This window comes from Zootoca vivipara, chromosome 17, assembly GCF_963506605.1.
Source record: "Zootoca vivipara chromosome 17, rZooViv1.1, whole genome shotgun sequence".
NCBI lineage: Eukaryota > Metazoa > Chordata > Lepidosauria > Squamata > Lacertidae > Zootoca > Zootoca vivipara.
The window spans coordinates 14,318,408-14,390,496 of NC_083292.1; the positions used below are offsets into that span (position 1 = coordinate 14,318,408).

Below are 72,089 nucleotides of genomic sequence, written 5' to 3' on the forward strand. Positions count from 1 at the left end.
TGGGGGAGCGTTTTCGAATGAAGAATAAAGCAAAAGTGATTCCTCCGTTGGTAATGCTTGAGCATCAATGAGATATAGCAGAATACACCCCCCCCCCCACAAAAAAAAACATCACCACTCCGGACTGGTCACAAGTTTTGCAATCAGTTTGCTTAATGCAACAGAAGTACAGTATAGCTAAGACATCCTCTTTTTTAAAAAGGCACCCAGCAATTTCTTTCTTTCTTTTTCTTTTTAAATTCCCTAAGTCCAAACCAGGGCTGTGATTATACCAGATCCCCGGAACTTAAATAGGGACTGCTTACCAGAAGGCTAAGAAATCAAGATAACAGACTTTTAATATAAAAGAATGGAAATGGTTTACTTAATATTTACAGATAAATTGCAAAGAGATAAGAACATTGGCGGGATTATTGTAACCAACTGCAGTTTTATAAGAGTATATATTTAAGGTAGATAAATAAATGAGCAAATTAACTGAATTTGGATCTGCAGAAGATATTTTAAAAAACAATAATTTAAGGAACCGCAGAAAGAGGGGGGAGGGAGTCAAGTTTTGAAATGTTGGAACGATCGTGAAATTAATGAGACGTATAAGCATGAAAAGCATAAATAAAATAAAAAATAGATAAATAAATAAATGGGGACTGCTGTTGGATATAGCAAGCCTTTCTTGTCCTTAAGATCCTTGTGATCACGTTGGCATTGCTTCCTGCCCAGCACTAATGTCAGATATCAGGGTTGGCAAATATATATTCTTTCCCAAGTTAACAGGCTTGCTTCTTGTCAGGAGACAAAGAGTTAAGCGCTCAGCCTTGGTCTCCTTTGCGATGAATATTTAACAGCAGCCGGTACAGAAGAGGCTGGAGATCTCTTCTTCCCTGGCTTCTCTGGACAGGCAGGGGCTGGTGTAGAAGAAGCCTCCTCCGGTCGGGGGATTGATGCCCGGGGACTTTCCCCACAGCAGCAGGAGGAAGAAGAAGGGCGCAGAAGACAGACCTGAGGACACTGCTTGCTGGATCTTTCCCCCTGCCTGGGGTTTCCAGCGCATCTCATCCGTCGGGGAGTCTCCTGACTGCCAGGACCCGTCTGGCTGCAATGAGGATGCTGCGTCTCCCTGGGATAACTTTTCTCACTTTGCCTTTTGTCATTCAAGCGGGCACAGCAGGTGAGCTGGTCACTGAGGGATGCTACCTTCTCTCTCTCTCCCTCTCCCTCTCCCCAAATGGATGTGGTTAGGGATGGGTGCTTTAGTCAAATTTCAATTTTGGTTTGGTCCAGTCTTCCCTTCCGCTCTCCACCTTTTGCACATCAATTTACATTTTAAAGCAAAACAAAACAAAATTCTCAGTCCTCTTGAGAATTCGCGTTAGTGTCAATATCCTCATTTTTCTTTGTAACCTTACCTAATACAAACATTTTTTTTTGGCAAAGCCAGTTCCTCATACACCATGTTTTTTTTAAACCAAAGATATGCATTTTAAGGCACGTTTTGCTCTAGTGTATGTTTTTTTAATTAAAAAAATACATGTTACCTGGCTGGAGAAGTGTGAATTTTGATGAGTGGCTGTGGTTTGGTTCAAATCAGGGTAGAGTTTGTGTTGAGTTCTGAACTGAACTGAATACCACCCCCCCCCAAAAAAACCCCACTAGTTGGAGGGACCCTCTCAAAATGTGGGTGGATTGCTGATCGATAGTGCAGTTTAGACCAGGGTTCAGCAAGCCCTTATCTCCCACCTCGACCTACCTTGCTCTAGACACCTGTTGGTCCTTGGTCCCTCGGTGCTTCTTGATGCTGTTGAACGGAGACAGAGAAACCTCCCTCAAATTGAGGGCTTTCCCCACTCTGCCACACACTTCTCCATTTCACTCGACTTTTCATTTCTCCTTTCAAGACTGGGCTGCCATTGTTCATCCTCGGCTGGGTGTCAATCTCGATTAAGCACCGCGCTTTGTAATTTGCAGATGGGCTAAAAGAGAGGCATCCCTGTGCCAGAACTTTGAAGTCCTCCCCTCCATATTTAACAGGAGTCACTGATGGGTTCTGTTGCTGTGTGAGGGAGATAATAATAATAATAATAATAATAATAATAATAATAATAATAATAATAATAATTTATTATTTATACCCCGCCCATCTGGCTGGGTTTCCCCAGCCACTCTGGGCGGCTTCCAACTGAAAAATGAAATAAAAGAATCTATTAAACATTAAAAGCCTCCCTAAACAGGGCTACCTTCAGATGTCTTCTAAAAATCTGGTAGCTGTTTTTCTCTTTGACATCTGTTGGGAGGGCGTTCCACAGGGTGGGCGCCACTACCGAGAAGGCCCTCTGCCTGGTTTCCTGCAACTTGGCTTCTCGCAACGAGGGAACCGCCAGAAGGCCCTCGGCGCTGGACCTCAGTGTCCGGGCAGAACAATGGGGGTGGAGACGCTTCTACAGGTATACTGGAGCGAGGCCATTTAGGGCTTTAAAGGTAAGCACCAACACTTTGAACTGTGCTCGGAAATGTAATGTACTTTTAAATGAATCATTATCACAGAGGGTTGATTTGTGGCAGGTAGCAGGCACACCTAGCCTTGGCATATTCAGACTGGATCTGTGGCCTCATTGTATTGGCTACATGGCTGCATCTTTCCAGCACGTGCCCATGCTTGTGATCATGCCACCCCCGACCGAATCACTGGCAGGGTGTGTTAATGGAGGTTCTGCAAAAGGCAGGGATGGGTTGGTGCACTGGGATCTGGGCCCATGCTGAAGTCGTTGACAGTGTTGCGCATGTCAATGTAAAATTTGGCCACGCATCTTGACTCCAGTGGACTTGATTCTCAGGATTCGTGTAAACCCAGGGTGATGCAACTGCCCCCACAGGGGATCAACCACAAATGCATTTTTCAGGGGGCAGTTGGTGGAAGTCGATTTGGAGTCACTCTGATTTGCTGATGGGAGGTGATTTTTCCGAACCCATTTCTCAGCTAGGGCGATCAAGGATCGCAGTATACAGAAAGCTGGTAATCAAAAACGAAACAAATAGAGAATAGTAATAATAAACGTGTGTTATTCTAACAGAAATGACAATGGGTTATATTCCACGTTAGTCCTACTCAGAGTAGATCCATGGAATTTGATGTACATGACTGCTATTATTTATTGCACTTATTAGTCACCTTTTAAAATGACCAGTAAACTTAACGCCACTTACAATATAATGCAAAAGTTTAAACTAATATAAAATTAAAACAAATAAAAGCTAAAAACATGTGTGTACATAAAAGGCAGTCTAACACACCCCACCTGCTCATGAGCGCCACAGCATCTAAAACTTAACAACAACAACAACAACAATGTTTTATTTATACCCCACCCATCTGGCTGGGTTTCCCCAGCCACTCTGGGAAGCTCCCAACAGAATATTAAAAACCTGATAAAACATCAAACATTAAAAACTTCCCTAAACAGGGCTGCCTTCAGATGTCTTATAAAAGTCAGATACTGTACTTCTTTATCTCCTTGACGTTGTGATGGGAGGGCGTTCTACAGGGCAGGTGCCACTACCGAGAATGCCCTCTGCCTGGTTCCCTGTAACCTCACTTCTCGCAGTGAGGGAACCACCAGAAGGCCCTCGGAGCTGAACGATGGGGGTGGAGACGCTCCTTCAGGTATACTTCCAAGCGAAAGACCAAAAGTCTGGCTGAAAAGAAGCGGGAAGCCGTCACTGAAAAGGCCTGTGCTAGTTTTACCACCCTCAGAGGGAGAAGGGCCCCAGAGGATGAACTTAGGTTTACTAATAATCCCAGTGGGAAATTCTACTCTGAGTAGAATTTACGTGACTGCAACCCAATGAAAATAGAAATTAAAAAGTTTGATTTTGGCACACAGACATGTACGCGACTGTGCCCTTGCTGACCCCACTCATTAACCCCCTGCCCACCCCTCACATTAACCCCCCAGAGTAGTAGCAGACCTTGGGGTCCCAAATTTCAGCGGCACCCTGTGCAATGCCAAAATTTAGCACCCTTTCCTTTCATTACATATCATGGTTGTCGTACTCCTGGTGACACACCCAAGGCTTTGTGCCCAGTGCGATCGAAAGGGTCACGTTACACTCAATCTGCCCCTGCCTAGAGTTTTCCCACCCCATGCTAAGCCCGCTTTTCTTGGTCTCTTGAAATTTCCTCCATGAAAATCCAGGATTGTGATGTGGCACTGGCAATCCTCCAGTGGGAGCTGTGTGATGACGACCTTACCTTTTTATGTATATAGGAAGATACAAGCAAGGATGCAACTAAAAACTACCCATTTTAACTAGAGCATGTGTCTTGCACTAAACAAACTATTGTTATGTTCTTAAGAATGCAGGAGGACTCCACTGAGCCTTATGTCTGTCGCTTTCCACACATACCCAACTATATTGTATTCAGAATAGAACCATTGAAATTAATAGGCCTGGGTTTGTCATGGCTATCATTTTCCATGGGTCTACTCTGTGTAGAGCTATCTTTGGATATTATTTGTGGAGTTACACACAAAGACACACACACACACAAAGGAAAGGATTGGACCCTTACTTTCAAGAAGAGATAAACAGTTGGTTAAAAATAAAATATTTCTGGCCAAAGTACTACCCTGAGAGACCATTTCATTTCTAAGTGAGAAATTAAAATGCCCCACCACTTGAACCACAAGCATTCACTTTCTTTCTTGCATGGTTTCCGCCAGCTGTGGCTCCCAGATCTTCTGGTTCTTAAGTTAGCTGTTTCTAATTTTGACACAGATATAGAAACATATATATATATTTAATGGAAGAGCATTCATCTTTGACCCTCCAGATACTTGGAATGAATGTCAATGACCAATACTGCGCTCTCTCTCTCTCTCATTTTATTGAATCTCACACTTGTAATGAAATATATACACATACGAAATGATTAAAAAAACAACCCATAGAAATAAGACAAACATATAATAATAACAATTGGAGCAAATACGAATGAAACAGGACAAATAATACCAGAAAATATTGCAGAGGAAATGTGGAATGTCAATACGTTCTTTTTATCTCTCAATATAACAAAAATGTAAGGATGTCATTGCGCAGCCGTCGTTGGAGGCTGTGTCCTCACAAATGCTGGATTTGCATGGTCAGGGCGGGGTAGAGGAGCAAAAAGGAAGGCAGGTTGTACAACAGCAGTGGCCAGGAAGGGAGTGACATTAAGAGGGGGAAAGTGGTGATTTAAAACAACGACCCAAATTTGAATAAGGTTGGGGTGGGAGAAACCGAGAGGGAAATGGCAGTTTCAAACAAGGGCAGAGAATTTTTTTAGTAAAGAACCATGGAATGGTTGAAGGCTCTACATCCTTGATCTTCTCAAGCGAGGCAGCTGAGGAACGGAAGAGGGAGAAATTGGAGTACACAGCGAAAGGAGGAATAATGAAAGGGGGGGGGGGAAGTGGCTGCTACAATGACTGGACTTTGAGTAAAGTGTGGTTGGAGAGGAAAATGGTGGTGTTCAACAACAGCCAGGGACTTGACTAAAGCAGGGGCGGAGAAGTATTAAGAGGGGAAAAGTAACCATTTTAAACACCGACAAAGGTTTGAGCAGGAGGTGATGCTGTGATTGGAGAAGGGGCACTTCAAAACCAGGGGCTGAGTCCAGTGTGGTCGGAAACTCTCTTGTTGTGCTAGCTTTCTGGTGCTAGCTTTTGTGCTGCACATTTTAATGTTATTTTTCTTTGTTAATAATTATCTATCATATCTATCTATCTATCTATCTATCTATCTATCTATCTATCTATCTATCTATACCCTGCCCATCTGGCCAGGCCTTCCCAGCCACTCTGGGTGGCTTCCAACAGGATATTAAAAACACGATGAAACATGAAACATAAAAAACTTCCCTAAACAGGGCTGCCTTCAGGTGTCTTCTAAAAGTCAGGTGGTTGTTTATTTCTTTAACATCTGAAGGGAGGGCGTTTCACAGGGAGGGTGCCACTACTGAGAAGGCCCTCTGCCTGGTTTCCTGTAACCTCACTTCTTGCAGTGAGGGAACTGCCAGAAGGCCCTCAGAGCTGGACCTCAGTGTCCGGGCTGAACGATGGGGGTGGAGACACTCCTTCAGGTATACTGGGCCGAGGCCATTTAGGGCTTTAAAAGTCAGCACCAACACTTTGAATTGTGCTCGGAAACGTACTGGGAGCCAATGTAGGTCTTTCAGGGACCAGTGTTATATGGTCTCGGTGGCCGCTCCCAATCACCAGTCTGGCTGCCTCATTCTTGATTGGTTGCAGTTTCCGGGTCACCTTCAAAGGTAGCCCCACATAGACCGCATTGCAGTAGTCTAAGCGGGAGATAACTAGAGCATGTACCACTCTGGTGAGACAGTCTGCAGGTAGGTAGGGTCTCAGCCTGCATACCAGATGGAGCTGGTAGACAGCTGCCCTGGACACAGAATTGACCTGCGCCTCCATGGACAGCTGTGAGTCCAAAAAGACTCCCAGGCTGCACACCTGGACCAGGGAGTCCTCCACATCCGCCCGCCTCCTGTCCCCCACAAACAGTACTTTTGTCTTGTCAGTATTCAACCTTAATCTGTTAGCCGCCATCTATCCTCCAAATGCCTCCAGACACTCACACAGCTAGTTTGTTAAAGCTAGTTTGTTTTTTTTAATAAAAAACAACAACTCAGCAAACGCCCCCCCCCCCCGGTGACCCCAATCACCTCTCATCCCCTTTGTCCTTCATTTTCACTTCCTGTGAATCCATTGGCTATTATCTCTGAGCTCCTGAGCTCCCTGGCGTCACCGGGGAGTGGATGGATGAATGAAATGAGTGTGCAGTATTTTCTCTGCAGTGCCATTCAATTTGTAGCTCAGCAGGGATGGTGTTGCTTCCTACCGTCAAACACATTTGTTCTCTGCCAAGCAGGATATGAGTGTTGGGTTTTTTTTACTTGGAGCATATTACTTTAAAAAGGAGAAGAAGAAGAAGAAGAAGAAGAAGAAGAAGGAGGAGGAGGAGGAGGAGGAGGAGGAGGAGGAGGAGGAGGAGGAGGAGGAGGAGGAGGAGGAGGAGGAGGAGGAGGAGGTGGAGGAGGAGGAGGAGGAGGAGGAGGAGGAAAAACCAACAACAACCTGAGTCAACAGGTTTGGAGCTGATTCAGTGTAATCTCATTGGAATTGGTGGGTATTTGCTAGGAAGGGTTTGGGTGCTCAAAAAATAAAAAATATTTAAAATATTAGCATGGAAAAGATTCACTGCTGCAAGTGGCAAATGAGATGATTTAGCTTTGAAATTTGGGATGGAATCAATGGTGCCTGGTAGGTTATATGCTATATGTAGACTGAATGTAATGCTGAACACTACCTCGGGATCTTTTTGATAAAGAGTGATATATAAATCAAATTAACAGCAATAGTAATAGGGGCTATTTTTCTAGAAAAACAGGTGCTGGAGCTGTGGTTGAAAAAAGCCATAATAATAATAATAATAATAATAATAATAATAATAATAATAAGCTGTTCTATCATTGAGCTACAGTTCATCCCCTGAATACAGGAATCTGTCTGCTGGCAAGTCCAACCATTGATCCATCTAGCTCAGCATCCAACAGCACTGGCGTTTCAGATGCATCAGTCAAATCTCAGCCGTGGAAGAACGGGCCTATAAGAAAATTCTAATTTTGGACAGCAGATAAACACAAGGTTAAATAATTAGCTTCCTTCGTTTAATCTAACTAACAGCGCAATCCTAACCAGATGTACCCAGAAGCAGATCCTACTGGATACGGCAGCAAAATAAGGCAAGCAAAATGACCAAGGGGATGGTCCGACTTTCCTACGAGGAAAGACTGCAAAGCTTGGGACTTTTTAGTTTAGAGAAAAGGCAAGTGGGAGGTGACATGCTCCAAGTTTTAAAACTACGCCTGGCGTAGAGAGAGTAGAAATTGGAGTTCTTGGGAAAGTCCAGAGATAAACGATAAATTGCAAGAACTCAGGCCAAAAGAAGATGGATTTCAAATAAATCTTCACAAGGTTTTATTGATATGATGCGGAGTTTAAATGGGAATCAATCCCAATGTTGAAGGCAAATAAAGGTAAATTCCAGTAAAAATCAGGACAAGGCCCTGTTTCGACTATTCTTCGTCAGCAAAGATTCACAGGTCAAAGTGTACCAAATATGTTTGCAGGATTCTCACATGCTTTGGGTCAGCCACTATGAGAACAGGATCCTGGACTAGATGGGCCAGTGGCCTGATCCGGCAGACTTGCCTTAGGTTCTTATATTCTAGTGGGATTTGGGTGGCACTGTGGTCTAAACCACTGAGCCTCTTGGGCTTGGCGATCGGAAGGTCAGCGGTTCGAATCCCCACGATGGGGTGAGCTCCCGTTGTTCAGTCCCAGCTCCTGCCAACCTAGCAGTTCGAAAGCACATCAAAGTGCACGTATATAAATAGGTACCTCTCCAGCGGGAAGGTAAACGGTGTTTCCGTACACTCTGGTTTCCGTCACGGCGTTCTGTTGCGCCAGAAGCAGTTTAGTCCTGCTGGCCACATGACCTGGAAAGCTGTCTGTGGACAAACGCCAGCTCCCTCAGCCTGAAAGCGAGATGAGCGCAGCAACCCCATGGTCGCCTTTGACTGCACTTAACCGTCCAGAGGTCCTTTACCTTTTTTTACCTTTTATATTCTAGTAGGTAGACAGGGTTAGGATTGCACTCATCATCATCAAATTCTGTCAGCCCATTCTGGATAGTTTATTTCTTTTATATAGAAGAATTTTGGCCCCACCATTTCCCCCTGTTATTCGCAATGCTCAGGCTGTGAGTGCCGCTGGCTCATGTAGTGAAAACAGTAACACGAGATGAGATCTGCAAACATTGGTAAACCCTCAGGTTTGCAGAAGTTAAAAAAATTATCAGGAAGACAAACCCTTAAAGGAAAATGAATAAATATCGCCATGAAGATTGCATGTGCTCAAGCGATTTGGAGAATGCTCACTGTCTATTGGGAAGTGAAAAATGAAAATATGTGGGAGGGGGAAAATGTCGAAGCGATGATTCTTCAACCTCAACTTCGTTGGACTGGTCCTGTTGTGCAGATTATTGTCTTCCAAAGCAACTACTCTATTCCGAACTTAAAAATGGAAAGGGTAATGCCGGTGGTCAACAAAAGAGGTTTAAATACTGTCTCAAGGGAATTTTTTTAAAATGTAGTATAAACACCAACAACTGGGAAACGCTGCCTGCGAGCACTCCAATTGGAGAATAGCCTTTACCAAAGGTGTCATGAAGACGGCGCTCGAACTCAGGGTGAAAAGGAGAAATGAATTAAGAGGAAGGCACGCTTGGCAAACCCTCACCGTGATCAACTCCCGCCTGGAAACCTATGTCCCCACAGTGGAAGGATGCGTGGATCCAGAATTGGCACCCACAGTCACTTACGGACTCACTGTTAAGACCGTGTTTATGGAAGACAATCTTACTTGGCTACGAGAAGAAGAAGTTAGCAGATCATTTTTTTATTTTGCACATGTCAGCAAGAACAACAAAGGATCCACGGAGTTTCCTTTCTGGATTTGAAGCTTCTGTGGCCTGTTGGGACGGATAGAGTGGAAGGCAGGGAAGAAACCTTTAGGAGACACCAAAACCCCCAAACCAATTGACAGGCAGGCAGAGCTAATTCTCCATCCTCCTCACTGCTGGGTCAATACTGGGAGGAGGAGGAAGAAGCTGGCAGCCAGGGCCATGCCCTAGGCTGGTTGTCAGTAAGAGGGCAGACCAGTGGAGCCTAATTGAGGGCAGACTGAGCTTGGTGGGGCAGTGCCCCATTTCACCAGCCGTCACTTTTAAACAAAGGAAAGGCTTGCTGTCAGTGACAGGACAGCTGATATTTGTCAACTCTCTCCTTCTGAAGGGCAGTGGAGTTTGATGCCATGACCACTAGATGGTGTTCTTTGCTCCTCATCATCTTTGATTTCAACTCAATTCCCTGGCTCCTACTTACAGTCTCAGCCATTGATAGCCCTTTCTTCCATGAATTTGTCTAATCTTCTTTTAAAGCCAACCAATCCCTCTTCCCAGAGAACTCTGGGAACTATAGTCCTGTGAGATAAATAGGGAGCCCTAACAACTCTCAGAGCTCTTAACAAACTACAGCTCCCAGAATTATTTGGGGGAAAGCCATAACTGTTTGAAGTGGTATGATACTGCATTTAATGTGTAGAGCCGGTGGGGTCTCAGGCTGCATCTGATACTCTTCAATATTCTGTGCAGTGGAGATGATCGCACTGTTAGAGTGGTGGGCCATCTTCAGTTTTGGGGGCCTCGTCAAATGTTTCATCTTCTGGAACCGGCCTTCCGAGCTGCCATCACTTGGCCAGTCAAAGGGAAGCTCTCTACAGACCAGTCACTATGAGATGTTGTAGATACTAGGAGAGGATATATTGATTTAATAGTATGCGTCCTAACTCACACTTGTGAGCCAGCAGCAGAGTGACATTCCCCAATATATAGAAGGAAGCTAGTTGGTAGATTTGTCTGAATCTCTTTACACATCACTTGGGAAGACAGGCGAACTAATATCAGTGTAATGGAAGAAGCAAAGATCACCAGTGTTGAAGCAATGATTCTTCAACATCAACTTCATTGGAGTGGTCATGTAGTGCAGATGCCTGATGATCGTCTTCCAAACTTAAAAATGGGAAGCTTAATGCTGGTGGTCAACAAAAGAGGTTTAAAGACTGTCTCAAGGCAAATCTTTAAAAATGTAGTATAAACACTGACAACTGGGAAACACTGGCCTGCGAGTGCTCTTTGAAGACACTCGAACTTGGGACGCAAGGGAGAAACGTGCTAAGAGGAAGGCACGCTTGGCAAATCCACACCGTGATCAACTCCCGCCTGGAAACCAATGTCCTTACTGTGGAAGGACGTGTGGATCCAGAATTGGCCTCCACAGCCACGGACCCATTGTTAAAACCGTGTTTATGGAAGACAATCTTACTCGGATACGAGTGATCGCCAAAGAAAGAGAAGAAAGAAGAAGATTTAAGCAATCCATTTTAGCTTAGAGTTACAGAAGTGGGTTTGAGTTTATTCCATATGGGAATGAGCCCATGTCCTGCTGGCTGAGAGCCAGCAGAAAGCAAAATGCATCAGTACAGTATCAGGAGAGCATGGCATCAAGAGGAAGAAGAAGAGCAAGAGGAAGATGGTTGTGTGACCAGCCCCTTTTATGGGGTCTTCCAGGATCACACCCACCTACCTGGTCACACGCAGGGGGAGGAAGCTCCAGACCAGGTGTGACAGGAAGTCCTCCTGGCTGGAGTAACACTCTGCGTGTCCACTCTGGGCAAACAGGAAGTGTTGTACTTGACTGCTTATGTTACATCCCACCAGACAGACAGACAGACAGACATTAGCACAGAGAGACATTATGGAAGATCAGGCTCTGTTCCGTCCCCCACGGTCAGAGGCAATTTGCTTCAGAATTCCAATTCCTGGGAATCGCAAGCGGGGACAGTCGCTGTTGCACTCGGGTGACACTGCACCCCCAACCCGAGACCAGGTGCTTCCGTTTTCCAATGCCAAACTGAGTTTAACAGACTTTGAAAACCTGCTTCCCTCCTGGCGAAAATAAGAATAATTCTGGATCTGCAAGGTAAATCTCACTTAAAACAAAAAGCTGGAAAGCTGGAACGAGAAGAATTTGCTTGAGGATTCTCCTCAACATCTCTACCTGCCTCTGCTCTGGTTCAGACGCAGCTGTCGCCAACCAATAAGCAAATCAAAGGCTCCTCTGGTTTTCTCCAGCTGGGAAAGGATGGAGCAGAATGACTGATATCTAATAAGCGCACGAGGAGGAGGCCACAGGGTGGAACTCGCCCTGTTCCTGCTGCACAAAACAAACTCCCTCATTACTTCCATCGGTCGCAGCCTGAGAAGGCAGCGTTGGCAGTGGTTGTGTGTGTGTGTGTGTGTATGAGTGAGTGAGTGAGTGAGTGAGTGAGAGAGAGAGTCCTATGCTACCTGTGCTTTTTTTCTCTGGGTTCACTGCCTCTTGGATGACCTTCCCAGCCTGATGGAAACCAGCCTGCCAAGTGTCCAAATCTGACACTTGCTTTTCCTGGTTGCTTCCATGGAGAGGGAGGGAGGGAGGAACCTAGGAAACTACCTTAAACTCCAGCTAGCTCCATACTGCCTGCACTGACAGACAGCAGCTCTCCAAGATTCCAGGCAGGGGTCCTTCCCTACCTAGAGGGAAACCTACCTGGAGGTGGAACCTGAGACCCTTCTGATGTTCTGCTACTGAGCTCTGGTCCTTCCCCTGCTAAGAAGAAGCCACATTGTGTCAGGACCTGGGACCTCCAGGAGGCAGTGAGGGCCTCCAACTTCGATCATCATCATCATCATCATCATTTATTATTTATACCCCGTCCATCTGGCTCCCAACAGAATATTAAAAACAAATTCACACTTTTGAAAACGACCCACCAACTGAAACACAGCCACCTTTCCCCCCGAACTCCATACTTCTACAGATGTTGTGATGTACAAAAGTACTTACATTAGGAAAAATGTGCCCAACTTTGTGAAAGCAACATATAAAAAATGCATTACGGGGCGGCGGCGGCGGCGGGGGGGGCGGGGCGGGTATCGATCGCACAAATGTGTATGTAAGGAGCAATTTGCACAGAAATGCTGACAAAAGATTTCTTAACCTAATTTTTATTGGTATTTCGCAGATACATAAAAAGATAAAACTAGATAAACTACACACGGGCATAAAAACAACAACAACAGCATAAACATTTCCCCATCTCACGAGCATCTTTACAATATTCATTCCTCTATTCAGTTTTGCTACGAGATTCTCCTGATACTATTCCCTCAGGTTTGTATGGAAACTTCTATTCCAGACTAGATCATCTTCTTCAACTAAATTATCAACAGGTTTACATGTGGCGACCACCAGCTTTATAGTAATGCAGCTGATAATGTATTTTGAGAACCCTTATCATTAGTATATAAAACAAATGAATTTTCATGACTTTTTTATTTTTAAAAAAGCTCAGCTGGTTAGAGCATGGTGCTGATAACGCCAAGGGAGCGGGTTCGATTCCTGTATGGGCCAGCTGCATATTCCTGCAATGCCGGAGGTTGGACTAGATCAGGCATCCCCAGATGTTATGGCCTACAACTCCCATGATCCCTAGTTAACAGGACCAGTGGTCAGGGATGATGGGAATTGTAGTTCAAAACATCTGGAGGGCCGAAGTTTGGGGATGCCTGGATTAGATGATCCTTGGGTCTCTTTCAACTCTACAGTTCTGAGGTGCCAAAGGCGCTTTGGGAAGAAACTGGTTTTCTGGATCCATTTCAGTTGGGGTTTAGGCCTGGTTTTGACACAGAAACTGCTCTGTACGATGACCTCTGTTGAGTGAGAGACAAGGAAAACATGTCCCTGTTAATTGTTCTTGGCTTTCGATACCATCGACCATGGTATCCTTCTGGAGTGACTCTCCGAACTAGGTTCCACCAATTTGCAGTGGTTCCAGTCCTACTTGGATGGTCGTTCCCAGAGGGTGTTGTTTGGGGGATGCTTTTCAGCCCCATGGAACCTTCAATGTGGGGTTCTGCAGGGCTCAGTCCTATCCCACACGTTGTTTAACATCTGCATGAAACTGCTGGGTAGGGTTATCCGGAGGTTTGGAGTACGTTATCAGCAGTATGCTGGTGACACTCAGCTCTATTTCTTCTTTACATCTGCAGGTGAGGCAGTGGAAGTGCTGGACCAGTGTCTTGCCTCAGTAATGGACTGGATGAGAGCCGGCAAACTGAAGCTCAATCCAGACTGAGGCACTTTTAGTGGGTGGTTCCTTGGAACAGAGGGATGGGAGATTGTGTGCTCATGATGGGGTTACACTCCCTCTGAAGGAATAGGCTCCTAGCTTGGGGGTTGTTTTTGTTTAGTCCTTTAGCCGTGTCCAACTCTTTGTGACCCCATGGACCAGAGCACGCCAGGCACTCCTGTCTTGCACTGCCTCCCGCAGTTTGGTCAGACTCATGTTCGTAGCTTCGAGAACACTGTCCAACCATCTCATCCTCTGTCGTCCCCTTCTCCTTGTGCCCTCCATCTTTCCCAATCTCAGGGTCATTTCCAGGGAGTCTTCTCTTCTCATGAGGTGGCCAAAGTATTGGAGCCTCAGCTTTAGGACCTGTCCTTCCAGTGAGCACTCAGGGCTGATTTCCTTCAGAATGAATAGGTCTGATCTTCTTGCAGTCCATGGGACTCTCAAGAGTCTCCTCTGGCACCATGATTCAAAAGCATCAATTCTGTGGAATGCTCTCCCCAGGGAAGTTTGCATGGAGCCTTCATTATACACCTTTAGGTGCCAGGCAAAGGTCTGTTTAACCAGGCCTTTGGTTGATCTGATTGACATCCTATGCCCTTTTAAAATGTGTTGTTGTTTTTTGTGGGGGGGGGCTATTGGGTTGTTTTTATTTTTATTGCATATTTTGTGGTTTTATATCTTGATGATTATTCTGTGAACTGCCCCGAGACCCCCAGGTATAGGGCAGTATATAAATTTGATAAATAAATAAAAGGTGGAATATTGGCCTGGAAAAATGAGGGACTGAGACAGTTCCATCCATCCCTAGAAAGGCATAGAAGGAAAGGGAAGAACAGTGAAAGTTTTGTAGGAGAAACAAAGAGCACGGCAGTAGTAGCAGGAGGGCAGTGAGAGTCCCTAAGGTCTCCTGGCTCTGGCTGTGCCTTCCCACTACCGAAAAAGAGAGATGTGTGTAATTAAAGAAAATGGGAGCCTTATCTTCTCTCAGTCCCACGACCGTGTGGCTGGAAGTCTGCCGATAAGTCCTTTTCCCTCCTCCTGTGTTTGCAAGGCATCTCTCTATGTACTTCAAAGATGGTGTTTGTTTTAAGATGCTCCTCTACTGGAGCATCCAGTAAGGTTTCATATTTATTTTTTTTGAAAGAGGAAACTGCTCCTTTAACCTTATGGGGTACCCAAGAGCCCATATAGAGTCCTTAAGTGGGTTCCCTATCGGTAGGAGGAAATAACAGAGGCCAACCAGAGTATAGGGACACAGGTGGCATTGTGGTCTAAACCACAGAGCTTGCCGATCAGAAGGTTGGCGGTTTGAATCCCCGCTACGGGGTGAGCTCCCATTGCTTGGTCCCAGCTCCTGCCCACCTGGCAGTTCGGAAGCACGTCAAAGTGCAAGTAGATAAATAGGTACTGCTCCGGCGGGAAGGTAAACGGCTTTTCCGTGCGCTGCCCTGGTTTGCCAGAAGCGGCTTTGTCATGCTGGCCACATGACCTGGAAGCTGTACACCGGCTCCCTCGGCCAGTAAAGCAAGATGAGCGCCGCAACCCCAGAGTCGTCCGCGACTGGACCTAACGGTCAGGGGTCCCTTAACCTTTAACCAGAGTATATTGAGAAGCAAAGCGGCTAGTATCTTTATTAAATTGTTGCAACAGGGTCCTCACTCAACCCACGCAGGGAGGGAAGAGGAACCCAGAACAATGGTGCACAAGCCCACCCTGTAGCTCAAGACCACCCCCAAAACATCATATATACACCACAGAAGGGGGTGGTCTACAGCAGAAATATATCACAGGAGATGAAACAGCAGAAATCTTCTGTTTCAGTGTATCTGAAGAAGTGTGCATGCACACGAAAGCTCATACCAATGACAAACTTAGTTGGTCTCTAAGGTGCTACTGGAAGGAATTTTTTGTTTTTTTGTTTTGACTACATCAGACCAACACAGCTACCTACCTGTAAAAAGCAGAAATCCTGTTTTCCAGGATACCCGAGAATGGTCAATGGTTGCATTACCTGGGCAGCCTGGCCATTTTTTGTGATAGTTAATACTTTAGTTCCTGAATCCAGGTCACAGGCTTACCCTATTCATACACAAACACTCCCATAAGACAGGATTTGTAAGCAAAGAGACAATGGGAAGGCTTTCCCCATTTTCCTCCCTCACTGCAGAGGAATACAGTATTTGAGGTCACTGGGAGAGTCAAAATGGCTTCAGGATTGTTCTCTTGTACTATTTCAGACACGTGGTTTATATCCTTATGTATGTGTTTCCCTTGTAAATTTATTAACGTTAAATTTATATATTTGAGACCTTAAATTCTTATAACAATCCTCTAGAGGTGCAATTGACAAGAGGGTTTGCCTTGTACACAAGGTGGTTGCTCCACTTTCTGGCAGGTGGAGAGGTTGGGCAGGCAGGCAATGGCATTAAGCAGAGCGGCACACTCTATGGCAGGCATCCCCAAACTTCGGCCCTCCAGATGTTTTGGCCTACAACTCCCATGATCCCTAGCTAGCAGGACCAGTGGTCAGGGAAGATGGGAATTGTAGTCCAAAACATCTGGAGGGCCAGAGCTAGGGGATGCTTGCTCTATGGCCTTTGTCAACCTGGTGCCCTGCAGACGTTTGGGACTACAACTCCCATCAGCCATGCTGGCTGGAGCTGATGGGAGTTGTAGTCCAATTCATCTGCAGGCAGCTCTCCAGAGTTTCAGGTGGGCCCTCCCAGCCACTGGGGACTTGATAGCAATGGGTATCTATACATCAGGCTCCCCGATTCACAGCACACAGAATTCACGCCTGCAATGGGGGGGGGTGTCACCAACTTGCATGGCTTTTAAAGTGAAAATTAGGTACATTTGTGAAGGATAAGGCTTGGGATGGAGGCTAGCAAACACAAGGGAGTTTTCTTTGCATTATTTTACACATTTTAAATAATTCCCCGCTGAAACATAAAATCACTGTATTTCTTCTGGATCTGGAGCTATAAAATGTTAAGTGCTTTTCTGGAAGAAATAATAATAAGGCCCAGATCTCACACGTCTTGACAGGGAACCATATTGTGGAAATATTTAAAGAGTAGCTGGAAGGGTAACTCTAGAATTTCATTTTGATGAAATCTGACGTAAACACCCGGCAGAGGACACCCGGTTAAGAGGAGATGTAAAGAAAAGAAGGAGGACACACACACACACACACACACACACACACACACACACACAGAGAGAGAGAGAGAGAGAGAGAACCGCATGCAATCAGTTTGCAAAGGGGACGCTAGGAAAACAAACGCAGGCAGGTTCCAGGGATAATTAGAAGAGAAAAGCAAATATTGAATGCCAAACGGGAGATTCTCTTGGCTAACAATAAAAGGCTCTTCAAATCTATTATTAATAGACAGAAGATGAAAGCAATAAAATAAAATAAAATCAACCCAGATAAAAAATAATAACCCAGGAGGAGCCTGAATGTTCGAATTTAAGGGGGCGGGCGGGTGTGGGGGACTCCCTGGTCCTGAATGGGATAACTGTGCCCCTGAAGGACCAGGTGCGCAGCCTGGGAGTCATTTTGGAATCACAGCTGTCCATGGAGCCACAGGTTAATTCTGTGTCCGGGGCGGCTGTTTATCAGCTCCACCTGGTACACAGGCTGAGACCCTACCTGCCTGCAGACTGTCTCGCCAGAGTGGTGCATGCTCTAGTTATCTCTCGCTTGGACTACTGCAATGCGCTCTACGTGGGGCTACCTTTGAAGATGACCCGGAAACTGCAATTAATCCAGAATGCGGCAGCTAGACTGGTGACTGGGAGCGGCCGCCGAGACCACATAACACCGGTCCTAAGAGAGGTCTACATTGGCTCCCAGTACGTTTCCGATTCAAAGTGTTGGTGCTGACCTTTCAAGCCCTAAACAGCCTCGGTCCGGTATACCTGAAGGAGCGTTTCCACCCCCATTGTTCAGCCCGGACATTGAGATCCAGCGCCGAGGGCCTTCTGGTGGTTCCCTCACTGCGAGATGCAAAGCTACAGGGAACCAGGCAGAGGGCCTGGGGGTGGAAACGCTCCTTCAGGTATACTGGGCCGAGGCTGTAGCCAGTCCTGAACTAGGAAGACCAATGACCTGACTCAGTATAAGACAGTTTCTTTTTAAGGGAAGGGTCATAGCTCAGGCATGGAGCTTCTGATTTGCAGGAAGAAGGTCCCAGGTTCCATCCCTGGCATGGGCTGAAAGAGACCCGAGGAAATGAGGCACAGAACCTTTTCCAATCCAAGCATCAGATCAAGGGAGCTCTCTTCTAGAGGTCCCTTTTCATATTCACTTCTCTCTCTGCTTCTCCTTTCTCTTACTGCTGCAGGCCCCAAGAGGAAAGGAGCAGGTATGGTTTGGCATGCTGGTTTGGGGGAGATTTGGACATAACAAGCGGAGAAGGGAGCATGGCTGCAGATTTTTTTTGGGGGGGATTAAGGAGACAGGGGCATACCTGCCAAGTCTCCTGTTTTTTGCGGGAAACCCCATTTTTAAAGCCGTTTCCCGCTGTTGTCCCGAATGGCGAAATATCCCGTAATTTCCCCGGATTTTCAAAAATGGGGCAGAGCGGCACTGGAAGTTGCTTCTACGCATGTCCAGACATGTGTAGCAGCGACTTTCGGTGCTGCTCTGCCCATATCTGGGCACTGGAAATCGGGCAGCACTGGCACCGGAAGTCACTTCTACGCATGTCTGGACATGCGTAGAAGCGACTTCCCATGCCGCGATGCTGCTGATCCCAGATTTTTCAATCCGGGAGTTGACGGGGGGGGGGGGGGAATGAACCAGTGCCGGATTTATGTATAAGCTAAACAAACTATAACTTAGGGCCCCACTCTCTTGGGCCCCCAAGAAATATTTAAAGAAAACTAGAACAACCTGCATGTACCTATGAAAATATTCTGGCCGAAAACTTAAGGGTCCAGTCAAGTGCTCCGAAACAAAGCTGCAAGATTCCTGACTGGGGTTTCATTTAGAACCCATAGGACCACTGTTTCAAAACAGCCGAACTCTTTGCTTCTGAGCAGGGCCGGCTCTAGGTAGACCCCCGGTGGCGCAGGGCATCACGGCGCCGGCCTGCCAGGAGGTCGCCGCGAGCTGCGCCCGCCCGCTGGCCGGCCAATCCGCCAGTTCGAAAACCGCACTGTGCCTGCTCGCCCGCCGCGGTGCCCCGCAGCAGGGCCTGTGTCAGCCGCGCTGTGCCCGCCCGCCCACCACGCTGGGAAACGGGCCAGGGGGGGCCGCCGGAGGGATCCGTCGCTCCACGGCGCCAGGGGCGCTTAGAGACGGCCCTGCTTCTGAGCCAGATTCCAGGCATACCCTGCAAAAGTCCTGGGGTAAAAAAAGGGACACCCCATTTCTTATTGCGAGGGAACGACGGCTATTTTGGTTGCCATGACCTCACGGGATTTCACAATGTAATACCCCCCAGAAATCAACGCCCCTTTCTGCTCCTTTCTCAGCTCTATGATTTGTTTCGTTGGAGAATGCATGACTTGTCCCCCCACCCCCTTCCATCAGAAGTAGCAGATCCTGGTTCTCTGCTGGTTCTTCCCTTCCTATCAGCTGACATGTTTTCTTTCTTCGTCCCTCCCATGCCCTCTAATCCAGGTACCTGGTGCTATGATTCACAAGATCCTAAGTGTGGTAAGTACTTGAAATGAGGTTTTCAATTTTTCTCTGTGTGCACTTCCATTTCTTCCCCAAAGAGCCATGGAAACAATAGTCTGTTAAGGGGGCTGCAAAGCGTAGCTCTGTGCTGGGCAAATGACAGTCCCTGGGATTCTTGGATGGAAGTCATGTGCATCAAATGTGCTTTAAATGCATGGGGTGTCTGGGCGCTAAGACAGTTTCCCCTCAACCTGGGGCCCGAAAGATGTTTTGGACCGCAACTCCCATCAGCCCCAGCTATGTCCTCCAGGCTTCTTGGTCCAGCTCAGAGCTTTCCAAACTTTCCATGTTGGTGACACACTTTCTAGACATGCCTCATTTCGCGACATGCCTCATTTCACTTTTGCATCATTTCACAAAACTTAATAATTCAGTTTTACTAGCAAACCGGGAGCTAAAAACAACCCCTTTCCATGGATTGTAATTGAAAACTTACACACACACACACACACACACACACAGTCATACCTCGGTTTAAGTACGCTTCGGTTTCAGTACTTTCAGTTTAAGTACTCCGTGGACCCGTCTGGAACGGATTAATCCACTTTCCATTATTTTCAATGGGAAAGTTTGCTTCAGGTTAAGTACGCTTCAGGTTAAGTACAGACTTCCGGAAACAAATTGTGTACTTAAACCGAGGTACCACTGTGTGTGTGTGTGTGTGTGTGTGTGTGTGTGTGTGTAAAGGGGCCCCTGACCATCAGGTCCAGTTGCGGAAGACTCTGGGGTGCGGCGCTCATCTCGCTCTATAGGCCGAGGGAGCCGGCGTTTGTCCGCAGACAGCTTCCAGGTCATGTGGCCAGCATGACAAAGCTGCTTCTGGTGAACCAGAGCAGCGCACGGAAACGCCGTTTACCTTCCCACCAGAGCGGTCCCTATTTATCTACTTGCACTTTGATGTGCTTTCAAACTGCTAGGTGGGCAGGAGCTGGGACCGAGCAACGGGAGCTCACCCCATTGCAGGGTTTCGAACCGCCGACCTTCTGATCAGCAAGCCCTAGACTCTGTGGTTTAACCCACCTGGGTCCCTTCATATATATATATGGGTCCCTCTCATATATGGGTCCCTCTCATATATATATATATATATATATATATATATATATATATATATCGTGTTTCTCATATTATAAGACATGTCTTATATTTATTTTTTCCTCAAAAAAACACACTATGGCTTATTTTCAGGGGATGTCTTATATTTTTCCTCCTCCTCCTGCCATGGCCGGTATTGCTGCTGTGCCTATCACTATGTCTTATTTTCGGGGTATGGCTTATATTCCTTGAATGCTTAAAAATCCTGCTATGGCTTATTTTATGGGTATGTCTTAAAATATGAGAAACAGGGTATACATATATATATATATATATATATATATATATATATATATATATATGAGAGAGAGAGAGTGAAACCTTGGTTCTCAAACGGCTTAGCTGACAAATCAGAACCCGAACGCTGCAAAGCTGGAAACGCTGCAAAGCTGGAAGTAAGTGTTCCAGTTTGCGAATGTTTTTCGGAAGCCGAATGTCCGATGCGGTTGTAGGCTATTGTTTCCGGGGGGCCAGCACCAATCGGAAGCCGCGCCTTGGTTTTCAAACGTTTTTGGAAGTCGATTTGGCTTATGGAACAGATTACGTTCAAGAACCAGTCATACCTTGGAAGTCTCGAACGGAATCTGTTCCAGAAGTTCAAATCATGGCTTCTGACTGGCTGCAGGAACCTTCCAGGATGCTCCCAGCGGCTCCAAGCTGGTTGCCTAGTAAATTATAAAGACAAGGAAAAGTTTCTTACTGTCATTTTTTATTTCAATCTTTACAGAGAGAGGCTATAGAACCCAGCATCTTGGATAATGGCGTTGTCCCGAGTGAATCTCCACCCCTCATCTTTCCCACTTCCTCATTCTTTATTCTCATCGCATCTGCTACGGGTGCTGCTACGTGCTCTCTGTCTTTGAGCTTTTTGCTCTCCTACTTTTATGGCTCGCCGGGTGCTGGGAGAGGGAGGGTCTTGGATGCTTTCTAAAGAGACTGTGTCAGCCAGCTGCTGCTCCGCTTCTGCCTCCTCCTCTTCCATGATTTCCCAACTTTCCTCCTCATCTGCCTCTGAGCTGTGACCTCCCTCAAACCCCTGTTGTCAATCTATACTGTCTTCCTCTTCCTCCTCCTGGAGGGGTCAGGATGGGGAGGTGGTCTTCACCATTCCTCCTCTGCACCAGTCTCTGGCATTATCTCTCAGAACGACTGGAGAATCATAGACGGGTCTTATGTGGTAGAAAGATGTGGGTGCAAATGGTGTCCAGTCCAGAGCTTTTTTTCCAGCTGGAACTGACTGGGACTCAGTTCCGGCACCTCTCAGGTGGGCGCCATTGCCATTCTATGAGAACAAGGGAGACATTCCCTTGGTGAGTAGGGTTGCCAGACTCAATAGAGGACAGGACTTCCAAACAGGGCCGTCTTGAGCAGATCGCGCGCCCTGGTGCTGAGGGGCGGAGATTGCTCCGCCGCCCGCCCCGCCCTTGCCAGGCCGGTGCCCAGCTTACCAGCCCCGCGCCGTGGTGCACTGCGCCACCGGGGGGCTGCGAAGAGCCGGCCCTGCTTCCAAACAAAGGGTCTGCTGGTTTCTCTTTAAGGTTTCCAGACTCAAAAGAGAGCAGGGCAATTAAAGGCACAGAAGTCCTGTCCTCTATTGAGTCTGGCAACCCTATTGGTGAGTTCTGGCACCTCTTTTTCTAGAAAAATAACACTGGCCCAGCCTACCTAAGGGTTTCAGGCAAGAGGTGCTACCTAAACCGGATGCGTGGATTGAACCCGAGTCCTTCTGCATGCAAGATAGATGCCCAGCACTGAGCTCCATCCCTTCTTATAACAGTCCTCTGTAAATTAGGGATGCTGTGCACTCACAATATATGTATATATTCTGCCCCTGAGCTGTAGCCAATCCAGGGATGCCTTGAGAGAAGGTGAATGTAAATAGGAATTTGGAATGGAATCTGCTGTTGGTCTTCAGAGGCACTAATGCTCACCAAAATAGCTCATTTAGCCTGTCAGACTAAAGATAGGCCCGGCGAGGAAACCCTGTTGAATTATAAATAAGAAAAAGCCCTGCTTTGTGATTATTAATGAAGGTCAGCTCAGCCAGAAGGCATCTCCCGTTGGCGGCTGGAGGAGAGGAAGGAACCACAGAGAGACTAATGAGCATGTTGGCCGAGGCATCTGCGTGGCAGAGGTTTGCTGGCGGAGGTGTTGATTTTAATCGATACAAATAGCCTCCATTTAACTCAGGTGCAGGGGGAGCCATTTCCAATCCAAGGACCGCATTCCCTTCTGGGAAACCTTCTAGGGGCCGCATTCCAGTGCTAAGTTCTGGGGCCAGGGGAAGAAGAGGGGAGAGCAATGCATGAGACTCTTACCTTTGTTCCAGCCATGCAGGGCCGGTCCATCCTTGAGGGGAGGTGTGGCAGGATTCCTGGGGGAAGCAGATGTGGACTCCAAGGAATGCTGACGTCATTTGCGCATGCTGCGGGGCATGCTGATGTGCCGTGCGGATGCCCCACAGCTTGACCGCGTAATGCGAGCACACCCTGTGGTGTGCACACATGGCCGCTGTGGAACTTGGGGGGCGGGCGGTCCTTTGATTTGAAATTTTGGGGGAGGCCAGGCCCCCTGGCCTCCACTACTCAGCGCCCCGAACAATGGTGTCACAAGTACTCAGCCAACTGCCCCATTTTGGCCATCAATGTCAGGATGCTGTCAGCAGCTCCTGGCTGGTTGTCCAGGAAAGTATAAGACAAGGGAAAGTTTCTTATTGTCCTTTTTTTTATTTCAGTCTTTACAGAGAGAGGCTATAGAGCCCAGCCTCTTGGATAATGGCATTGTCCGGAGTGAATCTCCACCCCCCCCACCTCTCCCACTTCCTCATTTGTCTCATCTACGGGTGCTGCTAAGTGCCCTCTTTCTTTGAGCTCTTTGCTCTCCTACTTTTAAGGCTCGCCAGGTTCTGAGAGATGGGATGTTTTCTAATGATGTGTCAGCCAGATGTTGCTCCAGGTCTCCCCAACTTTCCCCTTCATCTGCCTCTGAACTGTGACCTCCCTCAGACCCCTGTTGTAAATCTATATTGTCTTCCTCCTCCCCCTCCTCCCTGGAGGGGTCAGGATGGGGAGGCGGTCTCCACCATTTCTCCTCTGCCCAGTCCCTGACAATCACATTCTGCACCAGGCCCAGGGATAGCCCCACATAGCGTCCATTGCAGTCATCCAGCCTTGAGGTTACCAATGAATGGACTATAGTGATCAGGTTGTCCCTGGAAGGCCAAAGGTTTCCCTCACCTTCCTTCCGACAAGAAGCTTTGCTTCTCCACCCTTTGTAGAGTAAGGATTTCATCTCTTCCTTTCTACCTCACTCTTCCCTTCTCCTTAGGTCCTTTGCACTGGAAGGACATCTCGACAACCTGTGGGGGAGAGAACCAGTCACCCATTAACATCGACAGAAGGAAAACTCAACGAGACAGGAACCTCGATGAGATCTTGTTTGAAGGCTACGACCAGGCGCCTCCTGGCAGGTGGAGGCTGATGAACGATGGACACTCAGGTGGGAATGGAGAGGACACAGCTTTTTCTGGATATGCTTTCCAAGGCCACATTCACACCATACATTTAAAGCACGATGAGAACACCTTAAACAGTAATGGCTTGCCCCAAAGAATTCTGGGAGCTGTAGCTTGTTATGGGTGCTGAGAGTTGTTAGGAGATACCTCATTCCCTCCCAGAGCTACAATTCACAGAGTGGTTTAACTATCAATCTCGCTTCTTGGGGAACTGAGGGGAATAGGAGGTCTCCTAAAAACTTCCAGCACACTTACTGAACCACAGCTCCCAGAATTCTTTGGGCAAATACATGACTGTTTAACTGGGCATCACAGTGAATGTGGGCCAAGTATTTTCATATATATATATATATATATATATATATATATATATATATATATATTCTGTTTTACAATTTAAAGTACTCATTTTTGCATCCTTAAAATATCAAAAACTTCCCTTCTTCTCTTTCCATCGTTCATTTTGCTCAACATAAACCCCTGCGTATCTTATATAAACTAAACCATTCAGTATTCCATTATTACATCCATCAAAATTTATTTACACTGTTGAATTTATCTTAATGCTTCCAATGTTTTCAAGTGTACACAATTCCCCCCTCATATATTCAATAAACATTTTCCAGTCTTCTCTAAACGTATGTTCTTCTTGTTCTCTTATTTTATATGTTAAGTCTACAAAGACAGTGGTCCCTCGACTTACGAATTTAATCCGTTCCGAATGCACATTCGTAGGTCGAAAAGTTTGTAAGTCGAAAAAAACGGTTTCCCATAGGAATGCATTGGAAACGGAAAAATTCATTAAGTCGAGTAAACCGCATCTAAAATTCGTAAGTTGAGAAAACCCCATCTAAACCGCAACGGTTTTCCTTTCGGATGTCGAAAATGACCGCTTACCCAACATAAAGGGGAGGCGCATTTTGCGCAGTCGCGTGCAGCCCCCCCCCCAGGGATCCCTGGGGCAGTTCTGGAAGTTTGGAGGCTGGCACTGGCTACCTGGGGCCGGAGGCTGGAGTCGCCGCCCACTCAGTCAGCCGACCAATCCGGCCGGAGGTAGGCGTGCCAGAGGGATTGGCCAGGTAGGGTCAGGTAGGCTTACCTGCACACAAAGAAGAGGAGCCATTCTTGGGAAGCAGCCGGCGGATTCAGGGCTGGAAAGGAATTTCCCTGCATTGGCAGGTTTCGCCTTTCCCGTAGCAATTCGTCACAACTTTGGCGGATGCAGGCCTTGGGCGGAATCCTTTAGTCATTTACATAAAGGGGAGGGGCGTGGGGGCGGTAACCCCCCCGCCCCATTGCGGCGGCGATAACAGGGTTCCCGTAATTGGGCCAAAAGGGGGGGGCATTTGGTGATGCCAATTGGCTGTTATTGCCCTCCCCTTCCAGCGGTGGCGATTGGGGGGGGGCGGGCTATCTGCTTGAACATATGTTCTCCAGAGTTAGCCCAACCCCCACTCATGCTGGACAACCCTGAAGATCACCCCACCCACGGTTGGGGGCTGGGAGGGATATACGCCCAATGCCTGCGCCAAGGTCTTCCTACACCTGAATTTTAATAAAGTTGTGGCCAATTTTAATCCCATAAAACGTTGTCCTGTGTTATTATTCCACTCAGGGCTGCCCCGGGGACTGGGGGGGGGACTCCGCCTGGCTGCGCAAAAACGTAAGCGTGCGGCCATTTTTTTCATTCGTAACTCGAAATTTCGTAAGTCGAGTACTTCGTAAGTCAAGGGACCACTGTAGTATATGCGCATATTTTGTCAACTTGAGTTGCCATTCTTCTTTGGTTGGGACCTCACTCGTTTTTCATTTTTGGGCTAACAAAGCACAGGCTGCAGTAAAGGCATACATAAACAACCTTGGGCCAAGTGTTTTCTAATGCAGGTTTGGAGAACCTTTCTGGGGTCTTCTGTTGCATTAGTGTAGTACTGTCTGTCTCTGAACTCTCTCTTTTTGACCTGGCCTCCCTGGCAGTTGTCATGAACCTAGATGGAGCATCTGCTGCAGATCAAATTAACATCACCAAAGGAGGACTTCAGGACACGTACCGGGCCTTCAATTTCCACTTCCACTGGGGGGACCTCAGTCGAAATGGCTCAGAGCACACCGTTGATGGTCAGCAGTACCCAATGGAGGTACATTGAGCTTCCCAACTTTGATTTCCTTAGCAAGGTCGTGTGGTATTGAAATGGGCACGCCTAGAATAGTCATGGGACCCAGGTGGCGCTGTGGGTTAAACCACAGAGTCTAGGACTTGCTGATCAGAAGGTCGGCGGTTCGAATCCCTGCAACGGAGTGAGCTCCCGTTGCTCGGTCCCAGCTCCTGCCAACCTAGCAGTTCGAAAGCACATCAAAGTGCAAGTAGATAAATAGGGACCGCTCCGGCGGGAAGGTAAACGGCATTTCCGTGCGCTGCTCTGATTCACCAGAAGCAGCTTTGTCATGCTGGCCACATGACCCGGAAGCTGTCTGCGGACAAACGCCGGCTCCCTTGGCCTATAGAGCGAGATGAGCGCCGCAACCCCAGAGTCGGACATGACTGGACCTGATAGTCAGGGGCCCCTTTACCTTTAGAATAGTCATAGGCCACATTCACACTATACATTAAAATCACTAGGATACTACTTTCAATAGTCATGGCTTCCACCAGAGAATTCTGGGAGATGAGGTTCTTTAAGGGCGCTCTCACAGTTTGACAGTTCTCAGACTGGTTTAACAATCCCTCCCTCTTCCCAGGGTGGCGCTGTGGTCTAAACCACTGATCTCTTGGGCTTGCCAATCAGAAGGTTGGTGGTTCGAATCCCCGTGACGGGGTGAGCTCCCGTTGCTCTGTCCCAGCTCCTGCCAACCTAGCAGTGTGCAAGCATGCCAGTGTAAGTAGATAAATAGGTACCACTGCAGCGGGAAGGTAAACGGCATTTCCGCGAGCTCTGGTTTCCGTCACGGTGTCCTGTTGCGCCAGAAGCGGTTTAGTCCTGCTGTCCACATGACCCGGAAAGCTGTCTGTGGACAAACGCCGTCTCCCTTGGCCTGAAAGTGAGATGGGCGCCACAACCCCATAGTCGCCTTTGACTGGACTAAACCGTCCAGGGGTCCTTTACCTTTTTTTAACTTCCCCAGGGAACTATTGGAACTGCAGCTCGTTGATCCTAACAACTCTCAACACCCTTAACGAACTACACTTCCCAGAATCCTTTGGTGGAAGCCATGACTGTTTGAAGCGGTATCCTTGTGAGAGCCAGTGTGGTGCAGTGGTTAGAGCAGGCATCCCCCAAACTGCGGCCCTCCAGATGTTTTGGCCTACAACTCCCATGATCCCTAGCTAACAGGACCAGTGGTCAGGGATGACGGGAATTGTAGTCCAAAACATCTGGAGGGCCGAAGTTTGGGGATGCCTGGGTTAGAGTGTTGGACTAGGGCCTGGGAGACCTTGGTTCAAATCCCCACTCAGCCATGAAGCTCACCAGGTAGTCTTGAGCCAGTCACTCCCTCTCAGCCTAACCTCCCTTGCAGGGTTGATTTGTGCTTAAAATGGGGGGGGGGGGACAAAGACAAACCACATGTACCACCTTGAGCTCCTTGGAGGAAAAGGGTGTGTGTGTATATAAATGCAAGAAATAAGTAAAAATTGTGCTGTAAATCTGTGGTGTGAATGTGTTTTTAGTCATAATCACAGTTGTAGGCCACGTTTCCCCCAAGTGCTCAAAGAGGTTCGTGTAAAACAAAACAAAAATACAGCAGTACAATAAAATGAAATCAAGAAAGACAGTGCCTTAAATGGCCCCCATAACCACACCACCTCCAATTTTCAAAGACTGATCTCTTTAGAAGCTGTTCTGTCTCCAACCTTCCGGGTAGAAGTGGAGACAAGGTTCTGATATTGTTTGTTAGAATAGGGAACAGCCACTCCATTAAATGGCGTACAGTGAATAACCTTACATCAGCTCTCTGTATTATATTTAGCAAGAAGCTACTAATTAGGCAAAACCCCTGGCGTTTCTACCTTTTGATCTGGCTAAACGATGGACAAACCAGCCATTCATCATGATAGTTGAAATGAGGATGACATGAAAGGGTTCTCTCTTTTTTTAATTAAAAAAAAAGACTCTGGGATGATTACGGGCAACTAGTCCTATCATTTCGATTATCTTTAACTGTTAAATACAGAGTATGCAAACAGGTTGTAAAAATATACCAAGGTGCTTTGTTTTGTGTTACCTCGGAGCTACAATTGGCCATCTTGGGGACAGCATGTCAAATGCCACAATAGTGCCAGGGAAGTGGGATCATAGCTGCCAAGTCTCCCGTATTCTCAGGGAAACCCCCGTTTTTCTAGCTGTTCTCAGCTGAAAAAACAGATTTTTTTTGTTTTTTCCCGGTTTATTCTGGTGCGATGGAAGCGATTTCTGGTGTGGCGGCCATTTTGGAACTGGGCGGAGCATGCTCAGAAGCGACTTTTGATGCAGCTCTGCCCAGTTCCAAAATGGCTGCAGTGCGACTTCTGGCACGGCGGCCATTTTGGAACTGGGCAAAGCAGCATCAAAAGTCGCTTCTGAGCATGCTCCGCCCAGTTCCAAAATGACGGCAGCACTACTTCCGGTCTTCTACTTCCGGTACGGTCCCTTATATCTCCCACAGCAACTTGGTAGGTATGAGTGGGATTGGTCTGCAAAATGACGTACAGAGCAATTCCGTAGAGATAGCTGAAGTGGCGAGAGTAGGGGGAAAAGACATATAGGTCCCATCCAAACCATACGCTCATACCATCACGTCCCTTTCACAGTCATGGAGCCTCCTGGGAACTGTCATTTGTTAAAGGTGCTGGGAGTTGCAGCTCTGTGATTTCATTTTTTATTATTATTAAATAGCTTTATTAAAGTTCAAATCAATATACATAAAAGTTGACAAATCATAAATTTACAAATCAAATAAATAAACATAACATACAAAGCTTACAAGCAAAACAATCAAACAAACAAATTTATCCTCTCCCTCCAAACGACTTCCACTTATCTTCATCTCAGGTTAATTAGACTAGGCTGATTACTGCTTCCATTATCGTTATATGCTTCTCTAATAATAACTCATATACACATAATTTACAAACAGTACAGAATATTAGAAATAGATCCAGGTTCTTAATGTAGGGCAATGTCTCTTCATATAATCTCCAAACTTCTCCCAACTCTGATGAAATTTCTGTTTACTACACTCTCTGATCGAATTTGTTAATTTCGCTAGGTCTAAATAGCTAAATAGTTTCTCCTGCCACTCGCTAATTTTTGGAATTTCCTGTTTTTTCCAATACGTGGCAATCATTATTCTTGCAGCTGCCACTGCATAAATAAATATTTTTTTCATCCTTTTTATTGATACCTCCATCTAACATTCCTAATAGAAAATATTCAGGATTCTTCTTTATGTTATACTTCAATATTTTTTTGACTTCCTCAAACATCTGATTCCAATTTTTTTTTTCACATTGCCACCACATATGAATAAAGGTCCCTGTTTCTGTTGGGCACCTCCAGCATAAATTGTCTTTTGTTTTATACATTTTGTGTATTTTTACAGGTGTCAAGTACCATTTATAAAACATTTTTATCATGTTTTCCTTTATTCCTCCAGAGGCTGTAAACATTCCAAAATTTTCCCCATTGTTCTATCTGAATTGTTTCCCCCAAATCTGCTGCTCATTTAATCATTGTCTCCTTTGTTAATTCATCTTTAACTTCCCATTCGAGTAGGACATTATACATTTTAGATATGATCTTATTGTTATTTTGTAATAAATGTTCCCCCAGCAGCGAAGGTCTATCCAGAAATCCTCTTTGTGTTTTGTCCTCATTGAATTTACTATTTATCTGGTGGAATTGAATCCATCCCATCAGGAGATGTGTTATTTCCTCATATCCTTTTAGTTGGAGCTTCCCTTCCTTTTCCTCTATTAGATCTTTATATGTGATTTCAGCACTCTTAACGAACCGCCGTTCCCAGGATTCTCCATGACTACTAAATAATAATGATAATCTTTATTGTAATGTAATTAGTTTATTGCAGCCATTGGCCCGTATCAAAAACAAAACAGAAAACAAAAACAAACAATTCATCATACATTAATCACAGCAAAACAATTTTCCAAGTTGGGAGCCATATTTAAAATTTTAAAAAATAACACATTAATAACATTTGTTTCATTTAAATTAACCCATATACTGGATAAATAATCCGCCTGAGATCTTAATTTAAACCATCATATAAATCTAATATACATCATATTTAACTCCCCTTATGATTCTTGGTTTTGACAAAACTATCGAGGTTGTGCAGTGTTTCATTTCTTTTCTCATGAAATTAAACAGTAATAAAAAATCTAGCGACCCTAAGCGATCTACTCGGGTCATCCTCATTCAGTAGGTAAATTAATTTAGCTTCCTGAGTTCCGTCAGCAGTTTTTGATAGAAGTGGGGTCAGAAATTTAGACCGAGCCGTCGCGTGAAGTGGACTAATGATAATCTTTATTGCGGTCCAAAAACCCGTAACATAGATTCAGAATAAAATACAGATTCATACAGAAAACCCCCGGGAGAGAGAGACCGAGACTATATTTGTTTAGTCTTAATGCCACCTTCTTTATTATACCACCTGGGGCTATGATACTGCCCTTGAATCTCTGAGGCAAAGGCTCTGGGACATATCACATAGCGACCTCCGATCTCAATCTCCTGTTATCTGTGGCCCAATAGCAGTAGGAATTCATTACAGGTACGATTTTCAGATACCTCCATATCTTAGAAATCTGTCTGTACCAACTTATCGGCGTCTCTTTTCCAAGGCCAGATTAAATGTATTTCCATCAGAAGTGCTAAATGGCAGACTAAGAGGCATCCCTTATCAGAATAGGCTCTGTGTATGCTCTCAGGACATCAATTTTATGAGGCATATCGTACTGCATTGCAGACAATATGAGCAAGCTAGGGACCTACTGATTAAACCCCTACTGGGAAATCAGCCGGGTAAAACTGAAGCATACTATACTAAATATCTTCTGGGCGACAAGTCTAATGATATCACAGTGGCTGTGGCAAAGTTTCTTTCGGTAGTCTTACTAAATAGTGTTTGAAGCGTAACCATAGTTAGAAGGAAATAATAGGGTGTTTTGGAGCACATTCTAGACCGCAGCTTTCCAAACTTTTCATGCTGGTGACACACGTTTTAGACACGCATCGCTTCGTGACACAGTAGTTCAGTTTTACTAGCAAACCAGAGCGAATCCCTTTCCAGCCCTTGGAGGAACGTGAGGAGTGTTCGTGCGACACACCTACACACTGCAGCCGACACACAAATGTTGCAACACACGCTTTGGAAAGCTCTGTTATCAGGGCTGCCATATGTCCAAACCACCGGGATTTCAAAGGTGTAATTTTCGTTGGGGGGGGGGATTTGTCCTGGGTCTTAGGCGAATCAAAGATTTTCACACTTTTGGGGTGTCCTGGTTTTTACTCTTTGAAATATGGCAACCCTATCTGTTCTAGACCTTTGACTTGGATTTCAAGACCAGAACTCAACTGAGTTCGCATTTTTTTTAGACAACTCTCTTAATTTCAGCTGCCGGATTTAGGCAGGGAAAACTCCCGTTCGTTGTGAAGCAAATTGGGAATTGGAACCCCTTGTCAACCTGCGACAATTCTCCCAGGGATCTCCCAGTTGATCCCCCTCTCCTGCTTTAAAGTCTTCCAGTGAATGAATATCTCCAAAGTTGCTCTGAATAACTCTTGTTTTGTTTTCCACAGCTCCACCTTGTTCACATGAACACCAAGTACAAAACCATCACAGAAGCCAAAGGGCACCCCAATGGACTTGCTGTCTTGAGCTTCTTGTTTAAGGTATCTCCCAAGAAGCAGCTGCTGTTAACGTTATTTAAAGTACCTACTACAGACACGCATACTGTATATCCATATATGTCCATTTGCTATCATCTATCTATCTATCTATCTATCTATCTATCTATCTATCTATCTGTCTATCATCTATCTATACATCCATCCATCCATCCATCCATCCATCCATCCATCCATCCATCCATCTATTGATTCATAATTTAGGTTCATTCGCAAAATTCTAAGTGAAGTAAGTACAGTAGTACCTCGCTAGACGAATGCCCTGCTAGATGAATTTTTCGCTAGACGAATGGGCTTTGTGATCGGAGGTTGCCTCGCAAGATAAATTCGTTTTGTGAAAAATTCGTCTAACGAATCGCGGTTTCCCATAGGAATGCATTGAAATTCAATTAATGCGTTCCTATGGGCAAAATTAATAATAATAATAATAATAATAATAATAATAATAATAATAATAATAATAAATTTCAATGCATTCCTATGGGATTCACAAGACAAATTTTCCGCAAAACAAATTGACTCACAGAACGAATTAAATTTGTCTTGCGAGGCACCACTGTACCTGAAACAAGGTTTTCGGAGGCCATGTTTACAATGTGGGGTGGATACTTTGTATTGTATTGTGGATACAATGTGGGGATAACAGCTTGAGGGCGAAGGGAATTTGCAATGGGTCGAGTACCAAAGATGCATACTAGATTTTTGCTCTGCAGGTATCTGATACAGACAATACCAATTACAACACCATCGTCACTGGCCTGAGGAATATCACTCGTGCAGGTGAGCCCCGAGCCTCAGGCAATCCTTTAGAATGCTTGGATTTGGTGAATCAGGGCCACACGCCCACCATACATTTTTGGGGATCTTGCTAGTGCTTGGTACCAATTGATTATTGCCTAAGGGAAAGAGACATGCCAGTAAGTTTGGGTGAATCTACCAATTTCAGTTTCTTTTCTTTTCAATAATATTTTTTATTGGTTTTCACTTACAATCCAATAATAGGCTCATTATAACAATGGCAAGTTATAAGATAATTATTGATACCAATTGTTCAAATACCGAATTATATAATTTAGATAAATTGGCTCCCCGTGTGCTAGATTTGATGAATTGATTTTTTGCTTTATCTCTGCGCTCCAAAATCTTATTAATTTCCATTAATAATAATTAATTTCCATTACATTCCTGTCGTAAGAATAATCCCTTATACAACAACTGCAATATTAATAACTTCTATTCATGTTGACACATTAAATGATTTATAAAGCTACAAGTGAGGAACTCAAACTATATCTTCGTTCTTCCTGTGTGTGGCAATTATTCTGTCCATGCTGTTTCTTCCTGTCCTTGTAAGATGTTATGTCTTTCTTTCCTCCGGTTGTTGCTGTTAACCATCATGCCTTAGGTCAGTGATGGCGAACCTATGACACACGTGTCAGACGTGACACGCAGAATCCTCACTGCTGGCACGCGCCCCATCGGCCCATTTGTGCTGTTGTTGTTCCCCCCCCTTTGTTCTCCCGCTCCTCCTCACGCTACAGCTTTTCTCCGCTGTTAAAACCCGGATCCTCTTTTGTTGTTGTTGTTGCTGGTAGCCAGAGATTGGTTTTTAACCCTTTTTGTGCTGTTTTTTTCTGGCGCTTCGGCAGACGATGATTAGGTGTAACAACGTTCATTTTTTAACCCGTTCTGTGCTGGGTTTTTTTTGCGCTTTGGCAGACTATGTCGGTGCTGCGAGTTAGTTCCAGCGAAGGTATTATTCGTCATTCATTTCTGTTCTCTACCCCCCCTCAAAGTGCAGCAGCTTTGGGGCATCCCCCCCCAAAAGCAAAGCAACTTTTGCACCCCCCCAAAAAAACTTCTAAAACTTTGGTCAGCAGCTCCCCCCCAAAAGCTCAACAACTCTGGGGTTTCTGGTTTGCTTTGGTTAAATAATTAGTTTTTGGTTTTTTTACAGTTATATATTACAATTATACATTTTTGTTATTTAAACTATACATATCACGGAATTATGGTTTTTTTTCTCGAAGTGACACACTGCTGGGGTTTTTTGGCGATTTTTGTCACACCAAGCTCAAAAGGTTGCCCATCACTGCCCTAGGTGGAGCGGATATCCCATTGTTGTTCCAGAAATCCAGTTTCTTACTTTTGTAGTCTTATGTTTCCCTCTTCACATCAATTCATTAAAAAAATTAATAAAAGTGCTCATGAAAATTCAGCAGGATCTTGGTATGGATTTCCCTCACGGGCACATTTTAGCAAAGCAATTTCCCCTACGGTAATGTGATTCTGTATGTTCTCCATTCGAAATGGAGTTCTCGTTTCCCTTCCTCATACCCCAAATCTCTGTTTCTGTTTCTCTGCTTAGAGGAATATGTCGAGTTGGCCTCCACATTTTCTCTGAGCAACCTCCTCCCCAACATGGCCTTACTCTCCAAATATTATCGCTACAAGGGCTCCCTCACCACCCCAAACTGTGAAGAAGTGGTGCAGTGGACTGTGTTCGAAGAGCACATCCCAATCAGCAAGACACAGGTGAGAAAACAAAACATTTGTATGTCTCTATGTTGCTGCTCTTGTCTCTCCTTTTAGCCCAAAAAAGGCTGTGGCTTATGAAAAACAAAAATGGCTCCCAATCTAAAATGACACAAGAAGAGCCTGCCGGATCAGGCCAATGGCCCATCTAGCCAAGCATCCTGTATTCAAAGAAATACTGCCTCTGTCCGTCAAAAACGCAGCCATTGTCAGCCACAGTGGTTTGAAGTCCATATTGCGTTATTGGTTTCATAATTTTTGACCTGGCGATATCTTGTGAATCACAATGTGTGAGTGTGTGCTATGCAAAACTCACAAAGTGGGGAAAACCGTGAAGCCAGCCAATGCTTCTCTCGATTCCTGCAGCCCCTGTTAACTTGGCCAGCTCAGCTCTCCCCTGCCTCATGAAGGGGGGCAGCGAATTGCAAGAGCAGGTGCCGGCAAAAATCACGATGCAGGAAAAAACCGTGAAGCCAGCCCAATGCCTCTACAGAGATCCATCCCTATTTCAGCATTGTGATATATTGGTATATGTCGTGATATATTGGTATATGTCGTGATATATTGGTATAAGTCGTGATATATTGGTATATGTCATGATATATGTCATTGAAATTCTATTCAGTATTGATCCAGAGGCAGATTCCAATCTATAGTTAGCTGAGTAAAAACTTAAACACGTTGCAGGATTCCCAAAAAATCGACCAGAGGCCATTGTATTCCATCCAGCAGAGCTTTATTGCTACTGAAGGCAAATGAGCAGAATGGTCACAAATCCAATACATTCAGGATCATAGCTGCCAAGTCTCCCGTATTCCCCGGGAAACCCCCGTTTTTCCAGCGACCTCCGGCGCGGCGGCCATTTTGGAACTGGGCAGAGCACGCTCAGAAGCGACTTCTGGTGCTGCTCTACCCAGTTCCAAAATGGCGGCAGCGCTACTTCCGGTCTGCCGATCCCTTATTTTTCCGGCAGGAACTTGGCAGGTATGTTCAGGATTGGCACAGTCCATAAGAAATCCAGTTGCAGTTAAGTTTAACTTAAACTTACAATAACTTATACTGTAATAAGTCTAAACCTCAACACTAAGCATACAATGTACAGGACACCACACCAGAAGGGAGAGCGATAGAAAGAGAAAGTGAAACCGAGGCTCCTTCTGGCCTTATTATTATAGCCAGCATGACCTTGACAGAAGAGATAACAGGACCAGTTTAAGCCAGCTGAACTCGGCTTCTCTGAAGGAATAACCCAAACATCAAGAACCTTCTGCTTGTTTCTTTCACACGGAGACACCTCCAGAACCCTCTTGAATTTACTAGAATAGGAAAGATCTCTACACATCAGATCAATGCTTTCTGCATTAAGAAAGGCAAACTGACACTTTCCACATTCAGCGTCTTATGACAAATGGTTTACAAATCTTTCTAAATGAATAGATGCCAGCACCTAGCCCCTAGTAACTGCTAAACCATTCTCTCATCCCTCTATTTAGCTGAATGCATTTGTCAACACCCTTCACTACAAAAGCGCTGGAACAACTTCCCTGAAAATGACCAACAACTTCCGCCCACCACAGCCTCTTCATGGTCGCAAAGTCTATGCTTCCAGAGACGCCACCGTTAGCCGTGGCTCCCCACTGGCTGTCAATCATCTCTTCCCTCTGTTTTTGGCTGTTTTGATTGGCCAGCTTTCCGGCCCCTCCTAGGTGCCTCGGCCAACTATCCAGTTCAATAATCATGATTGATGATGGCTTCGTGGCATCTTCATATCCATGCTTCTTCACTGTGATCCTTTTCCAGCCGCTGATCTGAACGTTGAATGAGTTGGAACAAAACTGGCAACAAGAAAGGAACGCAACATCTGACAATTGTATTTTGCTTATTTTTTGGGGAAAGGTGCTTTCATCCTGTTAATAGACTGGCTCAAAATCCCGAGGAGGCGTCCAGAAATGCCATTGGCATTGCTGAGGAATTAGTGGCAAACTGGTGTTTCTTAGCAAAAAAGAAAAAAAAGGGGGGGGGGAAGTGTGCTGAATCAAAAAATGTAGGATGCCAAATTTTCTGGTGCCTGACCTTGTTAATCTTTCTGCATTTTCCAGCAAAGGTGGCCTGTTTATGTTATCACAAAAGTTGTGACCTACACAATTATCAAAATTCTCCGATATACCCTCCAGAAAGCACATGGTGCTTCATGCATATCAATAGTAAAAGGTAAAGGGACCCCTGACCATTAGGTCCAGTCACAGACGACTCTGGGGTTGCGGCGCTCATCTCGCATTATTGGCCGAGGGAGCCAGCGTACAGCTTCCAGGTCATGTGGCCAGCATGACTAAGCCGCTCCTGGCGAACCAGAGCAGCGCTCGGAAACGCTGTTTACCTTCCCACTGGAGCGGTACCTATTTATCTAATTGCACTTTGATGTGCTTTCGAACTGCTAGGTTAGCAGGAGCTGGGACCGAGCAATGGGAGCTCACCCTGTCGCGGGGATTCGAACCGCTGACCTTCTGATCGGCAAGCCCTAAGCTCTGTGGTTTAACCCACAGCACCACCTGCGTCCCTGCATATCAATAGTACTAGGCTGAATATATAGAGACAACTTATGTATATAGCAAGGTGCTCTTTTAGGGTTCCAAAAACTCTAATGAAACATTAGTCCTGCCCTTGACTTGCTTTGGGGACAGAACTGGACCAGGTCAGCTGTTCCCTGTGTGGAGCCCCATCATAAAGATGTTGCATCTAACTTGTTCTTAGATAATCTCACTTCAGCAAATGCTCCAGCCGTCACAGTGTCCTTGTCATTTGGTGCCTTTGCCATTAACCAAGTTGCTAGACATTTTGCCGCGTCTGCCTTGCTGCCAGCTAATGTCATGTAACCCTTGTGAAGGTAGCTGCAAAATATTCAAGATGGGGGAAAAAACTTGATAGGTTTGATAGACCACTTGCAGAAACCAAAAACCGCAATATTGGTGGCCATTTTCCAAGATGGCGGCCAAGTGCTTAAGCAACAAAAAATTAGCATCCTTGATATTTGAATTCAGCACACTTTCTCTCCCCCCCAATACAGAAATAGTGTCACTTGCACCTAATTCCCCCCTGACTGTTGTCAGTCTTGGAAAAGTAATCTAGCCCGATTTGGATTCTCAGATGTTGCTGGACTAGAACTCCCATCATCCCTAGCTGGGAGGCAACATTATTGTATTATAAGATGATGGGGGTTTCGTCTATCAGCATCCAATAACCAAAGTGGGGAAAGGCTGGTCTAGCCTATAAGACACACACCTCAATCTACAAGTTGTGTATACAGTGGTACCTCGGGTTAAGAACTTAATTCGTTCCGCAGGTCCATTCTTAACCTGAAACTGTTCTTAACCTGAGGTACCACTTTAGCTAATGGGGCCTCCCGCCGCCCCGCCGCCGCCACTCGATTTCTGTTCTCATCCTGAAGCAAAGTTCTTAACCCGAGGTACTATTTCTGGGTTAGCGGAGTCTGTAACCTGAAGCGTCTGTAACCTGAAGAGTCTGTAACCCGAGGTACCACTGTAGTTCCATTGAAATGGATAGCGTAGCCCCACAATTGACTCACCAAGTTGGGGGCAGCCTTGGGAACAGAATTGTGCCAAACATTCAACTTTGCCAGATGTTCGTGATCTGCTTTTGGGGAAGAGGGAACATAACGCACAATGTGAAACAAAAGCCGAAACGATGTAAACTGAAGTTATAAGGAATAAATCCAGAGTTCTTAGTTTTTCCATGATGGGAGGCCTCTGTCCCATTTATTCCTCATCCAAAATATTAAATATCTGCTTTGCTATGTGTCTCGGGCAGCCCCTTCCTGTGGATGTTCAACATGATGTTGAACATGTGGAAGAACAACATGTGGGGCTACCTTTGAAGGTGACCCGGAAACTACAACTAATCCAGAATGTGGCAGCTAGACTGGGGACTGGGAGCGGCCGCCGAGACCACATAACACCGTTCCTGAAAGACCTACATTGGCTCCCAGTACGTTTCTGAGCACAATTCAAAGTATTGGTGCTGACCTTTAAAGCCCTAAACGGCCTCGGTCCAGTATACCTGAAGCAGCGTCTCCACCCCCATCGTTCAGCCCGGACACTGAGGTCCAGCGTCGAGGGCCTTCTGGCGGTTTCTTCGCTACGAGAAGCCAAGTTACAGGGAACCAGGCAGAGGGCCTTCTTGGTAGTGGCACCTGCCCTGTGGAATGCCCTCCCACCAGAGGTCAAAGAGAACAACAATTACCAGACCTTTAGAAGGCATCTCAAGGCAGCCCTGTTTAGGGAAGCTTTTAATGTTTGATGGATTTCTGTATTTTAATATTTTGTTGGAAGCCGCCCAGAGTGGCTGGGGGAACCCGGTCAGATGGGCGGGGTATAAATAATAAATTATTATTATTATTATTATAAGAAGTCCTTGTTAGGTACATTCACACTTCCATCGTAAGTGCGCATGCCGTGAAATGCACATGCATGAACAATAAGGCAACATTAAGAACGCAGTGTTGTACCCACCACAATCTCCATGTAGCAAAAGATGCCATGGTGCTGGAGTGCTTTCCCAGGGTTCAGTTTTGTTATAAGAAAAAAAACCTGTTCCATTGCACTTATGGGGTATTCCAGAGCCCGTATAGAGTCCTTAAGCGGGTTCCCTATCAGTAGGAGAAATAACACAAGCCAACCAGAGTAAACTGAAAAGCAAAGCGGCTAGTAAGCCTGATCTTTAGTCAAGGAACTGTTGCAACAGGGTCCCCACTACCACACACAGGACGGATGAGAACTCTGAACAATGGTGCGCAAGCCCTTATATAGACTTTTGAAATTGCCCACCCTGTAGCTCAATATCACCACCAAAACATCATACATACATCACAGAAGGAGGCGGTCTACTGCAGAGGAGGCGGTCTACACCAGAAATCCTGTTTGCCAGGCTACCTTATAATGGTCACTGATTGCATTACCTGGGCAGCCTGGCCATTCTTTAATAATACGTCCAGTATGCTATGAGCCCAGGGAGGGTGGGTGAGTGGGTGGCCTAAGAAGAACTTCTATCCCTATCCCAGGACAGTAGCTCACCTGGTAAAACCTTCAAGATCAGGAGACCCATCTCAGTCATATATTGATATCCACACATATCACCCACCCACAAGTCTCAGCTCAGTGGTTGTCAGGCATCAGACGATCCAACCCACACAGTCGGTTGCCAGGAATGGATAAGACAAGGAAAGTTCTTACCAGCTGCTTTTTATTCAATATTCACAGGGAGAGGCTTAGAAATGCAGCCTCTTGGAATAATGGCGTTGCTCTGAGTGAGTCTCCACCCCCTCCCTCTCTCCTTTCATGCGCCATCACTACGGGTGCTGAGATGTGCCTTCTGCCTCTGAGCTCTCTGCTCTCCTACTTTCAATGCCTGCCGGGTTCTGGGAGAGGGGGGCGGGTTTGGAATGCTTTCTAAAGACACTGTGTCCATCAGCTGTCCCCCCTCTGGTGCTTCTTCCTCCTCCTCTCCTATCTCTCAGCTCTCCCCCTCACCTGCCTCTGAGCTATGACCTCCCTCAAACCCCCGTTGTAATTCTGAACTATCTTCTTTTTTGGAAGTTTAGGCTGGGGAGGCGGTCTCCACCCAGGCCCGGCTCTAGGTAGACCCCCGGTGGCGCAGGGCACCATGGCGCCGGCCCGCCAGAAAGGCGCCACGAGCTGCGCCCGCCCGCTGGCCGGCCAATCTGCCGGTCCGCTGCGCAGCTGCGTCTGTGGGCGCCGCGCTGCGCGCGGAGCCCACCCGCCCACCACGCTGGGAAACAGGGCGGGAGGGCACCAGAGAGATCACGCTGTGCCTGCCCGCCCGCCCGCCGCTGTGCCCACCCGCCCACTGCGCTGGGAAATGGGGCGGGAGGGCGCCGGAGAGATCCGGTGCACCACAGCGGCAGGGGCGTTTAAGACGGCCCTGTCTCCACCATTCCTCCTCTGCCCAGTCCTTGACAGTGGTAGAGAGTTGGTTTTAGATACAAAAGGTCCCAGCTTCAATCCCCAGCATCTCCAGGCAGGGCTGGGAGGGAACCCCGTCTGAATACTTGGAGAGCCACTGCAAGTCTGTGTCGACAACCCTGAGCTGGTTGGACTTGGTATCTGGAAATGTCCTATGTTCCTACATCCTTATTCTGTCCCTGCCTGGAGGAAGTTCTGCTCTGTCAAGCTAAGCAATGATCAATTGATGGTCCTTTAGAAGGAACTAATTATAGGCTGAGAGCGACTGAAATACGATGCGAGCAGAGCTGTGAAAAATAGATGGAGCTGCCACATTAGCTTGTCACCCCTGTTCCACTCCACAACTTGCCCCAGGTTAGAATGGGGAGTTACAGAGAAGAGGATCGATCAAGTCTTCCCCTTAGAGTTGGCAATCGGAGCAGGGAAGCAAAATGAGGACAGGAGCGACCAAAAAGGGCCTGATCCTTCCTCTCTGATCCCCGCACTCTTTAGGGCCCCTGCAGGGGTCATTTTTATTGCATGTATGCCAACACCTCGTGCTCCTTGGAGGAAAGGTGGTGTAGAAATCTAACAAACAGATAAATATGAAAGTACCAAGCAGGGGAGAGAGGGGGGGGGAGAGAGAGAGGGAGAGAGAGAGAGAGAGAGAGAGAGAGAGAGAGAGAGAGAGAGACACCAGCCAGCCAAATCAGGGGTCAGCAAACTTTTTCAGCAGGGGGCCGGTCCACTGCCCCTCAGATTTTGTGGGGGGCCGGACTATATTTTGGAAAAAAATATGAGCGAATTCCTATGCACCACAAATAACCCAGAGATACATTTTAAATAAAAGGACACATTCTACTCATGTAAAAACACCAGGCAGGCCCCACAAATAACCCAGAGATGCATTTTAAATAAAAGGATACATTCTACTCATGTAAAAACATGCTGATTCTTGGACCGTCCACGGGCCGGATTTAGAAGGCGATTGGGCCGCATCCGAGCCTTAGTTTGGTGGGGACCCCTGAGCCAAATGAAGACTGAGCATGTTCAGTGGCTATGGAATGTATTCCTATCAAATAATAATAATAATAATAATAATAATAATAATAATAATAATAATAATAATGCCTCACCCACCTGACTGGGTTGCCCCAGCCAGTCTGGGCAGCTTCCAACATATGTAAAAACGTAATAAAACATGAAACATTAAAAAACTTCCCTATACAGTCATACCTTGGGTTACAGCTGCTTCAGGTTGCATTTTTTCGGGTTGTGCTCTGCGCCGAACCCGGAAGTATACCAGAACGGGTTACTTCTGGGTTTCAGCGTGCGTGCTCATTCACAGAAGCACAAAATCATGCTTTGCGCATGCGCAGAAGCGCCAAATTGTGACTTGCGTGTGCGCAGATGCGAGTTGTGAACGGATCACGTTTGCAACCCCGAGCGCCCACTGTACAGGGCTGCCTTCAGGGGTCTTCTGAAGGTTGTATAGTTAGTTATCTTCTTTGCTCAGGGGTCCATACCCTCCAACATTTCTCCAATGAAAACAGGGACATCCTAAGGAAAAGCGGACCATTCCAGGATCAAATCAGAAACTGGAGCGGCTTCTGTAAATCCAGGACTGTCCCTGGAAAATAGGGACACTTTGAGGGCCCGAAAGGGTCTCTGGGACCTGGAGCAGCACCATTCTGCGTCACAACATTTTGCTGAAAATCCCATTGGTAACAATCCACTTTCCTTTCCAATTTGCACCACTGGAAGTTTGCATTACTTAACTTTCCCTAGGCCTGCTGCGTACAGTAGATTTTGCTCCAGTCCTCTCCTGGGGCTTTTAGCATGACTCTGCCAATCCCTCCAATTTAAATTTCAAAGGAGCTCTGAGGAGGAAAATCCCATTAAGAAAAACAGATAGAATAGGCAAACCTCCACCCCCCCATCATTTGTCAGGAAAGCAGAAACCCAAGGAAATTGAGCTCTTCTGCAAATAGCAAACCTGTTAAGGAGACACTGAAATTCCCCCCTTTTGTTCTCTCTAATTGCAGGTTTAAATTTAGTACGGACAAAGAAAGTTCTCCTGTTCCAAAATTAGCTTTGAGAAGTGGCCAGCTGGATCTCAATGTGCATAATAGAAAAACAAAAAAACACCTACATGCTTCTCACAAATTAGACTTTTGCTGTGTGTGGTTGTTTTGATTTTTAACAAAATCTTTGGCCTATTAGCCTTGATCCTAATTTCAGCAGCGTACCAAGAGTGGGTGAGATTGGGCCTGGGAGAATAATAGGGATTACTTATTTAACCATTCTGAAGTTTAACCCCTCTTCCCACAGGATTTTGGGAATTGTAGCTCTCTGAAGGGACTAAGGGGGTCTCCTAACAACTCTCATCACCCTTAACAAAAGGTCCCTTCTGCTAAAAATGTGTACACTTTTGCTATTTAAATGAGGAATTATAATTTCACAATTCCCAAAGTTCCATAGCAAGAGGATCAATTGTTAAACCACTGTGGGTCTTTGTTCAGGAAATAGTGGTTCCCTACCAACTCTCAGGGGACACGGTGGAGCTGTGGGTTAAACCACTGAGCCTAGGGCTTGCCGATCAGAAGGTCGGCGGTTCGAATCCCTGTGACGGGGTGAGCTCCCGTTGCTCGGTCCCAGCTCCTGCCAACCTAGCAGCTCGAAAGCACGTCAAAAGGTGCAAGTAGATAAATAGGTACCGCTCCGGCGGGAAGGTAAATGGCATTTCCGTGCGCTGCTCTGGTTGTGCAAGAAGCGGCTTAGTCAAGCGGCTTAGCCACATAACCCGGAAAAAATGTCTGTGGAGTAGACAAATGCCGGCTCCCTTGGCCTGTAAAGCGAGATGAGCGCCACAACCCCAGAGTTGTTCGCGACCAACTCTCAGAGCCCCGAACAAACCACAGTTCCCAGATTTCTTTGGAGGAAGCCATGACTGTTTAAAGTGGTATGAAACTGCTTTAAACCTATAGTGCAGATGGGGCATGTCTCCCGCTCTGGTGGTTGGGATCAGCATATCCTTAAGTTGCCTTGCCACCTTACGGTCAATTCAAAGCAAATTTACATATAAGGTTATCAAAAGCAGAAAATATATTTAAATCAAGACAGAAACCCTAAAAAGCGGACACTCGTGGTAAAGACCCATTCATCCAGCTGGGACAGCCTGTCGGAACAAAAATATATCCAGGTGTTTCTGGGATGTGCAGGTAGGGGGGGTGTCACTTGTTAGATCTTGAAAGGCGTGCTGTTTCACAGAATAGTTGGTTCTGATGAGCCAACAGCAAAGTGTGGGCTTGGGAGGGGGGGAGAAGATGATATGTGGGGTGTGCGGGAGACAGGGTTGACTGTCTTTATTTGTGTCAGAGTTTGTAAATTGCCAGTTTAACAATCAGTACGGTTCACAAGGATCCCAAGCACGCCCTCCATTGCGGGAGCACAACAGCTCAATTACACTCAAAGCCATCGAACGAAGGCCTGTCACTCTGCCGATCCCAGCAGCTTCCTGGCGAAATGATTGAAGTGGCATCGTCACGAGATTGACTGTACAGAAAAATAAGCAGCGGGAGATGACTGTGTCTTCTCTGACGACTGGTGGGGATGTTTTGTCCCAATGCGTCAGATCTTAACCAACTGATGAAGTCTTTGATTCTTCCAGGAAGGAAAATTTGAAGGCGGGGGAGCACACTATTTTGTCAAAGTTAAGAAGCTCTCCGAGCAGTTTGTGCTCTCTATATTTGCACACTCAAAGGAGAATTCCGAAAGAACTGTTAATGGGGGTGGAAATTGAGGGTGTTCGCTTATTTGTCCCATGCCCAGAAGCGAAATCAATCCAATTGTTGTTTTCAGTCTGTAAATGAGACATAGTTGATTATAGCTCCCCCCGTCAATTTGCATAGAGTTTTCTTTGCATTAAAATGAATGGAATGGAATAACGTAATGGTTACATAATTAACAACCCAAACATAAACTAAATCAACTTTCTCCCCCCATCCTTAATCGAGAGACACGGGAAACACTAATTCCCATGCATCCTGGCAGAAAATAAAGATGCTTGCCTCCAGACCTTAATAGCAAGGTCTCTCCTGACCTCAGTGAGGACTCCTTGTCATTGGTCCCCACTTCTGGTCCACCCTCATCCCTAATCGGGATTCATGGGAAACACTAATTCCCATGCATCCTGGCAGAAAATAAAAGAAGTTTGCCTCCAGGCTTATCAATGAAGCACCTCCTGTTTTCAATGAGCTTTCTTTATCGCTGGTTCCCCCTCCTTTGTATGGGTAACACAAGACATCGCTCTGCCTGGACACTGAGGTCCAGTGCCGAGGGCCTTCTGGCGGTTCCCTCGCTGCGAGAAGCCAAGTTACAGGGAACCAGGCAGTGACCCCCTTCTCGGTAGTGGCACCCGCCCTGTGGAATGCCCTCCCACCAGATGTCAAAAAGAAAAACAACTACCAGACTTTTAGAGGCAGACATCTGAAGGCAGCCCTGTTAAGGGAAGCTTTTAATCTTTAAGAAATTAGTGTATTCTAATATTTCTGTTGGAAGCCGCCCAGAGTGGCTGGGGAAACCCAGCCAGATGGGCGGGATATAAATAATAAATTATTATTATTATTATTACTTGTTTATGCATTACACTGAACCATAGCTGCCAAGTTATCCCTTTTTTACAGGGATTTTCCCTTATGCTGAATAGGCTTCCTCGCGAGAAAAGGGAAAACTTGGCAGCTATGCACTGAACACAGGTCCAAGCTGTCTCCCTCTCCACACACAAGTGTTTGCTTATTTATTCAGGTCAGCTAAATTTATGCACAGACTATGAACTCACTGGGCATTACATGTGAACAACTCAATATACTGCTCAAAGTTTTCCTGTACACAGATGACCCACTTGTTGCGAAGATCCCTTAAATGTATTTCAGAAGTGGGAGGAGTCGGCAGGAAAGGTTCGCTGATAGCAAGGGGGAAATTGTTGCAAGGCGGGGTTCAAACCTCTGATAATACATTGGGCTGGACATGAAATGGGCTATGGATTTCCAAAGAGTCTGTGTAGGGGTTGAGGTATTTGTTCACAATCCAAATCCCTCAAGGGCCATCATGGTTAGTTTGAATCTACAGAAAGCACTTGTGCTTGCTAACAGGCAACCTCCCTGATTTATTACTGCATGGTGTGTTCTGTCAAGAGTGCCAGAAATTCCCCACTGATCTATTACTCACCCAGCAGCTCTCAAACACTCCTAATTGATGTAACAGAAACATATTGACAGTGACACAGTAACGGGCTCTATGATTGGGTTTCAGAAATGGACTAGACAGTTGTTCCCAGAGCTTCAATGCCCGTTGACGAAGGAAAATGCATCTTCCTTTATCTTGCAGAAGAGGCTGACCCCCCCCACAGATCAGTGTTTTTTTCTCTCCCCAGATCTCACACTGAAATTAAGAAGGCTGGTTTATGCATTATCCACATATCACAGCACCCGTTGTTTGAATGTTCCATGTTGTACCCGTAAGTTATCAAAACTCCAATTATGCGTGTGCCTGGGGTTACTAAGGATGAACAAATCTGTCAGTTTCAGTTTCTCATTTTACCAATCCTTAAATTCAGTTCTCCACACCAGTTTGCACTGTTTAAACAAAAAAAAATCTTAGGGAAACCTGCCATTTTTGTGTGTGATCTTCCTCTTAGTAGCCACATTTTTCTATGTAATCGTGCCCGATATTCACATTCTTTGTAGACCAGTTTTCCTAATACAGTGTATATTTGTTTGTTATTTCCACTGACATATGTATCTGTGTGCCAAATATAGTTATGCATTTTTTTTGCACAAATTAATTGGCTGCAGAACTGCAAATCCCCGTGACAGAGTGAGCTCCCGTTGCTCGGTCCCGGCTCCTGCCAACCCAGCAGTTCGAAAGCACACCGAAGCAAGTAGATAAATAGGTACCACTCCGGCGGGAACGTAAACGGTGTTTCCATGTGCTGCTCTGGTTGCGCCAGAAGCGGCTTAGTCCTGCTGGCCACATGACCTGGAAAAACTGTCTGTGGACAAATGCCGGCTCCCTCGGGGTTTAAAGTGAGATGAGTGCTGCAACCCCAGAGTCGTTTGCGACTGGAGTCCCTTTACCTTTACCTTTAATTTTGTATTTGTAAAATCAAATAAAAATTATTCCAAAACAAACAAACAAACAAACAAACTATACATTAATAAGAAGTTCATTAAACATTTATGCGAAGTGGTTGCAACAGCTCAGTGGCTTAGAGCACGGTGCTGATAACGCCAAGGTTGCAGGTTCGAACCCTGTTAAATACTGAGCTGAATCATAGAACAATAGGATCCAGAATCAGCAGTCTGATTGGTCCGCAGGAGCCACCCAATCCAACTCCAGGTGGAAGTGAATCCGCAACCTGATTGGCCTGCAGGAGCCGCCAATCAGGCGGCTGGCAGAAGTGAACCCGCAACCTGATTGGCCTGCAGGAGCAGCCAATCATGCTGCTGGCAGAAGTCAATCCACAAACTGATTGGCCCACAGGTGTATCCCTGAAGTAGCCAATCACACAAAGCCCATTGTGTAAATAATGTATATAAGCCGATGGTTTTGGGAAAAGGGCATTCTTCTTCTCTTCTTCTCCTTGATGACTACGAGCTGAATAAAGAGCATGAAATTCACTCTCGACTCCGAGTATATTTCAAACCCCGTATGCGACAGCTGCATATTCCTGCATTGCATGGGGTTGGACTGGATGATCCTCAGGGTCCCTTGCAACTCTTTGATATGACATGGTAAGGCAAGCAGATGGGCAGATGGCAACTGGTGGGACCTTACCCTTAATGGCTCAGCCTCCACCAGACTAAGTTCTACTAACAGGAGATCAACTGAATGTACTGTACCTAAATTAATGAGGTCTACTTCAAGTAGTTTTGGATGCAGCTCCGCACATTGAGCTTTCACAGGCAGCAAACATTAGCCTTGTAACAAAAGCAGCTTTCAGACCTTACATGTTTCAAAACATTTATTTTGCACCTGTGATACAAAAGCAAACACACCTTTCACCCACCAGCATCCAGGAGTCCTCACCTTTCAGCACCCCCCCCCCCCAAGATGTGGGCTCCCGCTCTTGCCATGCCATTGCCTGCAAGTTTATCCTGCAAGCCCGCTTTTGTGTGGGTGCATCTCCTCCTGGCTGTTGACTGTCTAGCATGCTACCCACCTGTCACAAGATTACCTTTCATTTCCTTTTAAGCGCCGGTCACTTTAAAGCTCGCAGGGCTGGAACTGATAGCAGGGCTCGCTGCGAGAATATTCAACAGGAAGATCAAGCGCTTGGCAGAGAAAAGCAGCAGCTTAAAAACCTCGGAGTTGAGCTGTGAAGGAAGCAGTGGCCGGAGGCGTTTTCTTACAGCTGCTCCACAGAGAAGGCGTGAAGGAACCAGAGACTCTCTACGTGATGCTGGACTTGGAGCTGGCTCTACCATGAGGCAAGGCAGTCGCCTCAGGTGGCCAATATTAGGGGGCACCAGCAGCAACCCCATGGCTTTACTTCCTGGTGCACCCTAGCCATCCCCTTCTGATGAAGGGCAGAGCTGTGATGGCCACATGGCAAGTCCTGCACCCCCTAAAGTAGTGAAATATGCCCCCCCTTTCTAGAATTGAAGAAGGAATCAGCCGCTGGCGAAGTTAGCTTACGTACACGGGAATGGGGTGAGGTGGGGAGGTGCCATATTAGGCCAGTCCTGGGTGGACTCTAGCTACCACCATCCCTGGTCATTGGCCTAGCTGGCCGGGGCTGATGGGAGTTGGAGTCCAGCAACATCTGGAGGGCTGCAGTTTCCCCACTACCAGGGCTGGATTGAGGTTTGATGAGGCCCCAAGCTACTGAAGGAAATGGGACCCTTTAGGTGTTCAGCTGTCCTTTGTCAACAACAAATTGTCACTGTTTTTTTTGTGTTGAATAAATGCTATAAGGTAATTTAAAGACCTAATACAGGGGTCAACAAACTTTTTCAGCAGGGGGCCGGTCCACTGTCCCTCAGACCTTGTGGGGGGCAGGACTATATTTTGAAGAAAAATATGAATGAATTCCTATGCCCCACAAATAACCCAGAGATACATTTTAAATAAAAGGACACATTCTACTCATGTAAAAACACCAGGCAGGCCCCACAAATAACCCAGAGATGCATTTTAAATAAAAGGACACATTCTACTCATGTAAAAACATGCTGATTCCCGGACTGTCCGTGGGCCAGATTTAGAAGGAGATTGGGCCGGGCCTTAGTCTGGGAGTCACTGACCTAATAGGTATCTAAAGCCATTTGCACATGACAAAATATGTATTTTATCAAATTAATTGCTGAACTGAGATACAATTAAGAAGTATATTAATAGTGAAATACAATTAAGAAGAAGTATATTAATTGTGAAATAATTATTAAGAACTAACTTAAAATGATTTTTTATTCATAACAAACTTAATAATGCAAACACCTTGGCATTTGGTAATAAGAGAAGTTCCTTTAGAAACACAATTTACAAAGACTCATAGTTTTTGGCGCCCCCCCCCCCCCAGAGAGTGGGGCCCTAAGTTATAGCTTGTTTAGCTTATACATAAATCTGGCATTGCCCACTACTCTGAGAAGTGCATGACACCATTCCCATAATACCATCAATTTGGTATGCAGCTGAACGAACTAGACTCTCTGGCCACATTCACACCATGCATTTAGAGCACTAGGATACCGCTTTAAATAGTCAGAATTGTTAGGAGACATCCATTATCCTCCCAGAGTACGACTTCCAGAGTTCCTTGGGAAGAAAGACTGATTGCTAAACCACTCTGGAAATTGTAGCTCTGCGAGGGGAAAGACGTCTCCTATCAACTCTGAGCGCCCCTAACAAACCACAGCTCCCAGAATTCTTTTGGGGAAGCTGCAACTGGGGAAAAAAGTGCTTTAAATGTTCGGTGTGAATGTGGCCCGAGCCCTCTGAGGCAAAGGTGGCGACATGGGAAGGAGAAAACAAGTCAACAAAACCCCGAGGAAATATTTCCTTACTGCAGGCAAAAACCAGCCAGGGAGAACCCAGAGCTTGTCATTGTTTTGAGGATGCTACCTTCGTAAGTGGTCCCCAAACTGACAGGTGACCAAAGTTCACAAGGAGCGTCCATGCTTTCCTCATTTCCTTGGGCTGATCAGTGAGGTCTGTTTTCGCTGCCTCCACATGGCGGGTGAGGTGCCACCGTCTTGGAGGCAACTTTGCTGCTGTAGGTCCTGGAAGCGGGAGGTGCCATCATCTTTGCGGGGTGCTTCTTGGGGGCTGCTTTGGGGATCGCAGGTGGGAAGATAGTGGTATTAGGCTGCCCAGGCTCCACAGGGTCTGAATTCGATCTGGACAAGCTTGACACAAAGCCGTTCTGAGCTGTGATGGTGTTCACGGCTCGGAGCATCACCTGGTTCCTGCTGGAGGTGGGCAGAGGATGGAGTGTCGGCACCGACCAGGATTTGAATTTCTCTTCTGTCGAAACCTTTGCACTCCCCAGCTTGGAAGCCAGGGCAATCCTGTGGTGGCTCCCGTTGAGCTGGTCAAGGAACTGCTCATCGAGCTCCTCAAGGGGGCTCAGGTCTGAAACCTGGAGGAAGTGATGGTCATTATAGGCCTGGACGGTCTCACGGAGGCTGCTCAGCTCTTCCACTACCTCCTTCTTCAGGGACTCGATGCTGGCTGTTACCTCTCCCTTCAGCTCTGCCAGCTCCCTCTGCAACACCTTTTCTATCTCTGCAGGAAGTCCGTTGGTACAGGAGCAGGCGCGGGTGGTTGGGTAACTATGCAGTCCACAGGCTGGGCAATTCTCATCCAACCCCGCATTGCTGCTGGCTGGTGATACTCGATCGTTTCCTTTCCCGTGGACCATTCTCCCCACCAGCTCTGCCAGTTGACTGTTCAGGTTTTGATCTTCTTGCTGTTCCTGGATGGAAAACTGGGCTTGGAGATGACTCCGCAGCTCGGCCATACGCTTTAGGTCTACACTCTTGCTCTTGGACTTGGGAAGATCAGGACAAAAACTTTCCTCTTGACCTTTGCCTCCACCACCTTGCTCTCCTCCCCTTTCTAGAGATGCAGTAGACTTCTTGCTTCCATCATCTTGCTCTCCTCCTCTTTCTAGAGATGCAGAGGACTTCTTGCCTCCATCACCTTGTTCTCCTCCTCCTCTTTCTAGAGATGCAGAGGACTTCTTGCCTCCATCACCTTGTTCTCCTCCTCCTCTTTCTAGAGATGCAGAGGACTTCTTGCCTCCATCACCTTGCTCTCCTCCTCCTCTTTCTAGTGATGTAGAGGACTTCTTGCCTCCATCATCTTGCTCTCCTCCTCCTCCTTCTAGAGATGCAGAGGTCTTCTTGTCTGCATCATTTTGCTCCTTCCCTGTTTCTGGAGATTCAATGGACACCTTCTCTCCATTGTTTTGCTCTTCTCTTGTTTCTTCAGATCCAGAGGATGCCATCTCCTTCTTTTTCTTCCCCTCTTTCTTCTCCTTCTTGTGGCCTGTGAAAGACTCTCCGTCCTTCCACAGCTCCCCTGTCGCTGCGTGAACAAGGCGCACATGATTCCAGGCCTTGGGGCCCTCCGAGGTCATCTCACACCTACAAAATTATGTAGCAGATAACAGCATATGTGGCTGTTTCCGCCTGCACGCTGGAAGCTGAGTGCTTGACTCTTACCTAACAGATCAACAGATGAGTGCTGGGGAATCCCACAGGGAAGATGCAGAGGGACCTGGAGGGGTGTGTGGCCTAAAGCTATTGCTATAGTTACCGAGACGCCTTGGCCTTCCAAAGTTTGTAGCTGCAGTGAATTCTCCAGAGATGCTGCAGCTTACGATGTTGAGGATAGTCTAGCAACCTGGCAAAAAAGGCTCATTTTGGAGAAGAGGACGAAATGATTTCTCCCACATTCTATGGGATTTTTATCCTCCTGCCATGGATCTCTAATTAAAGAGAGGATAGCAGAACTTCCAAGTGTCCCTATTCTCCAGAGACAGTCCCGAATTTACAGAAGCCACCCCAGCTTTACAGGGCTGCCTTCAGATGTCTTCTTTACAGGGCTGCCTTCAGATGTATTACTTGTCTCCTCGGCTCGGGGGGTCACATAACTCCATGCCCTCCAACATTTATCCGATGAAAATAGGGACGTCCTATGGAAAAGCGGGACATTCACCCATGTTATGGTTTAAGAGAAAATTATATGAAAATTAATATATAGATAGCCCCAGTTAACATGGTCAATGGGGGAATGATGGGAGTTGTAGTCCAGTAATATCTGAACTGTACCATGTCAACTACCTCCACTCTAATGTTGCCATATCTGGACAAAGTTATTGGGCTTTTTGGGAACATCTCCCCCCCCCCAAAAGAACAATTTCTTGGATTTTTAAGTTGTATGGGAGCCCTGCTCCAGTCTAAAGGACACGTATGGATTGGGGAGAAATGTTATTCAGTTTACATTTAAAGGCAACCTCACCTGATTTGCAGCTTCTGAAACAATATGCAAACCGAAAAATAGACACCCTTCAAAATACACAATCATCTGAATTTTTGTAATGCAGTTCTGAAGCCAAGTAATTTGTGCAAAAAGTTCATAGCTATCTTTGGTGCACAGAGACATAGTTCCGTGAAAATAACAAAGAAATATGCACTGTATTAGGGAAACCGTTCTGGAAAAAATGTGAACATAACGACACTTGGAGCGTACGTTATTAAGGAATAGGGCGTCCCTATTTTCATCAGAGAAATGTTGAAGGGTATGGGATAGGGAGCCCTTTTCAGTTCAAGGGCCACATTCCTTTCTGGGCAACCTCCTGGAGGCCACATGGGTAAGACCAGAGGCAAATGTGGGCAGAGCAATGAATGTAAATTTTCCCCTTGTACAGTAGGCTAGTTTCCACACACACTCAAGCTATCGCTTTTAAGCCTCCTTTGCAGCAAGCAAGAAACGCGACCAGAGTTCAAGGCAAGGCAAAGGAGGTTGTGAAACAAAGCCAGAGATGGGGTGTGGCTGGGGAGAAAGCAGAGGGCCAGTTAAAGATGTCTGGAGGGCCGTGTTCAGTCTCTGGGCCTGAGTTTCCCCAGAAGCAATCAGGAAGCAGGTCATAGGAATTTTACGAAATATCATTTTAATATATTATCATGGTGGAGAGACTCTTGTGTGGATGAAGATCGAAAGACTTATTATTGTTTAATATGGAGGAATTTTGTCAGATGCTTGTTGTAGTTGCTGGAGATAAATGGATATATTTGATAGAGAAAAGTGATTGCTAACATTTATTAATAATATAATTAGAGAACCCCTTTTGGAGTTTTTGTGTAAAAAGGAATATAAATTCATCTATTTGGGTAGGAAGATTGGGAAAACATTGCTTACAGTAGATCAGTTGGTTGTCATTCTAATATATTCTGAACATTTTCTTTTATGTAACTGTCAGATGGAAAATTGGAGGTCTTTTTTTTACTTCTCTTCTTCTATATTTGGGTTTTTTCCCTTTCTCTGCTTTTGTTTTTATTTAGATTAGTTTCTTTTTTCTTATTTTATTATGGAAAAGCTTTAATAAAATTTTATTTTTTTAAAAAGGAAGCAGGTCATAGGAAAGACAGGCAGAGCTTCCCAAGAACAACCTAAGCATTGATTTGTTGGAAAGTAATGTAAGTCATGATACACTTTAAGCAGTATTATACCACTTTAAGCAGTCTTTATGGTTTATGCCAAAGAATCGTGGGAGCTGTAGTTTTGTTAAGGGTGCTAAGAGAGCTACAGTTCCCAGCGTTCTGTGAGAGGAGGGATTGACCTTTAAACCACTCTGAAAATTGTAGCTCTGTGAAGGGACTAGGGGTCTCCTAACAATTCTCAACACCCCCAACAAATTACATTTCCCAGGATGCTATGGGAGAAACAATGGCTATTTATTGATGCAATTCTGGGCTGCATCAATAGGAGTATAGCATCTAGATCTAGGGAAGTAATAGTACCACTGTATTCTGCTCTGGTCAGACCTCACCTGGAGTACTGTGTCCAGTTCTGGGCACCACAGTTCAAGAAGGATACTGACAAGCTGGAACGTGTCCAGAAGAGGGCAACCAAAATGGTCAAAGGCCTGGAAACTATGCCTTATGAGGAACGGCTTAGGGAGCTGGGTATGTTTAGCCTGGAGAAGAGAAGGTTAAGGGGTGATATGATAGCCATGTTCAAATATATGAAAGGATGTCATATGGAGGAGGGAGAAAGGTTGTTTTCTGCTGCTCCAGAGAAGCGGACACGGAGCAATGGATTCAAACTTCAAGAAAGAAGATTCCACCTAAACATTAGGAAGAACTTCCTGACAGTAAGAGCTGTTCGGCAGTGGAATTTGCTGCCAAGGAGTGTGGTGGAGTCTCCTTCTTTGGAGGTCTTTAAGCAGAGGCTTGACAGGCATATGTCAAGAATGCTTTGATGGTGTTTCCTGCTTGGCAGGGGGTTGGACTGGATGGCCCTTGTGGTCTCTTCCAACTCTATGATTCTATGATTCTAAACTGGTATGATACTGTTTTAAATGTATAGTGCAGATGGGGCCCTAAGTATAATTGCATAAATGACATTTGATATGGGCTTTGCATCCTTTATTGTGAAGAGTGGTCATTTCATGCCTGTTGGGGAGACAAATCGTGGGCCAAATGAAAGGAAGTGCCTACAATCCCTTTGGCGTTCTCTGTGTCCTTTGCTTGTGCACTTCAATTCATCCTCTCCCTTTAAGACATGCCTTTCAAGATAATAACATGAAAGATAATTGCTCTGTCGGCCCATCCATGAGAAGCATGCAAAATGCCTTGATTGGCTTTGATCCTAAGCTGAGATAACTTCAAGAAGATCACAGAAAGAAAGTTTCCTGTCTTCTCCTCCTCCCTGTGGCAACACCCTCCAAAAAGTCTCTCCAGAAGGTCAAGAATTCCCCTTGAACAATGAGTGATGGGACATGGTGGGGCTGTTGGAGTGGGCAACTGCCCCCAAATCAGACTTGGATTAGAACTTAAGTGGAAAGGCACAGCAACACCACTGGAACAGGGGAGAGAGGAACACAGGAAGTTGTTTTACGTCCCCTGAGGCCATTGGTCCATCTAGCTAAGTACTGTCTACAATAACTGGCAGCAGCTGTCCAGGGTTTTCCCCAGTCTTACCTGAAGATGCCCTGATTATTTTCTATGGCATATTGGAGGATAATAATAATTCAACAACAGGCCTGACATGGTAGCATGGGAACAATTGTGGAATACGGATATAAAATTTACAGCATGTTACAGTCTAAAAGAACTGTACGCAGTTGGCACAGTTGGCGCTGTGGGTTAAACCACAGAGCCTAGGGCTTGCTGATCAGAAGGTCGGCGGTTCGAATCCCTACAATGGGGTGAGCTCCCATTGCTTGGTCCCTGCTCCTGCCAACCTAGCAGTTCGAAAGCACATCAAAGTGCAAGTAGATAAATGGGTACCGCTCCAGCGGGAAGGTAAACGGCGTTTCCGTGTACTGCTCTGGTTCGCCAGAAGTGGCTTTGTCATGCTGGCCACATGACCTGGATGCTGTACGCCGGCTCCCTCGGCCAATAATGCGAGATGAGCACCGCAACCCCAGAGTCGGTCATGACTGGACCTAATGGTCAGGGGTCCCTTTACCTTTACAGTCTAAAAGAAAATGATATGAAAATGATATATCGATGGTATCTAACACCGAGTAAGTTGGCAAAAATGTATAAATCTAAATCAAATAAGTGTCGGAAATGTAAAGAGAAAGAAGGTTCTTTTTATCATATGTGGTGGTCTTGTAGTAAGGTTAAAGCTTTCTGGGAAATGATATATAATGAAATGGAAAGGATGTTTAAAATAACCTTTGTAAAACAACAACAACCCAGAAGCTTTTCTTTTGGGAATTATAGGGAAAGAACTACCTAAACTGTATAGAAACATATTCATGTATGATACTACAGAGGCAAGAATGTTACTCGCCCCAAAATGAAAGGAAGTCCCAGCAAAGGAAGAATGGATACAAAAACTTATGAAATATGCAGAAATGGTGAAACTTACTGGAAGAATAAGGAATCAAGATAACAAATCTTTTATAAAAGAATCGAAATGGTTTATTGAATATTTACAGATATAAACAGTTAAAGATATTGGCAGGATTATTGTAACAACCTGCAGTTTTATAAGAGTGTATACTTAAAGAAGATGAATAAATGAGCAAATTAAGTTAATTTGGATATGCAGAAGAGTTTAAAAACCAATTTAAGGAACCACAGAAAGAGGGGGGGGGAGGGAAGTCAAGTTTTGGAATGTCAAAATGATTGTAAAATTAGTGAAATGTATAAACCTTAAAAGTATAAATGATAATAATAATAAGATAAAATAATAATAATAATAAGAAGAATTCAACAACAGGCCTGAGCATTCCTAGTCTCTCTGTTGAAAGGGGTCTTGAGGGGGGTCTTCCTCTCGGTCGCATGGCTACAGCAGGAGCCTGACCTCTCATCTCCACAGAAATCTCTATGCGCTTCCATGTATTGTTTGCATCTGTGCCCTGGTAAGTTAATTGGGAGCTGAGGTGCTGTTTTCATTCTTTGGTCCTTGCTGTGTGGGTTCATTATGGATCCCTCGGCGCACCCTCCCTACCCCCTGGGCCTTCTCATTGGCATGGCCACTCAAAATGCACACAGGACGGCTGAAACCTGTACGTATCTTTTGGCACGGGAGCTGTGGCGGGCAGTGACCTTGGAGGGACGTATCTGGGCTCCAGACGCCTGCAGGAACAACAGGTTTATGCTGTGATAATATAATGGGGAGAGGTATGCAACAGATCAGGTTTCTGCCTTGATATATCTCAGATTCTTGTAACCAGAGGATATGCAACAGTGGTGAACTTGGGAGGAAATGTGCCAAGTAAAATGGACTGATTCCCCTCCCCTCTAAATACCTTGTGATCACAAGTTCGGTCTCGAGGGTGCATGGCGCTGCCACCTTACTCAGCGGGTCTGGTGATCGATTCCATAAGAAGACTCTACTGCAGACATCCCCAAACTTCGGCCCTCCAGATGTTTTGAACTACATTTCCCATCTTCCCCAACCACTGGTCCTGTTAACTAAGGCAGTGTTTCTCAACCTTTTTTGGGCCAAGGCACACTTGTTCCATGAAAAAAATCACGAGGCACACCACCATTAAAAAAGTTAAAAAATTTAACTCTGTGCCGCCCTATATTGACTATATAATTATGACTGTAAGAAACACTTGCCAATTGCGGTGTTGGTTGCAATCTCCTGTAATAAGGCTTCAAAAGCCGCTGTTTTCTCTGCCAGCACAATCCTTTGCTCAGCAAGTTTCAGGTTGAGCTCATCCAGCCAGCTTCTTTAAGTTTGTCTAAAACCACCCTCCCGTGGTGGTGGCTGTTGAGAGCTGCGCTCGCCCCGCGTCGTGACCCGGCCGGCTTCCTTTCTGGTGGGTTAGTGTTGTGCATTGGCGGCCGCCAGGCATGTGACAATGCAAATCGCCCTTCCCGTCGCCGCACGTCGCAGCACACCAGCCAGCGTCTCGCGGCACACTAGTGTGCCGCAGAACAGCGGTTGAGAAACGCTGAACTAAGGATCATGGGAGTTGTAGGCCAAAACATCTGGAGGGCCGAAGCCAGTGGTCCATCGCACTCCCACATTGGCCAACCAGATGCCTATGGAATACCCTCCAACACTTTGAAACCCAAATTCAGGATGCCATCTTTTCGGACGCCAACTTCCTGGTTTTAATCGTGAGAGCACGGTGGGCCCTTTGGTTGCCATGATCTTGCCTGAACTCATGCCTGTCAGGAGTTATACAAAAGCTTGGATTTTTGGGGAAAAGATGCAGTAGAAAAGGTTTAACAATAGAACCCCACAGAGGGGAAGGTGAGAAGTCCAGAGATTGGGAGCAATCTTCCAATTGTGGATATGTTGTGGTATGATTATAGTTTTAAATATGTAAAACCAAATTATTTTCCTTTTTTAATTTAAAGAAAGTCTCCTTCTCTACCTTCCCACGTCTGGTCCTTCAAGGCTACTCTGGTCCTGCCGCAATTGTTCTCTTGTTTGCCTGCAGTAGAAGAATCGTAGAATCATAGAATCATAGAGTTGGAAGAGACCACAAGGGCCATCCAGTCCAACCCCCTGCCAAGCAGGAAACACCATCAAAGCATTCTTGACATATGCCTGTCAAGCCTCTGCTTAAAGACCTCCAAAGAAGGAGACTCCACCACACTCCTTGTTAGCAAATTCCACTGCCGAACAGCTCTTACTGTCAGGAAGTTATTCCTAATGTTTAGGTGGAATCTTCTTTCTTGTAGTTTGAATCCATTGCTCTGTGTCCGCTTCTCTGGAGCAGCCTTTCTCCCTCCTCTATATGACATCCTTTTATATACAGTGGTACCTCGGTTTATGAACACAATTGGTTCCGGAAGTCTGTTCATAAACTGAAGCGTTCATAAACTGAAGCGAACTTTCCCATTGAAAGTAATGGAAAGTGGATTAATCCGTTCCAGACAGTCCGTGGAGTACTTAAACTGAAGCGTTCATAAACTGAAGCGAACTTTCCCATTGAAAGTAATGGAAAATGAATCAATCCGTTCCAGATGGGTCCGCGGCGTTCATAAACCGAAAATTCATAAACCGAGGTGTTCATAAACCGAGGTTCCACTGTATGTGAACATGACTATCATATCACCCCTTAACCTTCTCTTCTCCAGGCTAAACATGCTCAGCTCCCTACGCTGTTCCTCATAAGACATCGTTTCTAGGCCTTTGACCATTTTGGTTGCCCTCTTTGGGACACGTTCCAGAAGAGGGCAGCATTGTACACTCTTGCCCCCAGAGCCAGATTTAGGTTTGATGAGGCCCTAAGCCACTGAAGGTAATGGGGCCCTTTATATGTCCAGCTGTCCTTTGTCAACAACAAATTGTCACTGTTTTTTTGTGTTGAATATATGCTATGTGGTAATTTATGGACCCACACAACACAAAACAAAACACTGTTGCTTTATGTAGGTTTTTTTAATCTTCTATTTTGGAAATGTACATCCAGATTGTCCCAAGAGAGTGGGGCCCTAAGCTATAGCTTGTTTAGCTTATACGTAAATCTGGCACTGCTTGGCCCCATGACAAAATTTGTAGATCTGGCCCTGGCTGCAGATCTTTATAATTCCCTGATATTATCTGCAGGCTCTTTCGCCTCAGGAGCTTGGCTTGTTTGCAGTGCAATTATAACCAAGCAGCCTTTCGTACCCTTTGTGTTATGTTCAGAGCTGGAGTTCAAACGGATAGGATGATACAGCAATGAGAGAGCCCCCAAGGGTCCCATTTTAAAATATCAATCGGCAAGAAGCGCTTCAACAGATGAAAGTCTCCTTTCATTTCTTCGGTATGTCTTTTTCCTGGCTCGATCTCCGCAGGCCACAGGTGGAAGGGTTAAAAGCCGTTTTTCACATGGAACTCTTGCAGGACAAACACAACAACTATTTGTGTGAAGGTTTCATCCTCTGAGGAATTCAGGAATGGGTGTGTCGTGCCCACCAGTGATCTGTGCCCTCTGGAAAGTTGCCTTGAAGGGAATATTATGGCTCCTGGATTAAAAAAAAATGTTCCCCACACCCTTTTATCATATGTGGTAGGTGTGTAAGGTAACAAAATGATTTGGGGAGATGGTATATAATGAAACGGGGGGAAAATGTTTAAAATAACATTTGTTTAAAAAAAACTAGAAGCCTTTTTTATTAGGAATTATACTAGGTACCATACCTGCCAAGTTCCTCTTTGAAAAATAAGGGATCGGACCGAAATTAGCATACCGGAAGTAGCATGGCAGCCATTTTGGAACTGGGCGGAGCATGCTCAGAAGTGACTTTTGATGCTGCTGTGCCCAGTTCCAAAATGGCTGCCGCACCAGAAGTCACGCTGCAGCCATTTTGGAACTGGGCAGAGCAGCATCAAAAGTCGCTTCTGAGCATGCTCCGCCCAGTTCCAAAATGGCCATCGCGCCAGAATAAACTGGGGAAAAACAAAAGAATCCATTTTTTTTCGGCTGGGGGCAGCTGAAAAAACAGGGGTTTCCCAGGGAAAATGGGAGACTTGGCAGCTATGCTAGGTACTGATATTCCAAAAGACCAGAGAAGACTTTTTATGTATGCGACAACAGCTGCACGGATGTTATTAGCCCAAAGATGGAAGGAAGAATAATCCCGGCCAGGGAGGAATGGCAAGCCAAGCTGCTAGATTATGCCAAAATGGCAAAACTAACTGGGAGACTCAGGAACCAAGAACTTTAAAAAAGAATGGGGAAAAGTTGCTACCTACCTAGGAACAGTGATGGACAAACTTTTGAGCTTGGTGTGTCAAAATTCGCCAAAAAACCGAGCATAACTCGGGTGGTGTGTCACTTGAGAAAAATATATATCATAATTTCGTGATATTTATAGTTTAAATAACAAAAATGTATAATTGTAATATATAACTGTATTTAATATACCAAAAACTAATTATTTAACCAAACCAAACCAAAAACCCCTTATTTATCACAAAGTGCCCAGAGTTGTTGAACTTTTTGGGGGGAGCTGCTGACCAAAGTTTTGGAAGTTTTTTTGGGGTGCAAAAGTTGCTTTGCTTTTTTGGGGGGGCATACCCCAAAGCTGCTGCACTTTTTTGGGGGGGGGAAAGAGAACAGAAATAAATGATGAATAATACCTTCACTGGAACTAACATGCAGCACCTACATAGTCTGCCAAAGCGCCAAAAAAACCAGCACAGAACAGGTTAAAAAACGAACGCTGTTACACCCAATCATCACCTGCCACTGCGCCAGAAAAAACAGCACAGAACGGGTTAAAAATCCAATCTCTGGCTACCAGCAGCAACAACAACAACAACAAAGGATCCCGGTTTTTAACAGCGGAGACAAACTGTAGTGTGAGCGGGAGAACAAATGGGGAAACAACAACAACAACAACAACAACAACAACAACAACAACAACAACAACAACAACAACAACAGTGTGAATGGGCCGATGGGGCGTGTGCCAGCAGTGAGGGCTTTGTGTGTCACGTCTGACACGCGTGTCATAGGTTCGCCATCACTGACCTAGGAGACCATTGTAAGCAAATGAAAACTTTAGCTGGACTTTAACTTCACTTGTAAAGTAATATAAATTATGGACAATCTAAAAGGTAAAGGTAAAGGGACCCCTGACCATTAGGTCCAGTCGTGACCGACTCTGGGGTTGCACGCTCATCTCGCATTATTGGCCGAGGGAGCCGGCGTATAGCTTCCAGGTCATGTGGCCAGCATGACAAAGCCGCTTCTGGCAAACCAGAGCAGCACATGGAAACGCTGTTTACCTTCCCGCTGTAGCGGTTCCTATTTATCTACTTGCATTTTGACGTGCTTTCGAACTGCTAGGTTGGCAGGAGCTGGGACCGAGCAACGGGAGCTCACCCCGTCACAGGGATTCGAACCGCCGACCTTCTGATCAGCAAGCCCTAGGCTCAGTGGTTTAACCACAGCACCACCTGGGTCCCAATGGACAATCTAGAAGGATAATAAAAGTGGATAATGGACTGGTATCAGTTGTAAACACTGTCATTAGGGCCCATGTAGGGGATGGGGGAAAGTCTGGGGATTCAGAGACTCTCTTTGAATGGATGTATAAATGATTTTGTTATAAATTTGTATTTGTAAAAGCAAATAAAAATATTTCAAAAGAAAATAAAAGAAAAATGCCCCACCCCCTACTTTGGTCCCATCTTCGCTGTACATTTAAAGCAGTAACATACAACTCTGAACAGTCATGCCTCCTTGCAAAGCATCACGGGAGCTGTAGTTTGTGACTGCCGTTGGAGAGCTACAATTCCCCGAGTAGTTTAACCACCAACCCCCTTTCTCAGGGAGCACTGGGAATTGTAGCTTGCCGCTTGCATGCCTGGATGGAGGATAGAGAGGGGTGTGAGAACAAGCATAGTAACTAGCCTCTTGTAGAAAAGTGAGACTTACATTTGTTTCTCCAACCACTTTCACCTTGGTATGTGGCCCTTGGAAGGTTGCACAGAAGGGGGAGTGGCTTTTGGGATGAGAAATTCCTGCATTGCCCCTTGGCACCTGGTTTGCTAACCTGCAAATTTCAAACCGGATTAGATAACTCAATTGAGACCTCCAACAGAGCACCATTTGGGGGCATTCTGGGAGATTAAAATGGCATACCCTCCAACATTTCTCCAATGAAAATAGGGACGTCCTATTCAGCAACAACAAGAATTTTATTATTTATACCTTGCCTATCTGACTGGGTTGCCACAGCCACTCTGGGTGGCTTCCAACATATAAAAACATAATAAAACCATACAGATATCTTCTAAAGGTTGTATAATTACTTATCCCCTTGGCTCAAGGGTTGCACAACTCCATACCCTTCAACATTTCTTCGATGAAAATAGGAACATCCTAGAAGGTACTTTTTTAATCATATGTGGTGTTCTTATAGTAAAGTTAAGGCTTACTGGGAAATGATATATAATGAAATGAAAAGGATGTTTAAAATAATGTTTGTAAAACAACAACCCCAGAAGCTGTTCTTCTGGGAATTATAGGGATAGAAATACCTAAATTATATAGAAATTTATTCATATATGTGACTACAGTGGCAAGAATGTTACTTGCCCCAAAATGGAAAGAATTCCCAGCAAAGGAAGAAGACTGGTCCATTAAGGCTCTGAAGTTCTCCACAAAGGGGTAGAGCAGGCACCCCCAGACTTTGGTCCTCCAGATGTTTTGGACTACAATTCCCATCTTCCCCGACCACTGGCCCTGTTAGCTAGGGATCATGGGAGTTGTAGACCAAAACATCTGGAGGGCCGCAGTTTGGGGATGCCTGGGGTAGAGCCTGGAAGAGGTAGTCTGGAGGCAGAAACTGAAAGGACCTCAGTCTGCTCTCAACCTCTGCTGGAACAAGTTGCTCACTCAGAGTTCTCCATGGTCCTGAAACTCCTGACCTGGTATTACTTGCCCCAAAATTGAAAGAAGCAGAAGTCCCAGCAAAGGAAGAATGGATACAAAAACTTATGGAATATGCAGAATTGGCAAAACTTACTGGAAGAATAAGAAATCAAGATAACAAACTTTTTATAAAAGAATGGAAATGGTTTATTGAATATTTAGAGATAAATGATAAACAGATAAAAACATTGGAAGGATTATGATAACAACCTGCAGTGTATATATTTAAAGAAGATGCAGAAATGAGCAAATTAAATTAATTTGGATATGCAGAAGATAGTAAAAAGAAATTTAAGGAAGCACCGAAAGAGGGAGGAAGGAAGTCAGGTTTAAAAATGTCAAAATGAATGTAAAATCAGTGAAATGTATATATCTGAAAAGTACAAATAAAATTTAAAAGAAAGACAGAAGAGAGGGACATCCTAAGGAAAAGCGGGACATTCTGGGATCAAATCAGAAACTGGGATGCCTTCTGTAAATTCAGGACTGTTCCTGGAAAATAGGGACACTTTGCGGCGGGAGACTCCTGGACTCAAACACTGTGCATATTAAAACACACAGTGTATTTTTGTGTCTCAATTTTCCAGGGACATCCCGGAATTAGAGATGCCATCCCAGCTTCTCATTTGATCCCAGAATGTCCCGTCCCCCCCCCCCCCCAGTGCTGCTTCCACTGAACTTGTGGAGAAGAAAGAGCTGGTTTTTGGAGCTGGCGTTGGCTCTCACGGTAGTGCTGCAGTTTCATGTGACTCAGCCGGCTCCCCTGAGCTCCAAAAGACTTGCGCCCCGATTTTCGTCACAGGAATGTGTGGGGGGGGGGATGAGTTACCATCAGTCAGCAGGGAGCCCTGGAAAGTGAGGGAGAAAGTTTAAAGTCATGATGGGCCTGAATTGCTGGCTAGCAGGATGAAGAACATTAAGTTGAAGGACCTAATTTCTCCTTTCCTTAATAATAATAATAATATATTTACACCCCACCCATCTGGCTGGGTTTACCCTGCCTCAGCTTGTGCTGGAGAAGCAAGGAGTGGCCACTCAGGTGAGGCCACTTGATATCTCATTGCACCTGGTGGCAGGAGCTGGGAGGGATAAAAGCTCAGCATTTCCCTTCAGCTCTTTGCCACAGCAATGCTATCACTGCCTGGTTGCATCTGGCCTCTTGCTCCTTGGACCCTTGCCTTGCCGAAGCCTTGATCCTCGACCCTTGGACCCTTGCCTTGCCGACGCCTTGATCCTCGACCCTTGGACCTTTGCCTCTGCCTTGTTCCTTGACCCTGTGACTGCCTGCTGCTGGACCCTCAGCCCTGCACCTGTTCCTGCTTCTACACCACCATCTTGCCTCTGGTCCTGACGTCCTCAGCCAGGGCTTCAACTGCCCGCTGACCAGACCGTGACAGTGGTGGGTACAACACTGCATTCTTAATGTTGCCTTATTGTTCATGCATGTGCATTTCACGGCATGCACACTTACGATGGAAGTGTGAATGTACCTAACAAGGACTTCTAATAATAATAATAATAATAATAATAATAATAATAATAATAATAATAATAAATTTATTATTTACACCCCACCCATCTGGCTGGGTTTACCCAGCTACTCTAGGTGGCTCCCAACAAATTAAAAACATAATAAAGCATCAAACATTAGAGAAGAAGATTTGATATCCCGCTTTATAACTACCCGAAGGAGTCTCAAACTAGCTAATATTCTCCTTTCCCTTCCTCCCCCACAACAAACACTCTGTGAGGTGAGTGAGGCTGAGAGACTTCAGAGAAGTGTGACTAGCCCAAGGTCACCCAGCAGCTGCATGTGGAGGAGCGGAGACGTGAAGCCAGTTCACCAGATTACGAGTCTACCACTCTTAAACACTACACCACACTGGCTCCCAAAAACCTCCCTAAACCCGGCTACCTTCAGATGTCTTTTAAAAGTCAGATAGCTGTTTATTTCCTTGATATCTGATGGGAGGGCGTTCCACAGGGCAGGCACCGCTACCGAGAAGGCCTTCTGCCTGATTCCCTGTAACTTCGCTTCTTGCAGTGAGGGAACCGCCAGAAGGTCCTCGGAGCTGGACCTCAGTGTCGGGGCTGAACGATGGGGGTGGAGACGCTCCTTCGGGTATACAGGGCCGAGGCCATTTAGGGCGTTAACGGTCAGCTCGGAAACTTACTGGGAGCCAGTGAAGGTCTTTCAAGACCGGTGTTATGTGATCTCAGTGGCCGCTCCCAAACACCAGTCTAGCTGACGCATTCTGGATTAGTTGCAGTTTCCGGGTCACCTTCAAAGGTAGCCCCACATAGAGTGCATGGCAGTAGTCCAAGCGGGAGATAACCAGAGCATGCACCACTCTGGTGAGACAGACTGTGGGTAGGTCGGTAGAAAACACTGCTGGCACTGTGATGTAGATGATGGAGGCTCTAGTCTTGAGAAGGCACAAGGGCCCCCACCCTCCCCTAACGACGCAGCCAAACTCGTGTTTCTGTTGAGTCCTTCCCTGGTTGGGTGTACTTTGGAACTTCAATGCCGGTAATACAGTTTCCCTGGTGTGCTAATTAAGGCGTGCTCCCCTCGCCCCACTCCCATCCCTGCTAACTGTAATTAAAACATTTCTCCCTAATGAAATAAGCTCACCTTAATAGGTAGTAAACAGCACCCTGAGCTTGTAGAAATAATCAATTCTGGTCTTATCTCAAGACAGCGGACAAAATATTCCCAGGCATAAAAATCATTTTTGTTGAAGAAAAAAGAGCCAACACTTAAAAAAAATCATAACACAAAGAATCAAAGATGGAGACTGAGAGGAGGACATTATCTTATCATTTGTGTTCCAGATGATGATAAACACCTACTTTTCGAAGAATCTTTCCATCTACCTTCCTCAGAAACGTGCTACATTATTGTTAACCGAAAAAGCCTCAAAATCCAAAACGCAAAATAAATAGCAAAAACAAAAGTGCCCAACTTAATCCGTTCTGGAAGTCTGTTTGACTTCCGAAATGTTCAAAAACCAAGGCGCAGCTTCTGATTGGTGCAGGCACCCTGGAAACAATAGCCAACAGCCACATCAGATGTTTGACTTCCAAAAAAAGTTAGAGAACCCCAACACTTACTTCTGGGTTTTTGGCATTTGGGAACCAAGGCGTTTGAGTACCAAGGCGTTTGAGAACTAAGGTACCATTTTACAGGGCCGTATACAAATTTTAACAACAATAACATTTTTACCACACCATTCCTCCAAGAAGCTGAATTTGGTATGCATTTTATCTTCACAACAACCCTGTGAAGTAGGTTAGGCTAAGAGTGAGTGACGGGTCCAAGGCTTACCTTCCAAGTCCCGGACTGCAGAATCCGGGACCGGCAGCCGTGTGACACTGGAAGTTGCGTCGACGTAACTTCCGGTGTTGCTTTGCCCTTCTATGGGTAGCAAAAATGGCCGCCGCAGGCTCCGAAAGTCGCTTGTACGCATGTCAGGAAGTGCGTCGACGCAACTTCCGGTGTCGCTCCGCCCATATATGGGCACCAAAATGGCCGCCGCCGATACCAGAAGTTGCGTCTATGCACTTCCGGACATGTGTAGATGTGACTTTTGAAGCCGGTGACGGCCATTTTTGGTGCCCATAGAAGGGCAAATTGGAAAGAAAAAAATGGCCGCCGGCAGGAGAAAATAACGGAGAAAAACGGGAGATGAAGTGATACGAGAAAAGGTAAGTAAAAACGGGGGTTTCCCGGGGAAAACGGGGTACTTGGCAGCTATGGTCCAAGGTCACCCAGTGAGCTTCATGACCGAGTAGGGATTTGAACCTGGATCTGCCAGGTCCTTGTCTCACGCTCTAACCACTACACCACACCGATTCTCACAGCCACAGTGGCAAGCCTGGTGAGGAGCCATCCAGGGCAACATTCATACATACCTGAAAAGCTCAAGTAAAGAAGAAGAAGAAGATGAAGAAGATGACAGTAAGATATTCACGTTCATCACAGACCCATAGATTGCCTGACCTGTTAGCGAGATGGTGGCTAGGAGACCAAGTGAGAAAAATGAAGGCAACCTGCAAGACAGATTAGTCTCCAGGGGATGTCTGCTAATTATGCTGGTTTTTCTTTCTCCATATTTATGCATTGGCTGGCTGTCCAAACATCAAAATATATGTGTCTCATTGAACGATGCATAAATGCATACTAATAATGACAAACGCCTCCTTTCCCATCTCTACCCCCTTCCCAATAGTGTACTTTCAATAAGCCCTGTGTTTCAACTTCCCCGCTTGGCTCTCCGCCTCCACAAATATCTGACATCTGAGACACAAGCCGCCTAAATCTATTCTCCCCCACTTTCGTAATTGCCAGTAAATAGCTCATTAATTTGGGAAAGGCTATCCCCCCTCTTCTTTCTTCCAATATTCTGCAGCCATTAAGGGCAGATGCATGGTCCTAAGGGCCAACTTTAGAATTGATCTATTATTGAATGCAGATCTGTGACAGCCAATTAATTTGACTTTTTAGTTTATTTTCAGGATGGGATTTTCTGCTTTGTTCTTGAAGATCAGAGATGAGCATTCACACACACCCACGCCCCACAAATAAACCAAGGGCGCTTTGTAATGCAGTAACAAACTTTACTTTTCCCCTGTCTGGAAAAGTTTTTTTTTTTTTTAGGAATACCGCCCGGTTCAAGCTTACTCCATTGCATAACCTCTGCTGAAAGGTGACTGGGAAAAGCTGGGCTGACTGGCTACAGCTAGTTTGGGCAGACCTAGTCTAGGAAATTCTTGCTCCCGTCTGCTGGGAAATGGCAGTATGTATTTGAAAGCTCTTTGCTCTCCTCTGAATTAACAGTCCACCCCTCCTCTCCTCCTCCTGACATTTATTCCCTGCAGGCAATAAGTAAGGCGCTTAAACACCTGCAGCGATCTCTTGAGGTTTTTTCCTAAGAATAAAAAGCCACCCTAGTTACCCTAGGCAAAGGCAACTAACAAACACAGGAGCCAATGAACCACACAGTTTTGCTGCATCAGTCCAAAAGCTGATCCAGCCATCCACTCTGTTTCTTACCAGATGCTTCTATCTATGTGTTATCAGCACTAGATTTGCTCAAGGGCTCCTATAAATCAAGGTGGTATCAGTACCTTGAAAAAAAGGTTGAATCTATAGGCATTGAGTTGGAGCCCTTGTACAATTCTAGCGAGCAATACATTTCCCATAATATCCTAACTAGACTAAAGGATGTTGAGGGACAAAATATTGTGGCAGCTGTAAACAAAATTTGCTCCCCTATATTCTATGATTTAAAAATCCTAGAGAGCAGAGTCAATTACATCACTAAGTTAATAATCCCAGCCCAACGTAGGGCTTTTATGTTGGCCCGTCTAAATGTTTTTCCCTCGGCATTTGTCAGGGGAAGATATCAAAACATTCATAGAAACAAGAGATTCTGCAGATGTTCTATGAATGTCCTAGACACTGTAGAGCATATTCTCTTTCATTGTCCATTGTATAATACGCTCCATCAACGTGTGCTGTCCCCTCTTTTGGGTGGTCTGGAACCCCAACAAGGTGAAAGTGTGGGATTCTGCCTATCTGACGTTGACATATTTCAAGGCTCTTATATGTGATTTTCTCTTTTATGGTTTTATTTGTAAAATGCCTAATAAAGGTTTGATAAGTAAGTTATTAGAACTACTTAAATATGGAGTCAAGAGAGAAAAGAAATCCAGGTGGCACTTTACTGGGTAAACTGGACAAAAGCAGCACATCATACGAAAAGGAGTAAACAGAGAGGTGTTGCTTTTATTTTTTAAAAAAATATTTATTTTGTTTTTCAAATTAATGTTTTGCACTCACATATCCAACATATGGTGGCACTGTGGTGTAAATCAGAAGGTCGGTGGTTCAAATCCCTACAATGGGGTGAACTCCCATTTTTCGGTCCCAGCTCCTGCCAACCTAGCAGTTCAAAAGCATGCCAGTGCAAGTAGATAAATAGGTACTGCTCCGGAGGGAAGGTAAACGGCGTTTCCATGCGCTGCTCTGGTTTCACCAGAAGCGGCTTAGTCATGCTGGTCACATGACCCGGAAAAACTGTCTGTGGACAAATGTCGGCTCCCTCGGCAGTAAAGTGAGATGAGTGCCGCAACCCCAGAGTTGTTCTCGACTGGACTTAACTATCAGGGGTCCCTTTACCTTTTTTTTAAAATCCAACTTACAATATAGAAACAAGATTCCACAGAACTCCTGGACTTCTCTCTCTCTCTCCCCTCCCCTCCTCCAAGCCCTGGGCAATGAACTTTCCACCAGGGTCAATGTTAGTAATTACCCAAGTCCAGAATTACCATGAAGGTCAAACGACTGCTGTTCCTGGAAATGAATGAGGGGAGAAGGACATTTTCATGCCTGACCTTTCCTTAATTATTTCATTAGGGCAAGTAGTGTTCCTTCCTACATTCCATCCAGCCTAATTGTTTGGGTTGGATACGACCTCATTACACAAAAGGCCTTGTGGGGCAAGAACATAATGTAAGAACATAAGAACGTAGGCCTGCTGGATCAGACCAGTGGTTCATCTAGTCCAGAATCCTGTTCTCACAGGAAGCCCACAAGCAGGGAGAGATCTATTATGAAACTTATGAAGCTTAAGCTTTAGGGCCCCTAATCCTAGAGGGGTCCCAGAACTGACTTTAGACCATGTTGCTTAAAAACTTTGGGTCTAGTCAACCCAATTTTAGTTGCATGATTAGGCCTACAGGCCTCAGGCCTGTATACCTGAAGGAGCATCTCCACACCCATCGTTCAGCCTGGACACTGAGGTCCAGCGCTGAGGGCCTCCTGGTGGTTCCCTCCCTGCAAGAAGTGAGGTTACAGGGAACCAGGCAGAGGGCCTTCTGGGTAATGGCGCCCTCCCATCAGATGTCAAAGAGATAAACAACATTTGACCTTTAGAAGATGTAGGAAGGCAGCCCTGTTCGGGGAAGTTTTTTTTATTTTATTTTAAATACTTTTTATATGATTTTAAAAAGAAATAAATGTACAACTGCAAGTCCATAAAAAGAGATTGCTCTGAATTTCAACCCCCATCCCTTCCATGGGTCCTAATATCAGTATTTACAACTGCATATCAATCCGTTACCCACATTTTTATTCATCGGAGTTATCCATAGTTTTCTGTTCAGGGAGGTTTTTAATGGTTGAGGTTTTCCTGTGTTTCTAATATTTTGTTGAGAGCTGCCAAGACTGGCTGTGGCAGCCCAATCAGATGGGTGGCATATGATGATGATGATGTGATGATGATGATGATGATGACAACCCTGCTGGTTCTATTCTCAATGTATCCAACCCGATCCCCCAATAAGAAGCCTGCAAGCACAGCCTGAGCACAACAGCATTTCTCCCCCTTGTGATTCCCAGCAGCCTGCATCTGGAGGCATACCATTGCTACAAGTTCCACATTTGTAAAAAAAAAATTTTTTTTTAGTGTGGGAGCACCCACAGTTTGACATCAGATAGGCACATTCACTGTCCTCTTTTAAAGGTAAAGGTCCATTAGGTCCAGTCGTGACCGACTCTGGGGTTGCAGCGCTCATCTTCCTTTATTGGCCGAGGGAGCCGGCGTACAGCTTCCAGGTCATGTGGCCAGCATGACAAAGCCGCTTCTGGCAAACCAGAGCAGCACACGGAAACGCTGTTTACCTTCCCGCTGTAGCGGTTCCTATTTGTCTACTTGAATTATGACGTGCTTTCGAACTGCTAGGTTGGCAGGAGCTGGGACCAAGCAACGGGAGCTCACCCTGTTGCGGGGATTCGAACCGCCGACCTTCTGATCGGCAAGCCCTAGGCTCTGTGGTTTAAGATTTTTCTTTAGGCAAGCCCGCCCAGATATGTAGAATGCTGACATGTTTTTTGATCTCTTCGTAGGCTGACTGTGAGTTTTGTGTATTTTCGGAGTGTTTTCAAATGCTTGTCTTGCCTTGATAATTCTATTCTTTTTGAAAACTGCTTCGGGGTTTCTTCTGCTTTTAAAAAAAGGTAAAGATAAAGGACCCCTGGGTGGTTAAGTCCAGTCAAGGTGACTATGGAATTGTGGCGCTCATCTCGCTTTCAGGCCGAGGGAGCCAGCGTTTGTCCACAGACAGCTTTCCGGTCATGTGGCCAGCAGGACTAAACTGCTTCTGGTGCAAAGGGACACCGTGATGGAAATCAGAGTGCATGGAAATGCCGTTTACCTTCCCGCCACAGTGGTACCTATTTATCTACTAGCAATGGTGTGCTTTCGAAATGCTAGGTTGGCAAGAGCTGGGGCAGAGCAATGGGAGCTCGCTCCGTCATAGGGATTTGTACCTGGTCCTGAATGGCATAACTGTGCCCCTGAAGGACCAGGTGCGCAGCTTGGGAGTCATTTTGGACTCACAGCTGTCCATGGAGGTGCAGGTCAATTCTGTGTCCAGGGCAGCTGTCTACCTACCTGCCTGCAGACTGTCTCACCAGAGTGGTGTATGCTCGAGTTATCTCCCGCTTGGACTACTGCAATGCGCTCTACGTGGGGGCTACCTTTGAAGGTGACCTGGAAACTATAACTAATCCAGAATGCGGCAGCTAGACTGGTGACTGGGAGCAGCTGCCGAGACCACATAACACCGGTCTTGAAAGATCTACATTGGCTCCCAGTACGTTTCCGAGCACAATTCATAGTGTTGGTGCTGACCTTTAAAGCCCTAAATGGCCTCGCTCCAGTATACCTGAAGGAGCGTCTCCACCCCCATCATTCTGCCCGGACACTGAGGTCCAGTGCCGAGGGCCTTTTGGCGGTTCCCTCGTTGTGAGAAGCCAAGATGCAGGGAACCAGGCAGAGGGCCTTCTCGGTAGTGGCGCCCGCCCTGTGGAACGCCCTCCCATCAGATGTCAAAGAGAAAAACATCTACCAGATTTTTAGAAGACATCTGAAGGCAGCCTTGTTTAGAGAGGCTTTTAATCTTTAATCGATTATTTTATTCTTCTATTGGAAGCCGCCCAGAGTGGCTGGGGAAACCCAGCCAGAGGGGCGGGCTATAAATAATTTATTATTATTATTATTATTATTATTATTATTATTCCACCAACCTTCCAATTGGCAAGCCCAAGAGGTTCAGTGTTTTAGACCACAGTGCCACCCATGTCCTGCTTCCCCTTTATAATCAAGCAATACATAAAATTTATGAAATGAAGTGTCATAGCAGTGTACAGAAAAATGAGTAGAACATCATAAATCTATAAAACCCAAAAATGGAGAGCAAAGGGCCACCGCTGAATCAAATACGTTCTGTAAAAACACCTGCTGAAACAGACTTTTTCAGGAGGAGATGAAATATCGAAATTGTAGGTGCCTTCCCAGTGTTAGGCTGTTGCCGCCAAAGCTCTTTCCCAGATGTGGCTGGTGACTTTGCAGGAGTCTGGTGCCTGCAGCTGCTCAAAGCCA

General features: G+C 45.7%; 1 protein-coding gene across 1 annotated transcript; it reads left to right on the plus strand.

Moving 5' to 3' along the window:
• Nucleotides 1-1,098: 1,098 nt before the first annotated feature.
• LOC118076171 (carbonic anhydrase 15-like) lies at nt 1,099-36,481 on the plus strand. The gene is made up of 9 exons (XM_035098783.2): nt 1,099-1,168; nt 18,200-18,220; nt 19,438-19,518; nt 23,965-24,135; nt 26,126-26,286; nt 31,945-32,037; nt 32,766-32,832; nt 34,421-34,587; nt 36,081-36,481. Exons 1-9 carry the CDS (start codon nt 1,099-1,101, stop codon nt 36,291-36,293), a joined length of 1,044 nt encoding a protein of 347 aa, XP_034954674.2. The 3' UTR covers nt 36,294-36,481.
• Nucleotides 36,482-72,089: the final 35,608 nt, after the last annotated feature.

What these genes read in the sequence shown, in the direction of transcription:
- LOC118076171 (XM_035098783.2), top strand. Translation starts at nt 1,099, where the DNA reads ATGAGGATGCTGCGTCTCCCTGGGATAACTTTTCTCACTTTGCCTTTT. An exon ending in CATTCAAGCGGGCACAGCAG is followed by an intron (nt 1,169 to 18,199) that starts GTGAGCTGGTCA and finishes TTACTGCTGCAG; the next exon opens with GCCCCAAGAGGAAAGGAGCA. An exon ending in TCCCAATCAGCAAGACACAG is followed by an intron (nt 34,588 to 36,080) that starts GTGAGAAAACAA and finishes CCCTCTATTTAG; the next exon opens with CTGAATGCATTTGTCAACAC.